The sequence below is a fragment of the Micropterus salmoides genome, unplaced genomic scaffold (assembly GCF_014851395.1).
Source record: "Micropterus salmoides isolate LMB-PRFRI ecotype aquatic unplaced genomic scaffold, ASM1485139v1 Ms_hic_scaffold_20, whole genome shotgun sequence".
Taxonomy (NCBI): domain Eukaryota; kingdom Metazoa; phylum Chordata; class Actinopteri; order Centrarchiformes; family Centrarchidae; genus Micropterus; species Micropterus salmoides.
This window is the reverse complement of record NW_024041151.1, coordinates 12,509,451-12,576,988: the sequence shown is the minus strand read 5'-3', so window position 1 is coordinate 12,576,988 and position 67,538 is coordinate 12,509,451. Positions and strand designations below refer to the sequence as shown.

At 39.3% G+C, this 67,538-nt stretch overlaps 2 protein-coding genes across 3 annotated transcripts in view; both read right to left on the bottom strand.

Moving 5' to 3' along the window:
* Nucleotides 1-5,715, bottom strand: part of lman1 (lectin, mannose-binding, 1) — an 11,647-nt gene extending 5,932 nt beyond the window's left edge. Inside the window, exons 1-8 of the mRNA XM_038734009.1 lie at nt 5,466-5,715; nt 4,238-4,392; nt 2,754-2,861; nt 2,220-2,281; nt 1,744-1,843; nt 1,452-1,575; nt 192-250; nt 1-24 (exon numbers count right to left, since the gene is read on the bottom strand). The exon at nt 1-24 is cut by the window's left edge and continues 109 nt beyond it. Of these exons, the coding sequence (XP_038589937.1) occupies nt 1-24; nt 192-250; nt 1,452-1,575; nt 1,744-1,843; nt 2,220-2,281; nt 2,754-2,861; nt 4,238-4,392; nt 5,466-5,685 (852 nt within the window). The 5' untranslated portion in view covers nt 5,686-5,715. The remainder of the gene's footprint in view (nt 25-191; nt 251-1,451; nt 1,576-1,743; nt 1,844-2,219; nt 2,282-2,753; nt 2,862-4,237; nt 4,393-5,465) is intronic.
* Nucleotides 5,716-20,625: 14,910 nt separating this feature from the next.
* Nucleotides 20,626-62,390, bottom strand: ccbe1 (collagen and calcium binding EGF domains 1). Of its 2 annotated transcripts, none has more exons than XM_038734586.1 (11): nt 62,060-62,390; nt 61,890-61,970; nt 31,980-32,032; nt 31,611-31,745; nt 30,618-30,755; nt 29,379-29,485; nt 27,853-27,961; nt 26,430-26,569; nt 24,322-24,357; nt 21,539-21,574; nt 20,626-21,156 (listed from the first exon to the last, which is right to left on the bottom strand). In XM_038734586.1, the coding sequence occupies exons 1-11, from the start codon at nt 62,161-62,163 to the stop codon at nt 20,890-20,892; spliced, it is 1,206 nt and encodes a 401-aa protein (XP_038590514.1). In that variant the 5' UTR covers nt 62,164-62,390; the 3' UTR covers nt 20,626-20,889. The 2 variants fall into 2 exon arrangements, with proteins under 2 accessions (XP_038590514.1, XP_038590513.1); XM_038734585.1 differs by having other exon boundaries at nt 29,379-29,488; nt 62,060-62,385.
* Between the last annotated feature and the right edge of the window lie 5,148 nt (nt 62,391-67,538).

The window sequence follows — 67,538 nt, the reverse complement described above, 5'->3', positions numbered from 1 at the left end:
AGGAATCTCAGATTCAGGTGGGGGCTTCAATGGGAAAGACAAAAAAAACCCCTCTCTGAACTCAATAGAGGCAGTGCTTTAGGCTATGTAGTGCGCATGCATGCATGTTGCACACAGAGACACACAGCTACAGAGAAGTGAACGGCACACACACTGGGAAAGTATTAGGAGCTCTAGGAAAATGTAGTTACCGGTTGCTGGCCTGGCTCTGTGAGTCTGAATAACAAAAAGGACAAAACGTCGTGGTCATCTGATGGAGGAAAGAAATTCTGAATTAGAAAATAACAGAAATGAACACTTACATTACTGCACAGTAATAACAAGATAATAACGGGTTATAATGTAGGAGGAAAGGCAATACCATGGTAATTACAAAAATAGTGGGTTATAACAATGGTAATATGTGTTTATTTTCTGTAACAGGATAATAGCAGGAATGTTGCAATGTTATTCCGGCTCGCCATTCTGTGTAAAGCGTAAAAACACGGAGGTAATAACAGGGCAGATTTAACGTCTGTGTGAAAAGGGGGGAGTCGGCAGGACGGGACAGGGGTGTGTGACGTTTTTTTCCTCTACCACCATGGGAGATTTAAAAAGCAGCAAGCGGCAGTTAGCATCAAATCACTCGCACAAACACACTGCTCGCACTGATCATTTTGTATACGATGCACAGCAGCTTTGCTTGTGTTTGCAGAGTGGCATAAATGTGCACGGCTAACAAACACACCTCAACAGACGCCATCATTACTGTTTAGAAAGCAATGATGCTGCTTGACGTATGTCACACCAGACACGCTGTTGTGTTACAGGTCATGCCTCTTCTGCTTCCACTAATTATGACAAGCAGCTACAGAGTTGTTAAATTCACTAGTAAAGCTCTGTAGCTACTTGTCATAATTATGAAGTCATACTGGAGTATTTAGTTACAAATTAGTATGATATATCATTTTACTTGAGGGGGCACAAAAAGAGTAACTAATAATTAAGTAATTAGTCATTAATAGTTGTGTGCCGATCAGCAGCTGGTTCAGAGTTAATCCGGACGACTCATGAAAAAAGTGGTCAGTCTGTCAATTCTCAGATATCACCAAGTCAGTTCTATAGTAAATCACCATTATCTGCTATCTAGTCCTGCATTCGGAGTTATTCACTAACTACTTTAACAACCATATTGTAAAGTGATGTCCTGAACAGTCCTTACTTAGAAATACGTACAGAAATTTCAGTGGAATAACCACAAAGCAGCCTGATTATGCTGCCACAGCGCTTGACAATTTCACATCATTTCGTATTTCAGCGGAGCCTAGACAACAAGTCTGATGTATAAATGACTCAACACGGATGATAAGAGTTTTAGTTAGAGGACAAACAAAAAATACAGAGCTTTTTAAACAGGTAGATCCTGACATTAAAACTTTTAAGGGTTTTTAACACAGAGAATAGAATAATACCTGCTAAACCACCAGTGGCAGCTGAAATGCCAAAGAAGCCCTCGCTGGGAATGACCATGTTGTCCACCTTTGTGCAGAACTCATAGTCCTCTTTGTCTGGAGTGAAACCATTGTTGATCATCACCTGAGGAGGAAGATAGAACAACGATACAGCTAACAAAACACCACTGACCGTGCTGATCATTAAACATCATCTCTTCATATATATACACACACGTACACAACTTCATATATACAGGTATTAATTCTTGTATTTGATGCTCAACATGTGAGTGTTTATGGTTTCTCATACCGTCAGAGTCTTCTGGTAGTACGTTATTTTTGCTCTCACAGGATAAGGTTTGTTGCGGAAGTCTCGTAAACAGGTCCCGAGGGCTTGTGTGGTGCCATCACTGGATCAAAAAAAACATTTTCAGACCAATTATAACAGTTACATTCATCTATATATAGCACTAGACTCCCCATGGACACTGAGCATGAACAGGGAAATTCTGATTTAAGTTTATTAAATAAGTAAATAACATTAATGCCCGTTTATGTTTTTGTAAATATTTGTTTAGCAGTACAGTAAACAGTGTGAAATCTAAGACAAACTGGAATGGCATTTAAAAAGTGATTTAAAGCTTTCACTGGGCCGGGGGAGATTAGGAAAGATAGAGGATTATTTACTTTCCAAGCAAATATAATCATATTTCCTAATCTTCTTTAAGTTGTTAAAATTTGAGTTGGTGATGACATCAGAGCAAAACAAAAGAAATGTTGACTTACTTTTGGTGGTCATAAACAAGGTTGCCATTGTTTCCCACAACAATTATAGCTGGGTTATTTTTCTGGAGTGAAGATGAGAAAACAAGGAGACCCATTAATCCTTTATTTTTGTCATTTGAAGATCAGAGGTGGCTTTGCTTTTAGGTAATCTTATTCAAAAATATAGATCCCACACCTGAGCACAAATAAATAACATTCAGATGTGATATAAATGGACCTGTGAAAGATTGTTTTGCATGACATCAATAGATAGATTTAAACAAGAGTAAAGAAAGAATTGTACATATAGCTTTTTTTAAACCACCAAAACTGGTCAAAACAAATACGTTAAGATGCAGAATATGTAAAGTGAACCCCACAAAGGGATCAGCTCAACACTCTTCACCTATAACTAAACCAAAGAGAAGCTGCGATTGTTGCAGTACCTGTTGCAGATCATCTTTGAACTGGCAGTTTCAACCAAACAAGAACAGAAAGAAAAATCATGAATAGCTGGGGCTAAACAATTCTTGGAAATGTGAAGTTGACACCAACCTTTCCATCGTTGTCAAAAGAGTCAAAGAAGACTCCAATTCCATTCCACTGGTCAGCGGCGCCGTACACGGGGCCGTCGAGGCCTTGTGCAGTGGTGAACCACACAGCCTTTTAAACGAAGAAAATTTTGTGCAAATATTAGTTTGTTTTAGCATCATTCACAAAACAAAAGTAAAACGCAGGAGCCATTTTTTGCCTCTTAGGTTTCTCTCCTGATGAATATGTTCAGATCAACAGTGAGCTGTGAATGTAAGAGAATATATATAAAAAAGGTATATAAGTATTTATTTAAGTGTTATACTGAGGCTATGAATTAATTTTTAGCCATCACACCTTGATACAACAAAATCGTCCAGAGACATGTTTTAACTACATCAAAAATATGTCCATTAAAAACCTCAAACTACTTATTCAGCACAAATCAATTCATGGGTATCCAGTCGTGATCAGTACATCATCTCCTCTGATCAGAACCTGTATTATTTTGCTTAAATATTGCTAAGAAATACCCACTGAGTTCAGACCACTTCAATATATATTCCAGGCAAGACAGCGGCTGACTAATAGTTACACAATTTAGCCTATAATTTGGGTGATGTGTTTCATTAAGGCTGCCGAGTGAAGTTTAATAAAAGTGGACTGTTTACAGCTCAAGCTAGCTCAAGATGTTCATGCTGTTCACAAGAGTTTGTCCGTCATATGAGGAAATGCTTGTCATTACGCCCTGTGGGCACAACACACCGCCTGAAACAGGATTTGCAACTTATCTTCAAATTCGGGTTTCTCCATGTCAGATGTGCAAAGTTTCATAAGCTCAGTCTTACTTAACCGTTGTTGACAGGAGGAGGGGGGTCCTCAGCTCTCATTACAGCTAATTTTTATTTCTCACATCAGCATGGTCAACATATAGTCAGGCTTGGTGTATTCATCAATTATGAAGTTGGAAATCTTTGGGTGTAAGGTTGTGGCTCAAGTGCTAACTGCAGGGTAGTAGTAGCAGTAAGATTTTTGATACCTGAGTTAATATGACTACTGAGTTACCAATACTTCTTCAATTTTGGGGACCTTTAACGTGTTTTAACTTATTTTTAATTTAACAAAATGTGCTAATTTACTTTGCCTACATAAAATATAACATTTAAGGTCTAAAGTAAGAAAGGTTTACTGATTTAGATTATGAAATATTGGATTAAAGTAAGCAAGAATGTGACCAAGCACTCAATACCAACTTTTCATCAACAACGTTCGATGCTACAGACACATGTTGGTTGGTACTTTAAAAAGTATTGAGGTTAAATAACCAGGTAAATACCCAGCCCAAATGTAGATGCATCGATCATGCCAGTTCAGTGTTCTGTCAGAGTTAAACGTGCTCCTGAGCGAAGCAGATAGTTCTGGACATACAGTGTGTTAAATGTAAACCTACATTAATAAGCTGCATAGTATAACACATTCCCCGACGCATAAGTTTCACCCCTCCTTACCAAGCCGTCCGCTCCCATTCTGCCTCTTCCAGACACTCTGAAGGTCACCTCAGCCTCCCAGTGTTCAAAGTTGACTTTGTTTTTTGTCCACACAGTGCCCCTCTGGCTCCTGAGCGATGGCGTAATGCGCACCTGATCTGCACTGGGAATAGCATCTGAGATGAGGAGGAGAGATGGAGAGAGTGAGCAGGAATTCAGGAGCATGTTATGTTCGATGTTCTCTATGAAAACGTGGTTAATAATCTGTTTTGTGAGAAAACATACACACAAAAGTAGTCTATAGTGACAGTCCTTTTTATGCATGGCTCCTTCTTCCACTCGATCCGAAAGAGCTCATGCCGGCTAACTTGTAGTATTGTTATTATAAGGCAGCGTTATCGGGGTGTGCCTACTCTCTAATCTTTCAACTGCCTCAGTACCTGTTTCAGAAAGTGAAGATAATTTTCCTCAAATGTGTTTATACAAAAGTGTTACATAAAGATTTACATACCGTGGTGAAAATAGGATTAATCGACAATAATTTTTAATGTCGAGGGCTACTTATCATTGTAACTTAAATAACTTTTGAGTGCTGGACAGACAAAATGATCAAACGAAGCTGAAGCCCATAACATTACCAAATTCCAGCTTCTCAATCATTGTCCCCTTGTTTACTGTCAATGAGTTTTCTGTCACCTCTATATTGTCCTTTCTAACAAAGGAAAGAAAAATATCCCCCAAGAGGATGATGTCATATTTGACTCTTCATTTGTAAAATAATCAGTATATCTATCACTAACCAAAACAATCTTCAGTAACAGCCTTTAAATCAATGCTTGTTTAGAGGAAATCTCGTGCAGCCCTTAGTGAATGTTCCTATCAGCAACTGGACAACTCACTGTGTGATGCAAGAATCCAAAGGCCTATTTTTTGCAAGAGGGAAAAAGTTCAACACTCTGGCAGCCATCAGGGCCTTTTAACGTGCAGTTTTTAAATCAGCCCAGGACACGTTTGAATATCACTGTTCACCTAACATAAAGCTCGGGTGCACAATGTATGCATTCCCCGGTGCAGTTTTGAATGAAAAAAGCAAACCGCTGTCACTTCTCAACAGCCTGAGCGGAAGCAGCTTCCATTGCAAACCGTGAACATGAACCTCAGCTGTCCTCGTTGTCGTGAACGTTAACGTTAAGTTTAAACATTAGTTGACCAGCAGCTCTGTGGTGCTGACAGCTGGGGACAAACTTACTTCCAGTGTGGATCCAAAACGGGATACTTCCGTCGGTTTGAGACAGATGCGGTCCTTTGAAGCTGTATTTGTACTCAAACCGTCGGTGAGGAGGCTCTTCTGACGTCAAGTCACCCGCGTGAATATCGGCGACACTGCACTGAAATATTAACGTTGTGAGAAAAGTTAAAATCAACACACGAGTATTTGCAGCCGGGCGCTGTGCTATGGACACCGCCATGTTTCGGTATCACTGCTGACGTAGCGCTGAGGCCACGGGCATGACGGGATGCCTGTAGGGCCAACAGGGCGTTTTCTCATTGGACGATTTTTTGGTCCTTTTTCTTTCTCTTTTTTATTTTTCGTTGTGGTTACAGCTGATGTCAACACGAGGGACGCCGGCTGTACATAAATCACACTGTCAAATAAATAAATAAAACATTACATATATTCATAGTCGTATATGCCACTTCTCATACGCAACTAGACAAAAAGCTGTTTATATTGCTGGCTTTTTGGATTTAGCAGATTTTGCATATCTGTTTATTGATATTTTATATTGCACTCAATATGTACTGCAACTGCTGCACAAAAGTTTTATTCATTCATTCAGTCATATTTTACATTGAGGGTATATGCATAGGCCTATAAATTAGAGCTCCACATATCAAAACATCGTTATTAATCTGCCAATTATTTTCTCTAATAATCTTTTTATTGTTTGGCACATAGTAGTGACTACAGTGTCCTAAAGCCCAATGTGATGTCATTAAATGTCTTGACTCTGACCATCAGTCCCAAAACACACAGATGTGAACAAATATTAAAGAGGTCATATTATGCTAATTTTCAGGTTTCTAATTGTATTATTATTTTATTATTTTTAATGGGGTTGTACCAGAATAGGTTTACATAATTAAATTTTCAAAAAACACCATATTTCTGTCATACTGCACATTGCTGCAGCAAATCTTTTCACCCTATGTGTTGAATGGTCTGTTTTAGCTACCGAGTGAGGCATCTCACTTCTATACAATCCTTGTTGGGAGTTGTACATGCACAGTACCAAAGTCCCTGGCAGTACCTAGGCCCAATCCCAATGTCTCCCCTAAACCCTGAGCCCTGAACCCTCACAGACTTTTCTGACTTCACCTGGTAAGTGATTGAGAGTAAGAGGCTGTAAGGGCCCAAATGCTGTGAACAGGAACGGGACAGCACTTTGCAACATTATCATGTTACCTGGACAATGCTGAAACATATTGCACTTTTTATTTATTTTTTTTATTACTTTCCAACTGCCTGATTTATTTGTCTTTCAGGCTCTTGCCCTGAGTGGAAGAGAGGTAGCCTAATTGTCAATGTACATTTGTCAATAATCAATGCACTATTGTTGGTCAAAACAACAGTATTAACCAAAAACTAAAATAAATAGTTGAATAAAGTAAGTGTATAATAAGGTGATTGCATTCCTCTGACTTCATGTGTTCTATGTACCATCTAAAATCTATGAAAATGTTTTTGTCTTACAATTTTAAAATCAGCGTTGGTATCCATGCTTGTTTGTTTACCCTTCTTCTTCTTCTCTTATAAGGCTGATTTGCCTGATTTTTCTCTCAATTGCGGGTTTCCCCTGGTAACCCCTGTGTTTCACGTCACAACGCCATGAACTGTGGGCAATTCTCTTGGGCAAAGTCTGCAGAAATACGGACTTATGAAAAGAGTTTATAAAAGGCCCCAAAATGTCCACGAGAGAGTCCTCGCACACTTGACGATTTGACAGTGGGACAGCCCTAAGCCCTCACGGACTTACCAGGAACATGCCTCAAGGTCTGTAAGTGTGGACATTGGGATTGGGCCCCAGAGCACTTTAGAGAGACGGCTTTAAAGGGCTCTGGCAATATACCTAGGCAGAGCCGTACCTAGGTAAGGACTAATCAGAAGGAGAGTAGGGCGGGTCCTGACAAGCAAGGCAGTTTGATCCAAAACAATGCCACTTCTGCTGTAACCGTTTGGTTCAGCCGTACACTTTCCACTTTACAAACTTATAACATGCACTAAAAAGATATATAACACAATAAAGAAAAGGGGAAAAGCCAAGAAGCATAATATGACCTCTTTAAATCTGCTATCTTGTAAGACAAAGAAATGCAGCAAATCCTCACAAATGATAAGCTGCAACTGGGGCATTTTTTCTTAATAAATTACTTAAAGAGTTGGTATTGTGCTTTTTGGCTTTTCCCCTCTCCTTTATTGAGTTATATCTCTTTTTTGTGCATGTAATAGGTTTGCAAAGTGAAAAAGCCCAAAGTCCAGCCCAAAGGGAGTTCCCATCTCCCACAAAAAGCTCTGCTCTGAACTGCTTGAAAACAGCTCATTTGTAGTCCAGCCGTTTCCCTTCCTTCACTGTGACGTCACAATGAAAACGAGTCATAAAGCTTGCCAAGCGGCTAGCGGGGTCAGGCACGCCCTCAAACCAAGCGGAGGCACTTTGATTTTAGTTAAACCCCTTTTCCACTGCAGCTCGACCTGGCTCAACTTGCCTTTGTTTGGTTTTCCACTGTAGAAATGTTGTACCTGTACCTGCTTCCAGGTACTTTTTTTCACCTCACCTCGTGAGCTGAGGGATACTAAAATGTAACGTGAAAATAGACAGACTGCTGATTGGTCAGAGAGAATATTCACTATTCACTGTTCAAGTGCGGAGATGTTGTAAACGTTGGCTAACACAGCTAAAGTTATAGCTAGAATGCTAATGTTACTACTGAGCAAACGTTCATATTGTTTAGCTAACTTTTATGTAAAATTGAGTTGAAATATAGTGATTTTTGTAGTGGTTTATGGTAAGATGTGGAATAATGATGTTGTGGACTTATGAGTAACTTATACCATCTGCTAGGTTACAGTCTCAGTCTGAAGCGGCTTTGATTTGGATCACACTATCTTGTTTCTTACGACCCGCGCTTCTCTGCTTCTGATTGGCTAGTAGTCCTTACCTGGGAACTGCGCATGTGCAACTCCCAACAAAGATTTTGTACAAGTAAGATGCATCACTCTGTAGCTCAAGAGCAATAGCCTCTTTAAATATTTATTGATCAGCAAAAACTTTACCCATTACATTTCTGTCAATTAATTATCTAGTTATTTCACCTCTACCAATGTTATGCAATATTCTAATGCTAATATTAATGCTAATACAAATACTTACATAATAGCCTAGTAATACTATAAACTTAACGCAACGTATTACTTATACTTAACGTAATACTTATAATATGTTAAAACTAATATGAAGGTTAATGCTATTAGTAATTTTAACGCTAATAGCCTACTTGGCTAATACAAACATAATAATACTTTTACTAATGATAACATAATACTTTTATGTTAACAATTATATCGTATACTTTACAGTCAATGACTAATACAATATTAATGTAATACTAATACTGCTTATACTTATATTACTGCTAATGCTAATACAATAATATAGTAATACTAATACTAATACAGATAAAAAAATAAAAATGTACTCACCCTCAGTCCTTACTTAAATGCTAAATATTACACATAAATAGCTACTGCATGTCTAATACACTGGCATGCATGCTATTGGCCAATATTATCACAGTATCATCGTGTGTTTGATTATAGAGAGCAGTGAAGATTTTTTTATTTTATTTGTATCATTACATATTGTTCTTTAAAGGAGCATTATGGAGTTTCCAGTGGCCACTAGCGGTGCGGTTTTAAGATTGCTACCAGGCGTGTGCTCGTACACATACTCGCTTGAACTCATGAGCCAGCACAAGCCGAAACACAACCACTTTCATACAGAAATCCTGCAATAAACGCAGGAACACCAGCATGCAGGCAGTGGCTTTTCACTCAGACTTGTTCAGGCTCTGTTACTTCAGCGTTCCCGTCTCAGAGGCAGATCAACATCGGCTCCATAATGTTACTTCATTCAGCACAGCGAGCCGCATATCGGCACAGTCCTCCCGGAAAAAAGGCAGAGTGACCGCGGCTATAGACAGGCAGGGAGACTGCTTCACACAACATGCTGGAAACTCAGGTAAACCCCTACTGCAACATTATAGTAATAGTTTTATCAGGTTCATTACATGATAACGGTACATTTACTGCATTTAGCCGACGTGCTACGTTGTTAGCTCGCCTGCTGCTTTCACTAACTATCTTTATTATCTGTGTATCTTTCACGGGAGGCTCAGCAATGTCAGCACAGCTAAATGTATTGGATGATAACGAAACGGGTATTGAGCTGGACTGAATATTATAACGAGATTGTGTCACACTTATGATAATAAGAACGCAGTAAGTAACTTTACTGTAGTGTTAGTGCATGGCTCTTCCTCTGGGTTGTTGTCACTGTGAAGTTGCAGTATTGTATATTATGTGGATCACGTTAGTTACAGGGACAGAGAGGTGGAGAAGCTGTGTACCTGAGTATTGGTAAAACCACAATAAACCTAAACTGAACGTTACGAAGCAAACAGCGGCAGGTCCGAGCTACTGTAGCGTTAGATGGCTGCTCCTGGCTGCATCACTATAGGCTGTTAGTAAACAAATCGCTCCACTTTTGCTTTTTGCCATTACATTCTTTCTTGCAGGCTAAACCAACAGTGGTACACAGGATAGTAACATAGGTATTAAATTTTATTAGTTGGTGAAGTAATGTGGAAAATTATATATCTTTGCATCAGATAACATTAGCAACTGCTCGGTGTTAGCCGGTGATCTAACGTGACTTTCTCTGTGTTTCTCCAGCTTTACTAATGCTCACTTTGTTCTTACTCAACATCATCTAAAACTGTTTGGTCTGGTGGGCTTCAGCACATAAACCTTTATTGTTGTTTTGTATCCTTACGTGGAGTCTGTGTTTTAATGTGAGACGGTTGTTTGATGGTGTTAGTGGACTGCATGTTGTTAGCTGCCGTGTATTTGCAGTAGTCAGAGAGAGGCTCGGGAGCGCGCACAGGGCTGAATCCGACCCGGAGACCTCACATTAAAAGCAGAATAGTGGCTGATGCAAGCAAAACAGAAGAAACAGGCGTGTGCTTCATTTCTAAGTGAGTTTTGAGCCCATTGACAATAAAGCAATGAAAATTTTATTAATTTCAGTGAAAAACTTACATATAGTCCCTTTAAGAAAACAAATTTAAGGGATCTTAATTTGAAATGCTTGTTATGCATTTTGTTAAAACATGACTATTGAATGCCAAACCATTATCAGAGTTTTTAAATCGAATGTCAGAATTTGTGTTGGCCTCAGTTATTCAGTATGGCTCTATTGTAAATGTTGCTACTTTTATTCATAGTTAAAATAGTAGTTTAATGTTTGTATTTCTGTATTGTGAATCAAAACAAAGTTAGTTTTATATGTGAAGAATGGTATTGTTTAATCATTACTACATCTTGTATGAGAAACAAAAAAAACCCTACGATCTACAAATTAGCTGAATTAGCAAATCAAAGACCCGCAATGTAAGCAGCAGCAGCAAACATATCAGGTATATCAAAATCCACATAGAGGTTTTAGTCATTTCAGCTGCTGTATTACCTGTGATGTTCTGGACCAGCTCCTAAGCCTGCATGAGGTCAGTGAAAGGTCAGGTGACATGCTGACTGCTGGAGCTTTGACTGCAGTCTGAAAGCCTCAGTAGGAGATGGGATAACACAGTTATGTGCTACCCGCTTTCTGTTTACCCTCACCACCCTCTTCCTATTGCTTCTGGAGGTACAGCATCACTTACTGTGAGGATCTGTGATTACGGGTTCAGGAACGAACACCTGAACAAAACAGGCTATTGTGGTGACACTAATCTAGGGATTTTAACTGTTCTAACAAATGATCAACAAATGGCAATGACTGATCTGCACAGGTTTACAGTGGTAAGGTTTTATGTTGTAGTCATTTCACAAGCAAGAGATACATTTTCATTATAGTACACAAATATGAACAGGTGTGGTTTTTGACTTTTTAGGTACCTTTTGCTTTTCACTACCACTGTAAATTTTTATCACCTTAACAAAAGTACACAATGGATGTGTTTTCTAAACATAATGGCTTTTACATATTTGATAGTATTTTAGAACACATGTAGTCCCAATCATATTACAAATAAAAACTATAGAATCTATATTGCTCTGTGAAGATAGCTTAGTTAGCTCTCTCCTGGGCAGAAATGTTGTGTTTTTTTAAAATATTATTTTCCAACTGAGTAATTGTTAATAAAATACGCTGAAGGAATGAAAATGCATATAGTCAAATTACATATTTCCTTCATTTTTGAAGCTAGATTATAAACATAACTGACAGGTGGGAGGAGCAGAAGACAGTTTCCTCAAATCTGTGAGGTTTATTCATGGTGTGTCTTTGCTCATACAGAATTTACATTTAGATAATTTTCACAACTTTGTTTCCCTTTCCTGAGAGACAGTCTATCCACAGCAGATTAAGCTGAATGACAATCACAAAAGAATATCACAAATATTTGATAGTGTTTTATTTTTGTACCAGAGGTACAGGAGATAATTCTGTCCCAATTCAGAATAACTGGGGCAAAATATTTTCCCTCTTCCTATTTTCCCTCTCTGTGCTGACAGGTTAATGTCAAAGTTGACGTTGGAGAAGTGCAATAATGAAATCCATTGACAGGAATGGGCAAATGCTGTTAGGGTATGCAAAATTGTTTTTTCTGCCATCACACAACAAATTATAGATAGATAAAAGATTGCTCTTAATAATCTCTATGGGGAAATTAGGACGATGCATGAGCAAGTAGATACAGTAAAGAGTGACAGAATGTATATGAAAAAACACCTCTAAAAATCTACACAAACCCATCGACAACATCAGAAAGCGCAGTAGATTTTCTAAGTAGAGTACATTAGATACTTAATCTTGTGTAACATTTAAAACTCATGAAATCTAACAGTGGATTTAGAGAGTAGAGTAAATAGAGGCCTCTGTCCTTTATCTGAGGAAGTCCTCATTAGAGAGTTAAACCACACTCTTTGTTAGGAAATGTAGAATTTAAATAACAATAGTAATGCTAATGGGTCCATTTAGAGGTGGACAATGGGAACCTGTAGGATGTTAATGGGTCACTGAGACTGTGAATAGCCCATCACATGAGTCAGCACAAATATTTGGCCAGTGTATTATATGCTGTGGTAAATGTATCTTGGATGTGACAGCAAGTTGATCAGATTTTTGTGGTGTGCCATACTGGAGCCTGAACTATTGATACTGTATTTGAAATACTGCTTGAATATATTGATGTCTGCATTAATAAATCTATATCCATATGGACTGTAGTTTGATCTGGTTTTGTTTAATTTCTTTGTTAAACATTTAAAAACATTAAAAGTTTTGACCACAATATCATATTACCATAACCTAATATTTTCTACCTACCCTCCACTTGCTCTGTGGATTGTAGGCGGTGGACAAATGAGTCAGTATTTAGAGATCATACACTGGCCTATTTAGATAAAACAAATAACCGTGTTATACATGGGGTTACTTGTTCCTGGAGGATTTGGGCATCTAAAGAGATGAGAGAGAGAAAGGGAGAGTGGTTGTTGCCTCCTGGTGTGACACCATGGCTTAGTTAAACGAAGCCTGTTGCATCATGGTGTTTATTCATACCTGAAAAGCACAAAGGAAACTATTATCACATGAACAAAATGTCTGCTGAGATGACAAATAAGGAAATGTCATGTGGTTGAACCCGCTGTGCTCTTCAGTTTACCGCCATTATGCATATCAGGCCATAGAGGACCAGAGTGTGATTTTTATGTTTAAATGGCCATATAATGAGCTTGATTTTCCATTTGTTTCTCTGCAGTGTCACACATGATGGAACAGAATACGCACAATTCACTGATTCATGGTCATTTAAAACAACAATCTGCAAAGATTTAATGATCAGAGCTGTGCAGACATGGCTTTGCTGCTGTATTATTTGTTGGCTCAATACTGCGCACATAGGCCACATACTCACCCTCAACAATGCAGAAGGACTAAACCTTTATTTCAGATTGCTTCAACGCAGTCCAGTGTGGTCCAGGGAAGAGAGGGCACTTATTGTCCACTAAGGACTTTGCCACATTCATTTGAAGAGCGGCCCTTTCTCATTATTAACAGACACACTAAACGATGGGCCCCAAACAATACAGAACAGATCCCTTTATGCACACAAGTGCTCAACGTTTCGGCAACCACTGGGTGCCCTCCATCACTCCCTCCCTCTTCTTTTCAGATACCTGCACATAAGTGAAAGATGTGGGGGACACAAAAGATATTCTCAACTTTCCTTTTCTCCCATTCTGTGAAACAGGCCTATTTTAAAGCTTTTATTTGTGCAAAGCCTCTCATTAACTCTGCTCATGCTGCCTCCCTCGGCTTGCCATTTCTTAAGTACTGGGTGTTGTAAAAAAGCTACCAATTAGTCCCTCATCAGCTCCAATTAGAGGAGACAAAGCCTGAGTAAAGATAACTCAATGGGAGGGAGAGGTGGAAGAGTGAGGGCTGCCTATGTGTGTGTTTTCTGTTCGAGTCCAGGCATAGGTGTGTGTGCACTTGTATTTGTGTACATGTGTGTAGCCCGGGGCCGGCACAACATAGTTTGTAATAATTGAAGAACTTGTGGCCATTCAGTTTGACCCACTGCAGCACAGGTCCATTCACTCTCCAGGCTCCTCAGCAGACCCTTTTCTCAGGGCCAAGTGTTGTTGTGCTGGGAAGACAGGCCCCCCAGGAGTCCCAGAAAGAGAGCCATTCAATCCTCTCTACCTGTTTGCAGCGTATAAAGCACTTAGGGCCAGGCCGATCTCTCATTATTGTCTCCTTCACTCTCAATACTTCCTTAAACTTAGGTTCCAACAAGGGCAAGCCCTTTTAGAGGGGCGAATAGGGGGATGCATGTTAAAGGGGTGCCTTTCGCCTCATTAGAAGTGGATTTGCACTGTTTTGTCATTACATTAGAGTGCAACAATGTATTTTTTCATCATAATCTTCACTGAATGAGTTTTTTTTGGGACAGTTAATTTGCTGCCCACACTAATACATTAATTAATGAATTGGGTAACACTAATTTTCTCTATGCTGCCTCTCTCTGTTTGTTTCTTCCATCGGTTTCCAACAGTTCTGGGCAGCCGCTGATAATAAAATTACCTCATTAAGGCCTTTATCGCAGCACAGTAACCCACTCATTCATTTGCTATTAAACATTTGCTTTGGAGGGGGGCTGGGTGTGTGTTCCCATTCAGTGTTGCATCTTTTTGTGGGTAGTTCTAAATAATGAGGGGGACAAGCAGGGAGATATAATTAGGAACAAGGGTGCACTTCAGCAAATATTTGAAATCTTTTAAGACTTGGCCTCGTATGATGGTGATTAATTACTTCCAGAAGGGATTTGGGGGAAATATATTGCCAAGTTTTTTTTTTCAAGTTGTCTTTTCCTGGACGAGACAACCCAAGCTTGTTAAAACAATGTGCACAGGACTTCAATTTCGGCCCCTCTTTAATCAAATGCAAATTATGACATGCACTGTTCTCTGAAAATGGGCTCCTTGTGGAACAAATAAACAACATGTAAACAATAATGTAGTGTTGATTGAAGGTGGCAGCTGACTGTTTGGAAGGAACCCTTGGCCTGCGCTACAAAAAAAATCTGTTTTTGTTTATGTTGTTGATGAAATGATGATAATATTGATTATGATGATGCAATTGTTAGTTTTATTTCACAGCAAAATGTAAAATTGCTCCAATTATTACTCTGACAGAGACAGGCCTTTGTCTTTTTCAGTTAATAATATCAGTGGTGGCTGCCAACAATTTTGCCAAACATCTTTGAGGAGAAAGATGTTGCATATGAACATTTAATTTCAGCGATTCCAAATAAGTCCACAAATAAACAAGAAAACATGAACCCACAGTCAACATCTCCACAAAGCCTTATTCATGATTGTGTTTTGATTATCTTCATGTGCGTCAACTACACTGCAAGTTGTAGGCTAGTGAGTTCATTGAACACTGTGTGATGCGCATCATTCAAATGGGGTGTAATCACAGTCCATACTGAATATGACTGACAAATGATTGCCACCTAGTGGATTTAGAGGGGTACTGAATGACTATCGGGATACACTGAAGTGGTGGAAGAAGTATTTATGTATCATGTAAGTATCCTCTACCTGAGTAGAAGTAAAAATAACACACTCTAAAAATACTCTATTACAAGTAAAAGGCCTGTATTGTAAATGTTTCTCAAAAAGATAGGTAAAAGTACAGAAGAATTAAAGTATTAAAAGTGAAAGTACTTATTATGCAGATTACCCCCTTTGGGAGGGTTACTTTATTATATACAGAATATCATTAGATTATTATTATTGATGCATTACCATACAAGCAGCATTTAAAAATTGTAACTGATCAGGTCGAGCTTTTTACAACTGTATATATAAATTCTTTATCAAACCAAACAGCCCAAAAATGTAACAAAAAACACAATTTCCATAGTTTCCTCATCTACAATCTGGCAGATAACGCCAGGACTCCCAGAAGCAGCACCTTGAACAGCAGCTGTGATGCACTTTGGTGCCGAAATGAAAAGCTGGGGGATGCAACTGTTTTGTAGGTTGTATCTATTGATATTTATCACAGCTTAACAGAACAGAACAGATATTTTACTGAAGGAAAAGTAGCAAAGAGTACTCTTTTACACTCTTATTTAAGTAAAAGTACAGAAATATTATCAGAAGCAGCAAAATGTGATGTCAAGATTTATTTTATTACATTTTATATAATTAGATTAATATAACTGATGCATTAACGTGTAAGCACTTACATGTTATAGCTGGTCAATGTAAAGCTATTTTCCTTCTGTATAGGTAGTTTATAATTTAACATTGTATTATATTTTATAAGCTGATCACATATTTTGTATGTAAAATCTGAATCTGCATTATATATATGTGAAACTAATGTAGTGGAATAAAAAGCACAATATTTTATGACTGAAATGTAGTTATGCAGAAATATAAAGTAGCGCAAAATATAAAAGCTTAAGTAGCTACAATTAACTTAAAATTGTCCAATACAGTAGGATTGGCTTGTGATCCCATTTCACTTTTAATGTTCTGCATGAAGACAAGACAGCTTTATAAAAAACATATATACAAATATTAATCAATTATAAATTAGCTTTAGAAGTTGAAATGTTTTCAGTAAATAGATATAATTTGTAAAATAAAAGTACTCATTTAATCACTTCACGGATGAAATAAACCACTTTATTCTGTGTTTGATGAAGTTCTTGAAAAGCAACCAACATGAAAGCCTTGAACCAGTGCTGATAAACGAGACTGAAGGTTTGTAAAATTAGGTGTTTGAATTTCACTGCACAGTCTTGTTACTTATGAAAACAAAAATGACATCACGTTTGGTCAAGCTCCCCATATTATATCTGCAACTTCTCTTTGTTGAAATAAAGGACTGAGTGAGTTAAGTGTAGGTTATGAGTAAGAGAGACGTGGGTAAACCTAAGGAGGGTGAAACAACAATGTTTATGACTTCAGAAAATGCTGTACTGCATCCAAAGCCCAGCTGGAAGCCCAGCACCACAACGGAGGCCAAGCATGTTCAGTGTCTTCACGCTCTGACTTCATATGACTTCACAGACTCAGTATTTTAGAAAAAAGTAGGGAAACCAGAGTGAAAATATTATGTATCGGTATTGTGAGATTAAACATATTTAGAAAGGCATTTCTCAGTGATGCTAATAATTTAAAAATGCTTTTTTTCCCAACAAGCTATAAACATGTCTAATTTAACACTTTAAACGTAATGTAAGTATTTTACATTTATTCATTTTGTTGATGCTTTTATCCAAAGCGACTTACAATATATACGTCAGAGGTCACACGCCTCTGGAACAAGTGCCTTGCTCAGGGACAAATTGGGTTCTCACAGTGGATTTGAACCTGGGTCTCTCACACCAAAGGCATGTTTGCACTTCACAAAGCTCTGGCAATGCCTCTTGCTTGGTCACTCTCTTTTTCTCTTCAAAGCTTCAATCCTTCAACGTCCTCTTCAGTCTCTTAGCCTCTGCCATTAGTTAACATTATGTTCATAGAAGCAGCTGAGCCTGGTTATGTTGCCACTCTCCATCAGTGGCAGCACAATGTTGCTTGAAACTTGGGTGGCAAGCTAGCCAACAAAGCTAGACAGCAACCAACACAAGAACTCTTAACAGTAATGTTACAGATGTCCCAGTGTGTTGTCTAATAAGTTTGCTAACATAAGTTGGTGGGGATGGCGCATAGATAAGATGCTTGCCTTTGGTGTGGGTGGTCTGGGTTCAATTCCCACTGTTAGAAATTTAATTAAATTAATTAAATCCACCAATGTGTCCCTGAGCAAGACACTTAGCCCCTAGTTGCTCCAGAAGCGTGCAACCTCTGACGTGTATAGCAATTGTAAGTTGCTTTGGACAAATGTGTCAGATAAATGTAATGATAAACTTGAGATTTATAGCTAGCAGATAAACCTCAGTCTGTGAAACCTCTTGCTGACTTTGCTCGAGTTGACAGCTTTGTTAACACAGGCAAACATCAAGTGCAAAACAAAATAAAATGCAAGCCGGCAAATAAGTTATTATTTACTGGTACAAGCCAAGAAGGCCAGAGCTCAGCACCTGTCTTTCATCCTTTCAGCTCTTTTAGCTCACGCCAACGAGTAAAAGCCATTCTGATATTTACTCTTTTCCGGTCTCTTCCTCAGACAACGTCTTCTTCGGTCTCGTCGCAGCCTCTGCCAGGATATCCATACCGAGAATAGTGATCTAGCTTCTTCCAAAGAACTTACATTGTACATTCTCTCTGCTGAACAGTCTTGTTGGTGGGTGACATGATGCTGTAAAGCATTTCCTCCTTGTCAAGAAAAGTTTTCTTCCCCTGGATTCCAATGCTACTTAGTGAAGCTTCAGGCGCAGGGGGCCCGTAGTGGCAATGTCAGACGCCATTCTCCCTATTACAAGTCAGTGTGTGATTAAATGATTTTGAAGCTGTTATTTTAAGATAAAATTACATAGAGTGGCTTTAAGTCCCCCTATTTAGTATTTACAAACATTTTTAAAATGGTTTAACACACTATAATCTAGTTTGTTATCACCTAAGTGGAGGCTGGTGTATAGAAGATTATGACAATATAAATATAAAAAAATGTGCTTATATATGCATACAGCTATATTAAACAGTACACAGTGTGTTATAAATAATTTATTACATTTTTACATAGTTTACGCACTTTTCCTGTATCAAGGGAAAAGCATGCATTTCAGCTGCAGGATGAGCCGTATAATGAGCCAAGATAAACATTCTTTTGCTGGTACTTTGCTTTTCTCTGTCGGTGCATGTGATACAGAGATAATTCAGTCATTCTCTGTGCAATCAATGATTAAAGAACACATTTTTCTTTACAGAGTTTATGTAAGATTTTGCTCATCTACAAAGAACTTGACAATGTGAAGTGTCCCAGAAGTGTCCCAGAATTTTGTGGATAGCTTTGAGAAGGTCTCCCTCTGGTGGATCAGTCAGCTATCATCCACACAGCCATCCAACAGCTGACTGCATGCTGTAAAGGAGATTGCCTGTACCCCTGAACTTAAAATTAACTTTAACTTAAAGTCTTTGTCTAAGTATGTGGCACGTTTCACAATTAGTGGGAAGCATCATCACTTTGTACACCAATGAAAGCTTTGAATTTATAATTTTCTGCTGTTTAGAACTTGACTGGGCAACTGAATTAAACTGCCTTCATCCTTTTCCATCATCCCGCTTTGCAACTGACAGCAACACTGTTACATTTCTCCCCACATCCTCAACATGAATAACTATAATTACAACCTAATACAATTAAGTGGACAAAGGTTCCTGGTCTGTGCATAGAGATAAACAACTGAGGTCTCTGTATTGGCTTGTGCGATCCATTTGACATAAAATATTTAAATATATGTAATGATTTACACATGAATTTATTTTTCCTGATATAATTTGAAGTGATGTCAAGATTTTGGAGATAAGTATTAGAGGTGAAATAGAGAAAAGTGCTTGCAACTATTTTGAAAATCGATTCATCACTTCAGTCATTTTTCATGCAAAAATAATAAAACAATTTGACACATTCTCACGTTTCGATTAATTTGCTTCTCTTTGTCATAGATCTTCAGACTAAACAAGACATTATAAAAGTCACCTTAGGTTCTGTGAAGTGCTGTGCATTAAAGAAAAAGTTTACATTTCATAGACCAAACGACCTGTGACTAACTGAAATTGAATGAATATTTGGCATACTTAAAACTAAAATAATCATTAGTTGCAGCTCTACAAACTACTGCTGCTTATTGATGGAAATGACTAAAAAACTAATCTCTGGCAATGCATGTAATAATCTGCCACCCTCTCAGTCCCAAGTGTTTCCTGTTTTCCCTTCCCTGTCACCCGTCTGTCTTCTGTGTGTGTGTGTGTGTTTGTGTGTGTGTCTCTGGGTGCGGTGCTTCGGTCTCTCCTCCGGGCGGGCCATTCTGAGGATCACCTGTGTGCATACCTGAGACTCATCCCACAATAAAGATCCTGCTGCATTTATTTGAAAGAAAATCTCTGTGGTCGCCAGACTTTTTGCTTGTGCAACAGGTTTCTTGGTCCTGGAGAAGGAGAAGTCTGTCTGCCTTTCTCAGTGTTGTCCTATTTTTGCACCGCCTGTCTGCTCATGGAAATTGCCAGTCTAGAACTCAGCTTTTCACATTTCTGTGTTGTTTCATAACACCTCTGTGATTTTTCTTTTACTTTCCTTTTACATTTTCCGTGTCTGTAACTGAGTCCTCAGTGTACCAGCGCCGTAACAATACAAGTATTTATTTCCACCTTCTACTAATTGTTATTACTCTGCTGCCATGGCAACTGAAAACTACAGTGAGATGTCTTACAGATGAAGACTAATGGCTTTAGAGTCACAGTAATTCTTAACGCCCCAATCCAATGTTCGTGCTGTTTCAATCCCTCTTGTGAAGTTGTGCATGAAAATGTCATATGATTGACATGACTTAGGTATTGGATGATGCAGTTGTGTAAAACAGAAGAATAAACTGACATAAAGTAATGAGGTAAAACTGCTTTCATGAGAGACTTGTTTAATGTGCTTTGAGGGAACCATATGTTTCTGAAAATATAAAATTAAACATGCATTTGGCACAGTCTACTCCATTTTGTTAAAAAACATTCACACAAAATCTCGTATATCATACAAAAATAAACATCTGTGATGAAAAGGCATACAATACACTCTGTTTAAAAACTGTTAAATAAAAAAAAGCTACCCACTTTAATATTTACACCTGTATTTAAACTCTCTTTAAATATTTCAGTCAAAGTCTGTTCTCTCTCGTGCTGGTTTCTTCTTTCTGTTCCTCTTGGACCCTCCGCCTGTTCGAGGTGGAGGTTCCTTGTAGTCCTCACCTGAGCCCGTGTCCACATTGTCTTGGTTGTCCCGCCAGCTGTCAGGGACCGCAGGAAAGTCCTCCCCTGCGGAGTGCATCGGCCGACCATACACCTTGCTCTGCAGGTCAGCTATGTCGTTGCGGATATCTGCCATGAGCAGAAGCAGGAAATCAAAGGAGCCTGGAGGGCCCTGGGGGTCAAGAACAACAAAAACAAATGCTGCATTTAATGGAAAGCTTTAATTTCTTCTGTGTCTCTATATTTAATCAGAACCCACTGAGGAGATTATCCCAACAGAAATCCAGCTGATCAGTGGACTGTCTAGGGCTGGCTACTGGCTACTGAGCTTCTTCTCAGGATTTGTTAACATTAGCACCATTACTGTTTATCTAAGGGGATAATGCTTACTTTGTACTGGATACTATTTACTTTGGGTTTGACAGTATCATTAACTGTGTAGTGTAATGTCCACAGTGGTCTGTTTTTCAGTAATGCTTTAGTTTTACTGTTTTGTTCTGGATAATGGTAACATTACAATAGTGTAACATCAATATAGATTGGCAGAAACTTACTGGTGATCCGACAGGCCCGGGAGCTCCTCTATCCCCCTGGGGAAACAAAACAAATATTTATCTTACATGAATTACGAGAGTATGAGAGTAACCCGAGAGTCCTGAGATTAAAATTAGATTAGGTTTTGCCTGAAAGGAGTGGCTTAACATTTTGGGAAATGAGCTTATTTGCTTTCTTGCCCAGAGTTAGATGAGAAGATTGACACAACTTTCATGTCTGTGTGTGTAAAAGTGTGGCACTGGATCTAGATTTTAGCATAAAGACTGAAAGCAGGGTGAGACAGCTAGCCTGGCTCTCTCTAAAGTCGAAAATAAGGTTACATCTAAAGCTCACTAATGAACACATTGTATCTCCTTTATTTAATCCATGCAACTCCCAGTAAAAACACAGTATGACGTTATGATTTTGTTTTGTGTACAGATTAAACAAACACGATACAACATGTTAGTTAGTGGCCTTTAGTGGTGCTGGTAGGCTTATTTATGAACTTGGACCGAGCTAGGCTAGGTGTTTCCACTTGCGTCTTTATGTTAAGCTAAACTAATTGAAATGTGTTTCCCAAAATGTAAAGTTATTTTTGAAACTGTGTCCTGTGTATGTGACGGATAAAAAGTGTGTGCTGTTCATATAATCAATCGAAATACTGTACATGTAGCCTGACTGTGAAGTATCGTGGCATCCTGTTAACCTACGGTAGCACCCACACTCATTGACCTGACTACTGTGGTTGTTAGCCAGGCACAGGGTCACACCGGGGCTGTCAGTGTTTTGGCAGATGGTTTGGATTTGTTACTCAGAGAGACAGATTACCATCACCCTCCAATCTATCCACACAAACACCCCAGCTGGACTGAAAGAATACCAGGGTACTATGTCAATAAAGCAGATACACCTAAGATGTTCCATACGTGATCCACAAGCTAAGCAAACAGTGTTATGGGTATAACCAGATCCAAGAGCCAATTCAAGAACAGAATCTCTTAAGCTTTTAGATCTCCTAATTCTCTTAGTCAGCGTGATTATTGAATCTTTGTTGAATCATTATTGGCCAAAATCACAATAATCCTTAAAAAAACAAACAAACAAACAATGCTGTAGTCTCCTAAGAATTGTTATACTGTATCTATGTTTACCATTTCAATTTTAGTTTTGTTATACCATCAAAACCAGATTCCCGTCTAATCACAATCACTTGTGTCTGATAATGTCTCCAAGTCTGCCATAATATTAGAGGCCCGAACGACCTCCACTGCTCTCAGATGTGTCTATTTTGATGTTCTAATCGATCACAAAGCTTTAACTTCTCATTGAAAGTCAGCCTTGGCACAGAGAAGGGAAACCTTACCACTCTACCTGCACAACCAATCTATTGTCATTGACCGGAAGTTGAGTTTGATTTTCAATAGACCTTCTTCATTCTTCATTGATGAAAGTGACATCAAACCTCTATTTTGGCTGGGTGTCCTCCCCATCTTAATAAAACTGGACCACAGTCAAACTCGGCGGCAACTGCTCCAAAGCACACAGCAGAGGTATGAAGGCCAAAACAACATCATCTCCAAAAAGCAAAGATGCCATCACATTTTTAAGACCTCAGCTGCTCTTTGATTTTCTTTTTAGGAATATTACAAAATAAGAGAGTAGGCGTAAGCAAATCTGGTTTTATACAATAAAAAAAGGGAAACGCAAATGCAAATCTCACTGTAACCAGGGTGGAATCTGCATTGCGGCTCCTTAATCTGAGGCTTAACCATCTGCTGGAGCCTCTTTTTGAACATTCTGCCTTAGGCTCCCCGGGGAGGTACAGCAAAGAAAAGCATTCCAGTTAGCCTTTTGAAAGATGGTTACTACCACCTGTCCAAAGGCACTGTTCACAAAATCCATGTGATATTCCAGACAACCGAAATAGCCCAGGGGTATCTAGTCTTCACACTGATGGTCAGGAGGAAGTTACAGGGTTGCTGCTTGAACAGATTAGCTGTTGGCCTCAGCTCCTTTTTGACTTTTTCTGACTCGGGTTAGAGGAGAAAGGTGTTTGCAGGTGAGAGAAATCAGGCTTATCAGAGATTATTTCACTCTAAACAAACAGTGATCCTCTGATAATATGTGTTATTGAAATCGGATTAAACAACTACAGTGAAGTGTTGAATTTTGGCCCATGCTCTTGTACCAGGTGCAGTTATTTGAACGTATACATGGCTACTTAGATATCAATAACAATGCTCTGCTGGTCTTCATATTGACAAGGTACTTCACCAAATCATGCTCCTTTGGCCTTTGATCTAACTCCCAACAAGAGCTTTAAAATTGTGTAGATTGTTATTTGGCACACCAGTTTTCCTTTCTCAACTTGTAGCAACTTGCAGTGATTGTATCATCTGCAGGGACAAACTCTGCCTGTGTAACATCCAGCTGCGGATTTGTGAGAATCCTGACACCTTTCTTGTGGCTTTCACCCGATATGAATCTGAGGTTGAGAAACAATTTAGCTATTGAGAAATATCTTTTGAAAGACATGGTGTTGACAGGTGATCCAAATGTATGTAGTTGGTACTTTTAAACCTTCAAGTGTCTTTCCTTCAAGAGAGGCCATGTTCAGTGAGCCAAGAGTCAAATTCTGCTGCCTACATGAATGACTCCTCTGCTTGAGGGGCAATGTGCTGGACCCCTGACTACAAGGTACAATGGGAAAGGAGACCCATGTCTAGAATAGCTGTCTCTTATAGAGGTTAAAAAGAAATACATGAAGGGGACAAAATTAGGTGACAAACCAGTGTCTCACCTTTAAGCCATCTTTTCCTGGTGCTCCTGGATGCCCCTGTTAAATGAAAAACATAATTTTATATCTGTTCCAATGATGTTTTCATCTATCTGATGGCGTGTCCCCTGCCTTGCACCCAAAGAGAAATGTGTCAATGTTCAATTTACTATTTTCACAGAAAACTAACTTTATTCTAAATCTTTTTAAATGTAAAACCGACATCTTCATTCAGCGCTCTACCAACAACGATTTACCAAGATTAACTTTGTGTGCCTCCAGGCCATTTCTGAGTGACGTTAGCTTGATGGTAGAGAGTGCTTTGATCTCTTTCCTGGGATAATCATCATTAAAGAAGTGTAAAGATTATAAAGGGAGTGCGGCCAATTTTAATATCAGTACCAAGCCTGTGAGTCATACACTATTCCACATTCATCATCTCTGAAACCCTGACATGCTGTCAAACACGTTACCTGGTGGCCAAACTTCATAACTGTGAAGAATATAATCAGGTTTTTGTGTAGAGAGGGATAACTCCCTTTTAGTCAGACCTCACCAGCATATGCACTGATTAAATGTATTAACAGGGCACCCACACACACAAAGCAATAGATCACTTTCTACTGTAAAAACAGTGTTCCAGACTGATTGCAGATGTTGATAGTCTGATTTATCAATAACAAGCATTGCATAAATACGCAAGCTTTAAAACCTAGAAATACGCCTCTGTGGCCACATCCTGCATATTCTCGATTCAGACCAATACTTTAATGCGAAGGGTTCACACTCGCTGTCAAGACTGAGTGCTGCACAAAAACACAGCGAGCCAAAGAAAACAACTAAAGCGGTAGATGGATTTCTCAGCTTTCTCTGTTGTTATTGCCATTACCACATGTCATCGTTTCTCACCTTGCAAAACTTTAACCATCGTGTATGATGGGATGGTTTTTGTGTATTTCTGAAATGTTTCAGTTGAAACGCAATGCATACTTGGTTGCTCCCTACTCATGCCCCCTTGATAAAGATCCATCAGTCTCAACTCTCCTGCGGCCTGTCTCATAATGAAGGATTACAAAATCATCTGAATACTTTTGGTGTGTAAAATCCAGAATCCCATAAAATCTGCAACATAGACAAAAGTAAAAATGGCTTTTACTTTAAGAGCGCCATTCATTGTGGTGATCCAGATTAATTTAGTAATTCCACTGTGTGACACAAAGCAGAAGTGTGGAACTGAACCAAGAGAAAGCAAAGGCAAAGATGGATGTAAGAGACTGGTGTACCATATCCAAAAAATACAGTAGGGGTCACAGTCAGAACAAACACACATTCATACTTGCTAATTTAGAAGGATATGGTGTTAAATATGAGCAATATAACAAATTTAATTGTATATAAAATGCTGAGTAAAGGCTTGTGCAGACTACACGACTTTTAGCTTTGGCCGACTGCCGTGCTGTTTAGACTACACAACTTGCCGTCTTGTGACTGGAGTCTTGAAGTCGTTGTGGCGTTCACACTACGTGACAGGGGGTCACACACTACACGAGCTGACCACGTTTTGTCAAGAAAAAAAACGGGAAATGTGAAACGGGAAATGAGGCGACACTACACACAAAACAGCAGTTGTTTGTAATTATAAAGATAGAAATTATGAAGACAAAGAATATGGGTGAAAGAATGGATTAGCACACGCAGGTAGCAGGGATTGTCTGAGCTACAGAGAGCTGGAGGTGATTAAAATTGTTTTGCAGTGAAAAAGTAGCTGCCTGCTCTGCCAGCTGCCTGCTTTCATTGGCTGGATGTGGATGTCGACTCAGCCGACTCCTCCAGATATTTGACATGCTAGATATCTGGTTGGCATCGTTGATGTGTCGGGGAGCCGTTTTTATGCATCGCTGAGTAGTTCGTACATATCGACAATCGCTGATTTACCCCTGATCACAGCCTGACGGTCACCAAGTTCGCCGGCCGGCAATACGGGCTTAAAATCGTGTAGTGTGAACTCGGCTTTAGGGTATCTATTTTATCTTGGATGAACATTGTGGTTTTTGAGTTGAGTTTGTCAAAAGGCTGATTTGATTAAAACATTATTTATAAAAACTGTGAAAAAAAGGTATGTATTAACTGACCACGGGTCCTCTGGGGCCCCGTTTGATGTGGGACAGGTCTGGTGTGGGTCCAATGGGTCCCATCAAGCCTCTGGGACCAGAAGGCCCAGGGGGCCCCAATAGTCCTGGAAGTCCTGAAGGGCCCTCTGGTCCTGGATCTCCTAAAACAATCCAGACTGATATTAGTGAACTAAGGACAACTGATCACAAAAGAAAACATCAGACACAGAATATATGATTTTTGTAGAAAAGATGAAATACGTTTAGCCATGCTAATGGCGTGGCTCTAGAGATGGCAATCTTGGTCAGTCAGTCAGTCACCACTTTGGTCTAGAGTGCTTGAAGTTTTCACTTATTTGGTGAAACCTCTCAACATCCACTGGATACACTGGCACCAAATTTGGTGCAGACATTCTTCATCATCCCAGATTATGTAATGATTGAGGTTGACATTTGTGGTTTGGAGTTAAATCAGTGCTTGAAGTGGGCCGGTACGCACCTACTTTATGAAGCTGTATGGATAAAGTAGCTTATCACTGTAACTTTTCATGAACCGACCAATCATAGCCTGGATGGGGAGGGACATTAGAAAAAGGTTGACAGCCATAGGTGTCACAGAATGTCCCCATCACTGTTTGAAAGCATTTGTTAAAAATGTTCTGAAAAATGGCTTGCAAAAAGAAATATTAAATAATAAATGAAACTGCTTTGAGAAAACTTTATTTGCACAATAAGAGAGCGTGCAATTAAAATACAGAAGAAACATATGTGCACCTGTCCAAAAAAAAGTAACTTAAGCTAAAAAAAAAACAAGCTACTGATTAAGGCATTAAGGTATTGTCTCCTGCCATTTTGTGCTTTCCTTCACATAAATAAATACATTTCCACCATAAATTAGTGCAGAAAATGTCTCCAGAATGCATAGATTTAAGAGTTTAATGCTCAAAATCTTATGTGGGAGGACCCCCAGACACCCCACTCAATCCATCCATCAAATATTTCATCAAAATATCTTTTCGTCTTGTTCTTGCGACCTGTGTATTGTTATGACTGTTGGCAAGTTAGTACAAATCAGAGGCTAACCACCATGTAGAGCATTTTTCTTGCACAATAATTTAATGCATGAAAACAACACACAAAAAGCAGCAGCTAATATATACGGCAACATGTGATAGAGATTAACATGAAATGTGTACAGAAATTCTTTCCCCCATCAGGATAAATTCTAATATCTTTGTGATCCCCATCTTCAGGTGAAAATCTTAATTTGTCCAACACTTTTTTTTTTTAATTTATGACCAAATATCTGCAAAATTAATGATATTCCCAACAGTCTCAGCTGTAATTTGTGTTTAGTGCTTCATACCATCCCTATTGGATGGAGGCCAGTTTCCTTATGCAGAGTCTGACACTGTTTTATTATTTTTAGTTTCATGTGTTTTACCTGGAGGACCAGGGAGACCGGGAGGCCCTGGTAAAAATATGGGCGACGTCTGTATTTTCTCGCTGGTCATTTGCTCAGGGACGTCAGCACTGTTTGACAGCATGGCCATCTTGAATTAGAATACAGAAAATATTGACTGAATGAACACACAAATGAGAAGTCAACTACAAATACTTACATTAATCATATATCAAATAAAGAACACAGCCAACAAAAATACATATTCTCTCATGGGATGAAAGTCTATTTTTCCCTTATTTGGAAGTGATGTCAAACATCATGCGCAACCGCACAATTTGGTCATTTGGTTGTTATTCATAAAATCATTTTACATACAATAATTCCTGGACTGTCAAACAGGACAGGAAAATTACACACTGAAGGGCCAGCTTCAAGTAAAATTATGTTAAAATGATATACCCTGCCTAAGATGAAAGCTGATATTCCATCTGCACCACGTTACAAGCTGTAACCCAGACAGATGGAGGGCCAGGCAACCCCTCTGCATTATTCAAGACCAGGAGAGTTCCTGCTCTTTATGCTAAGTGGCATCCTTGGGAAAAGTTATCTTTGATCTCTGTGTAACATCATGTGGATCTGGCAATCTCATAGGGAAAGATTTGAAGGACCTCGCTATGCTGCAAGGGCCTACAAATCAGAATTAATACACACAAACTTACAAGCATAGGTATTCACACACACACACTGATCTAGATTGTGATTCACCTGCTGATCAGTGAGCATTATGCAAGACTGTAACCTGTGACCTTGGACACAGGTGTTTGAACCACAGTGTGATCCTAAACTCATACTCTAACTTTCCCATGATATGAATAAATGAGAATATACTTTCTCATATACTCTAATAAGAGACATTGAGCACATACAGTATTTTCATTCTGTTTTCTTCATATATTGACAATAAGAAAAAAAGAGCCGCACAGAGCATAGCAGCAGGAGCAACTAGACCACACAGCTGGAAACAATATATAATGTGTTACAGTTGAGGGTGTTAAGTGCCACTGTTGACAGACTCGTGCTCGGATAGATGCAGATGCCTGTGATTACACAGAGGGAAATGTAACCCCACTGTTGAGTTTCACACCAATTGCCCAACAATTCCCACCTATGGGCAAAGAAATCTACCAGATACAGTGAAGGAAGTTTTTTCAGACATTATTTTTTATTTCAAAATAAGGTGCAACATCAAATCTCAAGGAAGTTGTAAAAATCTGCCTGCTGTTGTTTCTGAAATACTGTCAAGTATGGACTCCAGGACTGGTAGTAAAGAAACGGAGCTGTTCTGCAGATATTTATATTGCGCTGAGTCAAGAAGGTGTGTTTAATGCTCACTGGGGCCTTTATGCGGTCAACCATAAAATACCAGAAAAAGCTGCCGTATCGCAGGATGCAGGATTATGATTTAATATTTAAAAAAGTGTAGTGTTACGGGAAATTGTATAGATTCAACTTTATGTTGGTTAGAAAGAAATGTATGGTTTTTGTTATTATCTTCTGACCCTTACCTTCTGTTTAAGCTGCAGGACAGACATCTTGATCTGGAGGAAATCGTCACACGTGGCTGAGCAACTTCCTGTATTCATCACATTGTCAGACTTCTCGAAGAGATGCACTGCTGGGAATTGGGGGAAAAAATTCTATTACAGAAGTTACCGGAAAATGTTTCTGTTGAAAAACAAAATATCAATAACAAAGTATGCTAAGTATGTGCACAGATTTAGCATAATTTGGGCAAGTATGTCTTAAAAGTGTTTACTTAAAATGTATGTTAAACATTCATAGAAGAAAACAAAATTGTGATTACTGTAGGTCACACAGTACAAGTCTGGTGTCATTTTGTTGGGTTGTTGCAAACTGTGTGAGCTGACTGTCTGTTAAGGGTATTAGTGACTTACACAGTACAGGATAACTCTGTAACACTGTCATTTGTGAGACCTGAGTGTTGTGGGTCACTTATAATTCTCAGCTTAGACAGGAAGGTGGTCTTGTAAATGTGTCAGTCCTCAGGGAAGACTAGTGCAGAGCTAATGTCTGACTACTGGTTCTGCTGCACAACACAATATAATTACATATTTCCATATTACAAACATTTCGACAAAAAGATGGGATACTGGCGTGATTTATTTCTACGATTAACTACTTTTTATCCAGAAACCATGTCAAAATATTCAAGTTTAAGCAATAAACTTGCATAATCCAAAAAAGAGAAAAAGCACAATTTAAGCACAGATAAATGCAATGCATATACTTTACGGATGAGTGAAAGTGTCTGGACACTATTTTCCCCACTATGTTACAAAGCAGCAGGACATAAAGCAGGAGCATGACTCTATGTACCATAGTTTCGCACTCTCTTCTCCTGAAATATTATAGTAGGTAATAGAAGATAAACTCATGGGAGGAAGTACCAAATGTGCAGCCCCTGACCGATTCATTGGCAACTGAATCTGGGTATAAAAAAAATCGTAATTATTGCCTGAACCAATGCATCCAGCAAATCAAAAAAGACCAGGAGTCACAGGGGCCGTGGTATGTTTAGGAGACAGAACTGTTCTGACATGCACAAGGAGTAGGGATGTGTAATGACTACCAGGTGTCTATGTTTGCAGTACCCCCATTGCTTTCTCTCTCTCTCTCTCTCTCTCTCACACGCACACACACACGCACACACACCAAGCTCCACATCAGAGTTAAATGAGCCCTTAAGAAGAGAGAAAATATCTGAGTAAAAACACTATTCTCACCTCTCTCCCCCTTGGTGCATGTTTTCCCATCTTCTTCCAGGAAATAGCCTTTCTCACACTCACACCTGTAGCTCCCCGCAGAATTGAGGCAGATCTGAGAGCATACGGTCGTGTTTTTGTCTGCACATTCGTCAATGTCTATGTTGCAGTGACAGGCAGACAAAAAGAAGGGACAGTAAAGCAAATTAAAGAAAAACAATGTCAATTGTGATTGTCAATTGTAGAGTGTATAAAAATCACTGCAGCATTAGGTGAAAAGATTCATTACATATTCCACATTTACAAGTGTAATTGACAATGTGATATATATATACATATAGCCTGAGAACCAGACAAGTTTCATTAGCTCTGGCGGTTAGGTCTGCCCAACCACCCATTCAGACAGATTTCAACCCGTCCTGATCCGATCTGCTTCTGCTGATAATGCCCCTTGAAAATCAGAAATGAACAGAAAGTTTCCAGACTAAATACGCATTTGCGAATGATGTTGGCGATACCTGGCAAATATACACATACTACAAATTTCATTCATTAATTTAACCTGTATGCACCATATACTTGGATTTACTCATTGCAATGTATCATTGCATTGCACTCATATGGGGGACTCAATATTGCAAAACGAGCAAAAGAATGCAGCGAAAGCAATTTTACACTCTGCTGCAGTTTATTCCATCTTAGTGAAGCAAAACTTTTAAGACTCTTTGCCAAGTTCAGTTTTCCCCAGACCAAGCTATTTTAGAGATTGTGTAAAGATGACTTCCTGTCCTGCAGAATTTCTGTAAAATAGACTATTTTCCTAAAAGGAAATATAATTATAATCTAGGAAATAATGCAGGTGTCTTCTAACTGACAGGAAAGACCAAACTACACTCTGGTACAAGTCACAGTGATGCATTGTAACATTTTAAGCTGGTATAAATCTGAGAATGTACAGTATCTACTTGTTTTTAAAGAAGAATTTTCTTAATGTGTTGTTGTACAAGGTCTTACCCATACAGTAGGGCTTCTCTCGGTTTCTGTGGCGCTCACGGTCGTAGCGGTAGCCTGGGTAACAGGTGCACACCACTCGACCAAAATGGTCAGTACACTGTTGCTCACAGGGGGCGCCAGCACACACATCATAGTCTGCAGAAATAAATGATACATTTCATCAGTGTGAATACATGAAAACCAAACAGGGAATCTCATCTCCTCATCTAATGTTTTTTCAATTCAAAACGGCAGCATGCCTTTCACGGGTTATTAAACATTCAGGGAGGTTGAAACAAGACAAAGTTTAGAGAGGCACATTAAAGGGCTAAAGACCTTATGGGACAGAACTCCAAAAAAATATCCAGATAGCCAATAAGTTTCCCCTACCTTCAGGAATGCACTGGCCCAACACAAACTTGAAGCCCTTGCAACATTTCTTTCTGTAAAATATCAAATGGACATGCATATAAGAAGACAAATCCAAAATACTTCAACAATCACATGATAGGTCTCATATTTCCATATAATGTGCATAATGTTTGACATTAATAAGGATCTGCAGAACTTGTTGTGATCCAGTAATTCTGTCTATTTTTATGTTGATGTGGGAAACATCTTCATGAAGATTAATGTGGCCAGACTACACACACACACACACACACACACAGCTGTCTGCAGGTCTCATTGCTGTGTCTGGCCTGCTGCTGCTTGTTTATTCATGTTTGATGACACTCCTGTGAATTACAGTTAAAAAAACCCCTTTGGATTGACTATGCAGTGTTTCCTATTTCTCTTTTCCCCTTCGAATACCTCAATGTTGACTAAATATTGAACTTCAATCTCACATCACTTTCTTTCCTGCTCACTTGTTTCCTCCTCCCTTTCCAATTCTCAAATTGTCCATTCTAATCCGCAGATCTGAACTCAGATTTTATGTAATTTTGTAGAGGCTGTGATTAATAGAATCACTCTTTATCCAAATATCTTACATGAGAAAACAACTTGATTATACAATGTGAAGAAACCAACTAATGAGGTTACCTTTAACATGTTCTTTGTTGCATCAATTCTGTCCACATCTGTGTAAGTTTTATTACACCATCTCCATGATAGGCTAACATATTGTTGCAATATTTTATCAGCACATCATCATGAGGTAATAATCATCCCTCCCTCACACTCAGCTCTATAGAAAAGTGCTACCAGGTGTTATTTTCAAACAGGTGATAAAAAAAATAATTACACTATGAAGTCATGGCAATATAGTGCAGTCAAACTCACTTTAAAAAGAGGGACTGAAAAAAGATTACTCTCTAATGCTTTACAGCTTTTATTCAGGAGCAGTTATGATGATACGGACATTCCTTTGGGCCTGTCTGGTAATTTCATATAATAAAAGCTCTCCCTCCTCTGCTCACCTGCATTCAAACACCATCCATCCATCGTCATTGTCAACCGCTTATCCTGCGTACAGGGTCGCGGGGGGCCTAGAGCCCATCCCAGCCGACACTGGGCAAAAGACAGGGTACACCCTGGACAGGTCGCCAGCAGGGCCACACACAGACAAACAACCACTCACACTCACACCTAAGGACAATTTGGGAGACACCACTTAACCTAGCCTGCATGTCTTTGGATGGTGGGAGGAAGCCAGAGCACACGGAGAGAACCCACACAGACACAGGGAGAACACGCAATCTCCACACAGAAAGGCCAGGGCAACCAGGGTTTGAACACACAACCTTCTTGCTGTGAGGCGACAGTGCTAACCACCGCACCAACGCGCGGCCCTGCATTCAAACACAATTGATGTAATTATTTATTTTATCAAACACAATTCATCTGCGGTCAACCAGGTTAGCCTTAAGAAAACAAGACTTAAACTAACAGCTCTGTGAGGCTGAGTGCCAACTTCAGCATGCTAACATGCTCACAGTGACAACGTTAACATGATGACCATATTCACCATCTTGGTTTAGTGTGTTAGCATGCTACCATTTGCTAAACTAAACTAAATAAAAGACTGGCTGATGCGAATGTAATTAGCTTTGTAGCCCTGATGATGCCGTGATTTGAAGTTGTGGCATCACCAAAGCTATTAATAAATCCTGAGGGGAACCTGAATGTGGGAAACAATTTTAATGCCAATCCAGACCAACATTGTCTGAACCCCTACACTTAACTCTTCACATTACACCTTCGGAGAAGTAAAGAGATGCACATGAAACATGAGGAAATCATTTGGGGGAGTTTTGTGGAAGAGAAAAGCAGAATATGTAATTTGAAGACAGTTAAAGTTCAGTTAGATTTCAGATTGATTCTTGAGATCTCACCCTTAAATGGCCCATTAAAGACTTGGAACAGCATACTAACACTAATAAGGGTATACTGTATCACTGTAATACATTTGAAACAAAAGATGGCTTAATTTCAACTTCTCATCTTATTATTAACTTACTAATTGCTACTTCCAATTTTATTTATGAATCAAATGATCGCTCAATAAAAATGTAACACTTTTTGCAATAACATCATTGCAGAAATATAATCCTGGTAGAACCAACTGAGTCTCCTCCACCTCATAGGCACAGGATATACACAGCAACCAAGTGCTTATTCAGTCACACAACTGAATATTTACTACCTAGAGAGGGGTCATAAGAACCTCCCTCACTGCACTTGAGGCTCCCACTGAAGAATATTAACCTGAATCTCATTTCAAGACTTGTGCTCACACACTGCAGGTGTGGTTATTGCAGAGGAGGAACAATGACCAATCAAGAGGCCCTCCATTAGGTGAGGGCAGGTCGTGTGCGTGTTTTCTGTGTTAGTGTTAGTGAGATTCATTGAGTGTGTTTGCAAGTGTTAATTGCAGGCTTACACTGTATGATTCTACACGTGAGGGGAGCTATGGGGAATCATTAAAGCACTTTGAAACACGTGTTTAGAAAAGTGCTTTTGAAAGTCAGATATTGACTCTGATGGAAAAAATTGATGTCCAATGTTGATTTGCACAGTTAAGTGACATACTGACTGAGGCACAGATTCTTGCATGCACTATAAACAGCCTGGGCACTTTAATTTCAAAGCTACATAAACTCTAATTAAGTAGTGGTTGTTGGTGTACATTTGTTTACAGGCAACTTAAGTATCAGAGGGATAATAATCAGTATAACCATCTCTAAACTATCATCAACAGGAAAGTGAAGGAAAAGCAGAGACGACACTTCTTAACATATTTCATCACTACCATTTCTTCTTCTATCGCCAAAAAAAACAGCTTTCTTAATCTGTTTATGCTAAAATGTTTCCACTTAAATCTTCCTCGCTAGAGTCGCTTTTTCAGCTAGCATTGTCTTCACTGTCAATAATCTCAACTGGCGTCAGAGACATTGCCAACAGCCAATCACCATTCTTGCGGTTCCTGGTGGTATCTCTGTAGTCGCAGAGATACCAAGCTCCAGCTGTAGCCTACTTTGTATGTTTAGTGTTAATTAGCAAATGTTAGCATGCTAACAAGCTAAAAAATATGGTTAACATGGTATAAATTACAAGTGTTAAACATCAACATGTTAGCCTTTGCAAGTATGCTGGCATGCACACCTTAACATTTAGCTCAAAACTCCACTGAGCTGTACAGCCTCACAGAGCTGCTAGCATGGCTGTAGCCTCTTAGTCTTGTTAATATGCTCTTTAGCATGTTTGTTATATATGTTTTATTTGGTGGTTTACTAGAGCTAGTTACTGGTACACCCTAATTGTTTAAACATGTAGGTTATCTATTAAGCACGCAATGTTTTTATTTTAGACAAAGGCAACTGTAAAATGTGATGAGTGATTTGTTTGACATTTCAGCATATGTTGTGGCGTTTTGGGTGGAAAGCAAATTGGGACACCCTGAGAGAGCTGATATGAGGATGGTTTCCTGTGAGACCGAATATTTTGTGTCTCAATAACATCCCCATTAGGACAGAAGGCACTTATAGTAAATAACCAGCTTAGCAAAATAACCAGGGTTAGTTTAACAATCATGACAAAACAAACATCTGTGTCCGTCTCCAGAAGATCAGGAAAGAGGCGACAGCATCCCATGGAAACTGGATCCATATCTGTGCTGAAGTTCATTTTTACTCAACTGTATCTTTATTAAATTATCATTCAGGGAAATGCTTATTAGCCCTATAATATTCGAACTTATTGTACTTTCTCTCATATCATTAAATAAACAGTGATAAAAGTGATATTGGGTTACTTTGCAGATTAAAGCCCTTTTCACAATTACAGTATTATCTGGCATTTTCCATTTATACAAATTGATTTAATTTAAAATTGTTCATTTCTTATGTTGTCCTTTTGATAACGTTTTATATTTTGACACTTGAGGTAGACACCCAGAATCAAGATGGTAATGATATGTCCTGTCTACAAGTTAAAACAACATGCCTAGTAAAGACTCTGGGTGATGGATCTAAGCTCAAGGTCAGTGCACTAAGGCAATAAAATAACCTCAAACCAAGTATGTGATTCATAGTCTGGGGGTCTGTCAGGTCTTTGACATGGAGGGTCTCAAGAGATAAACTGCTGATACATGAAAATAACATTCTCATCACATAACAGATGGGCAGCTATGTATTACTAACCATGTATAGTATACTGAAATGTTAATAGTCAGTATTAAACGTATTGTTTAGCTGACATTTTAGTTTTTACTGCTAGGTTTAAAGCGTTTTTGTCCAGTTAGACGAACGGTGCTATTGCCTACTTTAGAGAGGCTTTTGTCAAATGACATGTTGTGGCAATGTTTAAGGCTGCTCTAAACACACCTTTCCAGAAGTGTAAGTCACTTGGGGTAAAATAGTGATGTTTTCCCATGGTGAAGGCCAAGTTAACTCTTTAGGAAGTAACTATTTTTATAAATGCAGTGTACGTAAAGTGTCAGTGAACTACAGGATCTGCTAGAGCAGGGGATTGAAAAGGATATCATTCTTTCCAAACAGCTTTGTCTATATTTAAACAACTGTCTGAGTCAATATCTGGCATTGATTCCTAAAAAGCTGTTTAACAGTCCACCTCAGGTCTTCTCACACTATTTGAACAGCAGAAACAGCTCAGATCTAAATCACTCTCAATAGTGACACACTAGGGGACAGTCAAAGAGCATTATATGAATGTGTCTTTGTTGTTTTAGCATTCTATAAAATAACTACTATTAAAAAAATGTAAGCATGGGTAATTAGAGATGAAGCTCTTCATATTATTCAGCACACACAAAAAAGACCATGCTGAGTAATGACGCACAGGGCCCTTAGCTCCTTTCATAACAACAGCTATGAATACAATCCTGTGCAAGCTTGTTAGCTGCTCATGTACTTCATGCAAATTAGCAAACAAATTCAAAACACATGTGGATTTCATTCATATTCATGAGTGAGAGAACAAGGGGGGAATATATCCCAAATGCATTCACAACACTTTCTACAAGAATATCAATGAGCAGAGTTTGCAGAGTCACATGCACAGACACAATACCAGCTTGCCGACTGAGATTTTACTTCAGACGCAATACGCCGTGAGTCCTGCACTTGTTCAGAATGAGCAGGACATCACAGACAGTGTGATTGTTTTGACACCTGTGCCTTTTTTCATCGTTATTTCATTTTGCCAGTGATCCGTATCATTTTACAAGGGCCCCCTTGAAATCTAGACCAAGATTAGGCTGACCTCAGTTACCCGGCGTGAACCATAAGCACTCTAATTACCTTATAAACAGTGGACCTCCTCTGAACTCAATATGGTGGACTAGCGTGCCCTGACTTTGTCTTTTAATGAAACACAATAATTCACACCAACTCACAAGTGGAGGTCCGTCAAGGCAAAAAGCGCACAAGGATGAAGAAGACAAAGATGCATACAGGACATGCAGCTTCACATGAGGACCCCACTTCATCACATCCCAGCATGCTCTTCTCTCTAACAGGGATAACAATTACAAAACCAAAGGATATCACACACACAGCTGCGAGACAACACATGCAGTCTGCTCAGTGGAGGCTTATTTGTCTAGCATTGCTGCCAGTAATATACAATAACATGTCTGCATTCCACTCAAGAGAAGATGTTTGTCAAAGTCGAGAGGAGACAACTTGTACACTCACGCCAATTAGCCTGCTCATGCTGAATGGTGTGGATTAAGAGATACAAAAAAGCAACACTAATCAGTTATAAAGTTGATATATAAAAATATATCAGATATATACTTATATATCAGTTATAACAATGATCAATCATCAATGATTTTGGTAATATAATGATTTTTTAAATAAATGCATCAAATCTGGTTCCAGCAGACACAGCAGTTGTATCAGTGCACCTGAATGTTTTGAGAAACAAGCGATCTGAAGACGTCACCTTGAGCTTTGGAAAGTTGTGATTGGCATGTTTCACTGTTTTTATGACATTTTATAGACTATATAACTTATTGATTAATCCAAAACATTATTGACAGATTAACTGATAATGAAAATAATTGTTAGTTGCAGACATAGTTATTTTAGGTGCCCACATTTTATTGTTGAAGTGTTGCTAAGCTTGTAAATTTATTGCAAGGTGCCACATATCGCCGAGGGGCAGTGCACAGTAGCACAATGAGCCAGGAAAGTCTTATAGCTGAAGAAAAGGGAAGTGAAAATAAGGTTACCAGCAACGGTTGCTTGCAGTGTGAACATGACACAATAGATATTTACTTTATATATTAGCAGTTAAGACATCATTAACCATTAGAGAATGATGCAGAATGAGAATGTGCTACACTAGCCGCTAGTCGAGCATCAGGATGCGTGTTACATAGTGACGGAGATAGGTTGCGGAAGTTAAGGCTGGACTACAATTGAGTTGTTTTAAGGCAGTTCAGGAGCGATGTTTTCTGGGGGAGATGGGAACTCCCCTTGGGGTGGACTTTGGGCTTTTTTAATTTGGAACCATATTACATGCACAAAAAAGAAATATAACAAAATAAAGTAAAGGGGAAAGGCCAAAAAACACAACATGACCTCTTTAATATCTCCCAGCCTCATTAGACTTAGACTCAGAAAGAAGAAGCTGCATTTCCCCCCCCGGAAAATCATACCCTCTACAAGATGATATTATTGACATCCTGTTTACACTGCCAAGCATTTGATATGCATCTTAGTCAACTATTTTGCAAAACCTGCAACCCATTCAGCCTGTTTGCACAAAACCATCTGTTAAATCAGACGTGTCCTCATCAACAATAACTCTGCCCAAATTCTTTTTCAGTCTTCTGTCTGGACTGCAGCAGTTTCCTCCAGCCCCCAGCTGATCCAGATGTAGTCTCCCTCTCTTTTTAGCTGCTAATTTCAAATCCAAAAATCTGGCACTGGCATTCTAGACTACACAGCAATCCACAAAAAACGGTTCATTTTCATATACTTAGACTTCTGTTCTCTCCACCAACAGGGTCAATACTCCACTCACTCTGAGCTCTTCACAGCAGGATCGCACATTATCTTCCGTTGTGGACTCAAAGTCAAATTATCAAGCACTACTATCATACGTCACCTTACAAGTATCACACTCAAGCTGTCAAAAAAAGACTACTTTCCAAATGTTTAAAAAATAGATCTGAAGTGACTGATTACAATCAGTGTAATTAACAGTGGTTAAGTGTTAATTTATTGGTTAAGGGTTAAGTTACAGAGTAAAAATTGTTTCTCAAAGATACATAAGATTGATGTTCTAGTTTAATCCTTATCTTGAAACCTAGAGCTGAGAGAATGATTGCCTGTTATGTTTTAAAAAGAGTAACTTTTCTGGTAAGTTAGGGGTCAGGAAAACACACAATGGACAATGACTCAAAGGATAATCACAGGTATTATGAGTACAAATGTTAGGCATGTGACCTTTGCTGTTGAAAGGAATGCTTCATGTTTAGAAATGTAGAGTGGCACTTAATTACAAATTTTTCTTTGTAAAGTAAATCTGAGTGGATCCAGTTGTTGGTGTTACTTGCAGCATTCTCTAGGGGCAGCAAAAACATTTTACTATTTACAGGCATCAGCACACTCAAATGAATGGGCCAGTCAATTCATAGATGTTATTGGTTGTTCAATGGAAATGAATAAATATCTGTACTTTAAAGAAGGTGAACAGAGAGTAGGAAAAAACGTTAGTGGATTCTGTCAGTGCTAAAATAAAAGTATGCTCTCTTCTCTCTCTTTACTCTTCTTTGAGCCGAGACCAATCAAATGTGTGCTCTAATGTTTGACCCTTACACTTGATTTCCATTTTTATGGCAAAGTTACAGATTAGCAGCCATTAATGCTGTTGTGTGTGCTCCAGGCAGTAGTCAAGACTGCCTAAACCGAGACCAGAGTTTATCGAGACCGAGACAAGACCAAGACTTTTAGGGGCTGAGACAAGTCGAGACCAAGACAGAGGGAGGGCAAAACCGAGTCAAGACCAAGACCAGTTTCCCACATTACATGACACACAATAAAATGTGGAACGAGATCATAGGTACTTCTCAAATTGAGAAGTATATGGTCAGACCTAACACTTGATGCCAAACAGTGGATCACTTCACAAATCTGAGGTAGAGCATTCAAAACTATTATGATAAAAAGAAATTTCAACAACAATGAACAAGTTAAATTAAGTAATTTTTTTCTGTCCCTTTTCCTTAACAAATAGAAAAACAAATAGCTAAATGTTATTACGAAGATTTTGCTGACATATCTTCCTGCTCCCAGACAGCCACATCTTCTCCTGTCTTCCATTTACTTTCTTGGGGTGCGTGTGAAGGGGGGCGGAGAGGGGTGACAGCCGTTAACGGTAACAATACATTTTTAATTAAGGTTATTGGTTACATTTGAAGCAATACGTTTTACCTCCAATCAAAGTTAGGTGGTGTTAACAAATAAATCTGACAATGCAAAAACTATTTATTGATATTCTTTATGTTATGGTCCAGAGTCGTCTATGTTTGAGACAAATGTGAATATTTCCTGGCCCAAAATCTTGACAGGTGGTCAGACAAACAGGACATTTATAGATGTTAACGTGAGCTCTGAGAACTTGTGATGGGAATTTTTCACTATTTTCCAGATCAAACGAGTAATCAAATAATCTTCATGTAGTTAGTTATAACTTATTTATTATATTATTATTATACCTTCAGTCTTATTTTCCATGAAATTATCATGTATCTAAAATGTTGTAACTTAAGCTGGCACGTTAAACCCACTCCAATCAAAATATGTTCATGACTTCTGACTGATGAATATGACCAAATTAGTAAGGAACCAAAGTGTGAGAGTGAAACTTTAGATTCAACAAAGGGATATCTCCTATTCTTTTAGTCATAGTGGATTTCTCATTCCATGACTTGTATGCGCTACTACTGAAACACAATAAAAAAGGAAGACATTCACAGGATATTTAATATTGTGTGTTTAAATTATGTCACTTTCATATAAACCCTCTCAGTAACACATAGAAACACATGCAGACTAACACAGGCTCACTAACACACACAGACACACACACAGATAAAAACACATGACCCCCTCTCTGCAACTATAGGTTCACCAAAGTGCAATATAAACAAATGAACAAAGGTTTGCACTGAAAGCCTTGGTTTGGATGTTTGTTGCTGGAGATTCACATTATATAATTTAGCAATAAAACTCCATCATGTCAAAATGTGTCCTATTACTGTAGGCACACACTGGTCATTATGACAAACAGAAAGATAAGCAATACATTAGCTATCCAGATCTAGACAAAACTAAAGCATATTAAGAGGGACTCTTACTCTTGCCAGAGACATATCTCACAACACAACCCCCAAGGAGAACAGGTTTATAGGAAAACATAAAAAAAGCACAGAGAGTACGCCTTCAGAATGTCTCGATACCTCTGTGTTTTCCAAACCAAACTGAAAAAAAACACTCTTGTAAAGGTCACTTATATGCTAAAAATACTACACTCGGAAAAAGAAGGAATTAGACATCAGCTGTAGACAATATATAATATATTAATTTTCTCTATAATGGCAGACTTTTAGTCATGATTCTTAACATACTAACATGCCTCTATCTAATGTGTTGCTGTTACTTCAGCTATGTTTCTCATTATTGTTAGCAATTAAAATGTAATTACAGATGATTGTTTGGAGATGCTATAAAAGGTAAACGATGTCAGAGAAATCTGTTTTTACACAAGCTGATATCTGCCTGTTGGAGGAAGGCCAAAGCACTCAGCAGTATAACTTAGTGTGAAGACTAAAAGGACATTTCACAGACTAAGGGCTCCAACAACAACTCAGCTGTTTAAGAACTTCATGCAAGCACCGAAATTTATGAGAATGGTGAAATGGACTAGTTGTTACTGGCACAATACCTCTACAACACAAATAAAATGTGTTTAATATTTAACAGTATCTGGTGTTGCACAAAGATAACACCAGATAGAATATTCAAATAAAGACAGCGTCGGTCACGACATTATGGGAACGCCTCTGGGCGTGGCAGGGCTGAACTATGAATGAAACTACTCCAATCCTATTGGTGTTGCTAGAACGGTAGCGTGTGACGGCGTAACTGGAGGCGTCACAGGACACATTAGCTTTTTTCTATTCAGCATGATATCTCCGAGGGCGTCGGGACAGCTGAGGCCTTTTTCTGGTCCTCGTCTGCTGACTCCGCCTCCTTTCTTCCCCCGTTCGGGGGCCCGTTTCTTGGCTTCTCCCGCCCGAGGTATGAGGAGAGGCTTGCACAGTCTGATTCTGAGGAGCTAGACGTGCTTAGCATCATGGAGGATGACTTCCGGGAGCCAGGCCTACGTCATCAGTCCGCGCCCAGCTATTAGAGGCGGGGCAGGAGCCGCGGGCCGGCAGTAACCTCAATGAGCTTTTCTGCAGCCCGAGCGCCACCCCCGCGTCGATCCTCGCCATTCTTCCTGATTTACACAATGAGTTGTGTAAATCGTGGAACAGAACAAAAAAAAAGAAAAAACAAAAGAGCTGCTCTGCACGGCTGACTGCGTCCCCTCTGCTGGACTACAGCAGCGTGACAGAAACTAAGCAGCACGGTTTTGGAACGATGCCTCAGGTGGAGGAAGCGCTCGCGAGCTATCTTTCTCCCACCCTCGCTTCATTCCTTCAGACGCCGGCGCTCCCCACCAAGCCGTGTCGGACGACATCCGCTTTGGTGGGCAAGGCCTACATGGCAGCTCATCTCTCTTCAGCCCTCGTCTAGCTCCTACGGCCGGAGCCAGAAGCGAAGCGTCGCTTCCCGTAGTCCCTCTCAACAAACCTGGGATGCAAGGCGACGCTCTCAGCCCCCGTCATTCAGTCTCGGCGGGCCTGAGGTTTCGAGTAGGGGGGACCACCCCCCCCCCCGAGAGAGACTGACCGAGTTCCCCATCCCTCGTGGCGGCTCAGGCAACAGGCTCTGTTTTCCCGCCGTCTTCACACTCGGGACATGCTAGCCGCCAGCGAGCTCTCACCAGTCTGCCCGCCTCGAGGGTTTGCAGCTGGAAAACGATCGGGCTCACACAGCGTGGGTCGCCGGCGAGTTTTCCCTGAAGCAGACCTGCTGTCGAGACAGGGGGTGAGGCCCGGGGAATGGAGACTCCACCCTGAGGTGGTGGAGTTATTAGGCGAAAAGTTCGGCCCCATAGACGTGGACTTAATTGCGTCTCGAGAGACTACGCACTGTCCGCTGTGGTTCTCCCTCTCGCCCCCAGCACCGCTAGGGCTGGATGCCATGGTGCAGACGTGGCCGAGGCTGTCTGTATGCTCTTCCCCCAGTTGCTCAGCCCCAGGGGGTTCTGGAGGGGGTCCGTCACGACGGTGTCAGCCTACTGTCAGTAGCCCCGTGTCTGGCCGGCCCGAGTGTGGTTTTCGGACATAATATCGCTCCTAGAGGGCCTGCCCTGGCAGGTCCCTCTGAGGAGAGACCTGCTGTCCCAGGCAGAGGACCGGGCCTTTCACCCGCACCCCGTCCTGTAGCAGCTATGGGTCTGGCCCCTGGTGGGGCGCAGTTCCTAGAGGCAGGCCTGACGACAGGAGCAGTCGAGATGCTGCTCAGCTCCAGATCCCCGTCCACGAGAAGGATGTACGGCCTAAGTGGAATGTGTTAAACACATCTAAACACATCAGCAACTGGATCGTTCAGACTATTTCCCTGGCCTATCAGGTGCGCGATTTGCCTTCACCTATGGTCGTAAGGGCGCACTCTACTCGAGGCATGGCGGCTTCTAGGGCCCTCCTCTCAGGGGCATCGCTCCAGGATTTGTGTGACGCGGCTGGCTGGGCCACCCCTCACACTTTCATCCGGTTTTACAGTCTGGACCTTCCTTCTGCACCCGGCACCCGTGCGCTCTCCTCCTAGTCGTGACATCAGGTTCTGCACGCTGGGGGCAGGCAGGGTTTTGGCGCGGCCTAAGTGGGTATCTCGTTCCCATAGTGTCATCACCGATGCAGTTCGAGTTAGTATGTAACCCTTGTTCCCCGAGAAGGGAACGAGACACTGCGTCGGTCCGCCACACCTCACCCTGCCTGGAGTGCCTTGCTTCATAGAAAAGGGCTAATGTGTCCTGTGTGCCGGCGTGCTTATATACGCCTCCGGTTACGCCGTCACACGCTACCGTTCTAGCAACACCAATAGGATTGGAGTAGTTTCATTCATAGTTCAGCCCTGCCATGCCAAGAGGCGTTCCCATAGTGTCATCACCGACGCAGTGTCTCGTTCCCCTTCTCGGGGAACAAGGGTTACATACGTAACCCGAGACGTTTCCTACCGACACACACCTTACAACATGGTTCACATGCACCTTAGAATTTCTAAACCAGTTGCTACTAGAGGATTCACTCGAAAAACTGGGTGTTTGCAAGCTGCATTAATATATTTTTTGCCAATAAGAGACAGAAGAACCACACAGCCCAGATTTGGCTACCACTGAAGAAAACAATAGCTATCTTCCACATCCAGCAGACACAAAGCGACATCAACTCATTGGAATCTATAAAACCAAAACTGTGACCTTAATGAGCCAAAAAGAGCTGCCCATGCAACAATTTCTCTGTGGGTTATTTGCTAAAAGCAACCCCTTTCACATTACATCTGACTGACACACTAAAAACAGAGTTAACCACACCATGCCCTAGTCACGAATCCTCTACTTACTGGATGGCCTAACTCTGCTGAAGTCCTGAGCGTCCAAGGCGGCAGTACTAAAAACTAAATGCTGCTAAACAGACAGAAATAGTATCTAATTGATATGATAGCCTGGGAAACAAAATACTAATGCACATCTAGACGATAATGTGGTAAATGAAAAGCAGGGAAGAAGCCACAAACAGAACAACTGGAAGGGAAAATAATGTTATAGAGGCATGGTATTACAAAAAGAAAGACAGGTCAGATTAGGACACAGGATATAACTTCTTCTGCAAAGTAAAAACAATTTAGTTAGTGACAAATATCCTCTTGAATAAAATCCTGTCTCTTACATTTAAAATGAATTGCTATCTGCAATGCTGTTTCTGTCTCTATCAAGGGTGAGTGCATATATGTGTCTCCCCAGAGAAATAATGGCGCCCCACTTGATGACTAACATGGTACATTAACATAACCTATTGGTTAATGACTGTTTGAACTCAGTGTTCAGGGCCGTGACAGTCACACAGCTTTGGTAACATACCTCTTGGTAAGGCCCCTCATTTAAAACAAACCAGCAGTCTGGATTGAAAATTGTGCAAATGCTTCGCTCAATTTAATGTCACAAATTCACAACTCTGCTTTTAATTCTTGCCCTTTTGTTTTCATTTTCTCTCTTGTGACACAATTGTGAAAGGAAGGCCTTGTAAATGTGGAAAAAAAAACTAAGTGGAAGAATATGCTGTCAGATCATGTAGCAACAGAATACAGTTACAAGTTAAAGGAAACTGTTGCTGCTAGTTATACACAAGTCTTTTATCAAGGTTACTATAGTCTATTAAAGGAATATTTCAACATTTTGAGAACTCAAAAAGATCATGAGAAGACTGATACCACTCTTATTTTTACAGCACGTACAGTGGGTACGGAAAGTATTCAGACCCTTTAAATTTTTCACTCTTTGTTTCATTGCAGCCATTTTCCAAAAATCAAAAAAGTTCATTTTATTTCTCAGTAATGTACACTCAGCACCCCATCTTGACAGAAAAAAACAGAAATGTAGAAATTTTTGCAAATTTATTAAAAAAGAAAAACTGAAATATCACATGGTCATAAGTATTCAGACCCTCTGCTCAGTATTTAGTAGAAGCACCCTTTTGATCTAATACAGCCATGAGTCGTTTTGGGAAAGATGCAACAAGTTTTTCACATCTGGATTTGGGTATCCTCTGCCATCCCTCCTTGCAGATCCTCTCCAGTTCTGTCAGGTTGGATGGTAAACGTTGGTGGACAGCCATTTTCAGGTCTCTCCAGAGATGCTCAATTGGGTTTAAGTCAGGGCTCTGGCTGGGCCATTCAAGAACAGCCACGGAGTTGTTGTGAAGCCACTCCTTCGTTATTTTAGCGGTGCGCTTAGGGTCATTGTCTTGTTGGAAGGTAAACCTTCGGCCCAGTCTGAGGTCCAGAGCACTCTGGAAAAGGTTTTCGTCCAGGATATCCCTGTACTTGGCCGCATTCATCTTTCCCTCGATTGCAACCAGTCGTCCTGTCCCTGCAGCTGGAAAACACCCCCACAGCATGATGCTGCCACCACCATGCTTCACTGTTGAGACTGTATTGGACAGGTGATGAGCAGTGCCTGGTGTTCTCCACACATACCGCTTAGAATTAAGGCCAAAAAGTTCTATCTTGGTCTCATCAGACCAGAGGATCTTATTTATCACCATCTTGGAGTCCTTCAGGTGTTTTTTAGCAAACTCCATGCGGGCTTTCATGTGTCTTGCACTGAGGAGAGGCTTCCGTCGGGCCACTCTGCCATAAAGCCCCGACTGGTGGATTGCTACAGTGATGGTTGACTTACTACAACTTTCTCCCATCTCCCGACTGCATCTCTGGAGCTCAGCCACAGTGACCTTTGGGTTCTTCTTTACCTCTCTCACCAAGGCTCTTCTCCCCCGATAGCTCAGTTTGGCCGGACGGCCAGCTCTAGAAAGGGTTCTGGTCGTCCCAAACGTCTTCCATTTGAGGATTATGGAGGCCACTGTGCTCTTAGGAACCTTAAGTGCAGCAGAAATTTTTTTGTAACCTTGGCCAGATCTGTGCCTTGCCACAATTCTGTCTCTGAGCTCTTCAGGCAGTTCCTTTGACCTCATGATTCTCATTTGCTCTGACATGCACTGTGAGCTGTAAGGTCTTATATAGACAGGTGTGTGGCTTTCCTAATCAAGTCCAATCAGTATAATCAAACACAGCTGGACTCAAATGAAGGTGTAGGACCATCTCAAGGATGATCAGAAGAAATAGACAGCACCTGAGTTAAATATGAGTGTCACGGCAAAGGGTCTGAATACTTATGACCATGTGATATTTCAGTTTTTCTTTTTTAATAAATTTGCAAAAATTTCTACATTTCTGTTTTTTTCTGTCAAGATGGGGTGCTGAGTGTACATTACTGAGAAATAAAATGAACTTTTTTGATTTTTGGAAAATGGCTGCAATGAAACAAAGAGTGAAAAATTTAAAGGGGTCTGAATACTTTCCGTACCCACTGTATGTACAATATGAAGCTACATCCAGCAGCCGCTTAGCTTAGGTTAGCATTAAGACTGAAAAAATTGGGAACAACTAACCTGGCTATGTCCAAAGTTAACAAAATCGGTCTATTAGTGTCTCTACAACTCACAAACTAACACATAATATCTTATTTGTTTGATGGGTTTTCTATGTTTTGTGTAACATTTGGACAGAACCAAACTAGCTTTCTCCAGTTTTTATGCTAAGCCACACTAATTGCCACCCAGCTCCAGCTTCATATTTAACGTACATCTGTGAGAGGGGTATCAATCTTTTAATCTATCTCTTGGCAAACAAAGCAAATAAGTGTATTTACCAAAAATGCACAACTATTTCTTTAGAACAGCTGCTCCAGAAAAAAAATCATATTATAAAAATATATGAATTATGTTCTGTTCAAAAAGCCTCTCACAGTGACTGCATGTACCAGTGTGGCTTGGGTCTGAGGTTCACAACAGTGAGCTCACACTAACAGCCCAAATCAAAAACAGAAAACAAGTGTTTCTCCCTGGCTGACCAATATGTAGCCATATAGAGAACGAAATCCTGTTATAATACATGGCAACTGAACAATGGCTACTTTTTATGTGGCTGAAAAAGGCTACTTGCAAGAAAGACTGCTTGCCATTTAGCTCTGCTATCTATCTGCTGTTAGCAGCTACACTGGCAATGTACAGCACTCCTGCTGTGTTGGCAAGTACAACAAAACCATCAGTTTTTCAATGAGACTCACTGCAGCAAAGCACTTCATGTTGGCTCAGCTTTAGCAGACAGCTGGAGTCAAGATATTACCAGTCGGCTATAACAGGGGCAGCCCGGGCCTCCGCCTCTCTTTGTTGTGTTTCCTTAGTGGTGTACAGGCTCAGGCAAATCGGATTTGACTCTGAGCACATGTTATAAAATGTAAAGTAATCCATAATGAAATCTATCTGCTTTTATGTCACATTTTGAGTTTTCATTTATATAAACGTTCACTTAAAAGCTGAGGACAAGTGCAGAGGTGTGTGTGATGTCTCTAATACTGACACCTCAGGAAATTATACAGAGCACGGCTGTCTGTGGCCTGTTACAGTAAACCGCCATCAGCGCTTCCATGTGTTTCTAACTCAAACCATTCCACTGGACACAAGCCAGATATTACCAATCCTCTTCTAACACTGAGGTTACTGTGAAAGCGTGCAACATCCCCCTCAGGGAAATGTTAAAAGAATCTTAAAGGGATTATTAATAATTTAATTCCTTTGTTATTATTCACAGATTTCACAGCTCATTACGATAACAGTGTACATAAATCTGCTAAAAAATACACACTACTACATGAATCGTCATACTATGTAAAATAAGTAAATGTAAAAATTGGTATGAAAAATGGATTTTAAGAAGACTGGTCCCTGAAGAAGTGGCCTCCTGAAAGGTGAACTAAAATCAACAGTAGTTTATGACAGGTTATTTGCCTTTAAAAAAGGAATATCTTTCATCCCAATGTAGAAATGTAAGGTTGACTCCAACAACATTCATAAAAGATTTAGATGTAAAAAGCAGATGTTCTTTTTTTTCCTCAGCTAAAATCTTTCAGTAGTGGAGATGGTCTACCTCCTCCTGATGATTTAACAAGAAATATATCAAGTACTGTGAAAAGGGGCTCTAAATTTAAAACAGAGGTCTCAATCTTCTCAAGCCATTTGACAATAGGGCTTCAAGCCGGCGTGTAAGACAGAAATCAATAAAGTAAATTACTGAGAGGCTAGAAAAGGCCTACCAGCAATCACACAGCATTAATTAGAAGTGTGATATTTATTTCCTACATGGTCTGTTTTGTCATGTATGTTTGACCAGTAAATATGGGCTGGATTCTTCTACATCCCATGTTTTTAGCCAAGCTAGCACCATCCACTTTGGCCTAGACTGAAATATCTCAACCACTATTGGATGGACTGGCGATCAATTCTGTAGGCAATCATGGTCTTCAGATAATGAATTCTACTGACTTTGGTGATCCACTGACTTTTCCTCTAGAGCCACCAACAGGTCAAATGTTTCACTTATCCTGTGAAATATCAACATTTACTTGATGGATTGGCACAAAATTTTGTATAGATGTTCATGGTTCCCAGACAATGTATATTAATGACTTTGGTGACGCCCTGGCCTTTTCTCTAATGCCACCACAAGGCTGACATTTGTGATTTTAAGTCAAATGTCTACAACTATTGTCAACAGATAGCCATGTAATTTGGTACAGAAATTCATGTCCCACAGAAGATGAATTGTAATAACTTTGGTAATCCCCTTACTTTTATTTAGCAACATCATCAGGTAAAAAATCCCATCCTTTTGACACATACAACTTTAAAATACCAGCAAAACTACTGACATTCCCATCAGCCTCTGCTGTACTGTTTAGTGCTAATTAACAAATGTTAGAATGCTAACACTCTAAGTAATGATGATGAGAGGGGAAATATTATACCGGAAGCACAGAGCTGTTAGTCAGGCTGTAGACTCTTAGTCATGTTGTTCTGTTTTGGCTTGCCTTTTAAGCAATGTGATCCATCTTTAGTTCAGTATAGTTGTTCATTCTGCGAAGTGACGCTAATTTAAAGCTAATTTAATTGTAATTAGACTGACCAGATATGCATTAAATGTAGGATATCTGATGATGTAGTTGTGTCATGCCGCGGACTATTATGTCTAACATGTGTGGAAGTTATTGTATTGTATTTCTCTTTGTACCTATCTGTCTATCTATCTATCTATCTGAGATTTTGTAGTTTTCCTGTTATTTTAATACTTGAAAGTAGTGAAAGTAATATTCTGTTCAGGGACTGGACATAAAAATAATGCTTATTAATGTGCATGTTTCCTTAGAAATAAAACATATCCAGCCTTCTTGAATGGAGATAGGTGGGCAAGATGAGAAGATTAATGAGTAAATTAAGCAGACTGGCATGATGTAGCTCTACAACTGCAGTATAACATGTCTTGACAGGTGGGAAAAGAAGACTGATTGTGGTGGTAGGGTGAACACTGTGAAACTGAATTACAACTGACACAAAAATTGAAATTCAGCAGCATACAAGCAAAATTCTCAATGGAAGGGGCAACATCTGTGCTGTCAAAAACCACCAAACATGAAGCCCCTTTTCCAAAATGTGTTATTAGCATTGAATGCTGCAGCTGTTTAACATGACTGGTTTATGGAGGTGTATCCACTGGTGCACTTCAACATTTCTTTTGGCTAGCTAGCTTCAGTACTGATAAATTAGCTACTTATTCTTTTCACTAATGGAAGAATAAATTAAGGCTTCAAGCGGCCCAATGATGAATAACAATTAGCCATGAAAAAATGCACATTGAGTTTAAACACACACCCAATTGCTTTCAGTTAGCTAATTAACTTGTCAAGAAGTTCCTGTGCCACAGTTAAGGGGCATACAAATACAGTTTTTAAGCACAGTGCTGCTATATTATCATTTTAACATGTACCTTTTTTCTGGGTTGAATGTAATAACATGTTGAATACAACACAGTCTTAGATATACAGAGCAGAGACATCTAGGCAGAAAAACCACAGCCTGTGGCTTACATATCACCACATCGCTTAACCATTGCAAAACCACAGCCATGACCAGAGCGTGACCACACTACAGTTCTCCACGGAAAGAAACAGATGGTTGAATGAGCATCAGCCAAAAGAAACAAGAGGAGTGAGATTTTAAGAAACCAAAATATCAAAAAAAAAAAAAAAAAAGGTTGTTACATTAGAGATGCAGAGAAGGAAAAATGTGATCTGGAAATGTTAAACGTGAAACAGACGACAAGAGGTCTCAAAGATCACCAAATAAATCTTGTAAACTTTAGGATCTACTACCAATCAGCATGTAGTTAAAACTGCCATTTAAGGCCAGAACATGCAACGATATCTAAATGTTTTACATAGTGAACACCAACAGTTATTCATCAATGAACACCAATTTCTTATAACTGCTTCTATGTTAACATACATGCACTTAGGCCAAATGAAAGTACTCTGATTTGCAGTTACACTAAAGGGGAAAAGAGTCTAGGTGGATGTCTTGTAGTTCTATATTTAATCTATGATAATAATACAATTTAATTTCTCAATTCTATCAGTTGCATTTCAGCTGGTAACTTACATCAGCTCCACAGCCTGTACATGCCTTTGAAGATGTGGAGGCTTTGACAGAGGGAGTACATCCATCACCATTTACAGCCTGTCCTACTGTATAATGCTAAAGTATGTGTACTTTGGGCAATACGTCAAAATCATCCAAACAACAGTTGTCAGACAACCCCAGACTTCAGGAGATTTCATGAAGCAAGAACTCCGAAAGTCATGATCTTTCCGGTAAAGGCATGTTTTGTATTACGGCCTTTTTTCAAATGGAAACAGATGAGGAACCAAATCAAATTACACACTGTCCAGTAATACTGAAAATGTTTAAATTATAAGTCTGATTAAGTATATGTTTCTAATTACTCATCGAAAGAAACATCAAAGAAAGAAAGAAATGATTTGTAAGTGAGGAATTTAAGGATGTGGGGCTCGTTAATTCATTAAGTGCTATGCATAGAGGACATAAGAGAGGAGAGAGAGGGAGAGAGGATGTTTGCTGCTGCTTGTGCTCTACATCCGTCACTAAGGAATGCTCCTTAACACTAACATGTCCTCCCCTGCTCCCACTATGATAACTTACACTCCACTGGATTTTCCTCAGTGCATTTAAGGAACAGGATGGGGATTCGTCCTTTACCTAATAGGGTATATCACCACTTCAGCTGAATAGTTGACAAAACTGTGGCTTAGAAACTCTTTTACATCTAAAATCAAATAATAAAGATAAGCTATTAAAATGTTTTGTAAAATATCACCCCCTACGGGAGCAAAGATGAATGACAAAATGTAAATCAAACCTGCCTCCACCTTCCACTCACAACCCAGTTCACCCGTGACTGTGAGAACTTCCAACAGCACACTAATATATTTAATGACAGGACCTCCAGAAATGACTCATGACCAATTGGCTCGACTTCTATAACAATAATTCAAAAATTCAAAAAATGGTGCAAAGTGCGACACCATTAAAGTGACACACAATAATGGCTGCCTTTAGGGTGTATGTGGTATGAATTTTTAATAACATAAATAACATTAATAATATTTCCTCAGAACAGGAAAACAGACTCAAGTGAACAATAATTAATGTGTCTGAACACAGGCATTTGTACAAAAACAATACTCCCCCCCCCCCTCTTCCCTCTACTCGCTGCATAACAGTAACATATAAAAGTTTTGTGGGTATATTTTAAAATGCCAATATTCTTAAGTCCTGTGTATTTTTATTTTGCATTGTTAAGTACTGTGTGGGTGCTTTATAATATCCTCTACAATAGGAACATAAATTACACCAGGCACCTAAATTTAATTCTTCTATTTAACATGAGTGCAAAACATGAACTGCACAAATTCCTGCAATCATCATTTCTTAATAATCATTATGTTCAAATGTTATAACATATAATAACAGTTGGAGCATCAAGCAACAAACATACAGGTTGGTCTTGTTAAAGGAAGAATAAATATAAATAAAAATAAATAATGACCAAGGTCTTCGCTTGAAGTCACGCTGTATTTATTTAAGTCTATAGGCCCAGAACTGCACATGCAGGTGCAACTAATCTCACCTTGCAGGGAATTGCAGGGAAAAGTGGGACATGCACATTAGCACACAGGCAAATAATCAATCAAAAGTGTCAATGATTAAAAATATCCAAACAAAGTAATGCACACAAGAACTCGGTTGTAACAATTCCGCCTGTTAGGCAGTAGTAGTTGATGCTTTAAAGAAGTTTTATAGGCACACCAAATAACAATGGGCTGATTAATGGAGAGGCAAACATCCCACGAGAAAAGCCTATGGTTGACCTACTAGTGAAGGTAGAGCTATGAGATACTGTGCAGTAAACTTTAAATTGGTTTAATAGTGAACTGCTAAGGTGAACAAGACGACCATCATGCTCTTCAAGCAAACACATGGATGGCGGGTTATTGCTGCCAGTAGGAGAGGAGCAGAGAAGCTGCTTACATGAAAGTTGAAAAGCTCCGGATGCATTGGATGCTTGTGGACAAAGCTACACAAACTGAACTTGGTGGTTTTATGGAGCCTTGGGGGCTCCAACTGTAGGGATTTCATGAACAGATTTGAACTTCACCCATTCTTTTATACTGTTGTCTGACCTACAGAGAAGATAATACGTTGGAAAAAGGACTATTCTCCCAAGAAGTTGTTTCAGTAGGTGACTCAGAACCAACATATGTTAAGCCTTCTAGCAGCCTTAAGTGCAATTTATACTTCTGCGTCAAATCGACGCCGTAGGTGATGGTGTAGGCTACGGGGCTACGCAGAGGCTAAGCCGTTGCCTGACGTGCACCTCCTCAAAAATGAAGAAGGGTCCAGCTGCAGCCCGCAGACAAACCATAGACTGTATATAAAAACCAGACAAATGTGACGGAAGTTGAACTTCCATATATGGGTTGTCCCAGAAGCCACTGTGCACAAAATATGATGACATTTATCTCGACTGCTCGGCCCACGCATAGTTGTTAAATTAAAAAAAGCCGTTAAAAAGAGGTGTCAAGTGTCAACATAGTAATCAGTGTACGTTATGTGTTAATATTTACTATACTATACTTATTTATTATTAATATAGTATATTTATACTATAATTCCCAACCAGGGTATGTGCCTAAAGTTATTGATTATACACATGTCGACCGGTTAACACTACAGCGGCGCACATCGGCCTTTCAGCAGAAAGGGTTATCCTCCATTGTGTTTATGTGCAGCCTCCGGTAACGTTACTGCAACACCCATCGGCATCGTGGTCAGCACTTACGGAGCTTCTCAACTCCGAAAACGTTTGAACACATTTTCGATTTGCTGCCAATTTTCGTAAAACTGCCGATATTCGAAATCTACACAGTTGATTTCTCGCTTAAAAACTTCTCAGAAGTGTATTTAAAGTTCTGTTGTTGGCCTCTAAAGAATAAAACGGTTTGCATTAGGATCTATCATGTACATAAGCCGAGATAAACGTCATCAGGTTTTGTGCGCGGTGTCTTCTGGGACAAACCATATTTGGAAGTTCAACTTCCGTCACGTTTTTCTGCGGTCTGTGGTCTGCAGCTGGATATACTTGCAAAAATTTAACTACACGTCGAGTCGACGCAGACTGTAAGCTCTGTGATTGGTCGGCTGGGTAGCCTCGCAATGCCTCCGAGCTGACCGGAAGTACCCCGCTCTTTGAAGTAACATTTACTAGCGGCCAAAACGGCGGCTGTAACACAGTGAATCAATATATTTGACCGTCGCAACCCGAGCGGTATGACTCGTTTCACTATCAGAATGTGATCCATTCGGGCGGTAACAATTGAAAAGGCTACACCAGCCGCACGTTTATAATTTTACCGCCATTTACGTTAGCGGAGCGCTAAACCGGAGGTTAGCCTGCTCGGCCGGCAAAAGTCAACACAGTGGACGCTGTAGCGCCACTGCCGACTAGCGTTTGGGGGCTAATCACAATTAAATGAAATAAACATTTGAAATATATCAGTCTGTGTGGAATGAATGTATACATTATAGTTTCACTTTTTAAATGGAATTACTGAAATAAATCAACTTTTTGATGATATTCTAATTATATGACCAGCACTTGTATAAATGCATGGCTACGTGCATAGCCTATGGCGTAGGTACACACGTAGACCCTACGCAGGAGTATAAATGGGCCTTTAGTAGTAATTAGGACTCTTGTCCGATGAACAAAAAACGGGACTATGACATAGGAGACGGCTGTTTTGTTTCCTGTTGACTACCAACAGTGGTTTCTTTTTCCCATGACGGTAGGCGTTCCATGACCTTGAACAAGTGGTTGTTATCGTAACCATGATGATCTTAAAGTAGTTCTTTTAACCCAAACCATGCTCTTTCCCTAACTCTAAAAAAGTTGTGTTCATGCCCCAACTGTACCAAACCATAATCATTATGTTGTCAGATCTTAAAACCAATTCCTTTTGCCAATGGTGATTTGTAACGGTTTTGGAAGGCACAGAAAAATGCTGTTGTGCTGCCAATAAATGTGCCAGCTCAGAAACCTTTTGTTTTTCATTCAGCAGTGCAGTTGCAAAGATATTTTGTTGTGCAATTTAGGAGACTTGTTGGAAGAGACAACATTTACCTTCACTGACTTTAAGCTTATTTTTTCCTGCTCCCGAGTCATCAAACTGATCCATTTGGGAGAATGATTCAATCGCAGACATATAGCACTGTGAGCAGGAAGACTTTGCACGTGGTAAAGTTGCTGTCATGTTTAAGAGTCAAAGACCAAAACAAACAGAGAAAGAAAATCCAATAAGTCAGTTCCCCCATCAGTATTTCATTATATTTTAAATCAGACAGACAAGGATCATTAGCTTAATCCGACAGCCGATCTCCTCGACTGGGCCTTTAGATCCTTTACAGCTGTCATTAAAGAGCAATAGCAAATGTTCATGTCAACTCCTTGAACCCACAGTACAATCACTGTAATACAGCAGTCTACTTCAGTTAACAGGCTACATATCCTCTTTCTGAATATTGATAGAAAACAGATGTCAATGTCTATTCTTTGACAGGATATTATGTGTTATATCAGGGATTTGGTTTATGATGAATTATGTGACATATCAGACCAGGATTATGATTGTGTTGGTTATTTAGCACATGTATTATGCAGTTTGTAAAAGCAAGAGTTTATTGCTTTTTAATACCAGAGCTGCTTGTGTAATGTAATGCTGTACATTATACTAGTACTTTCATTCTTACTTTTTACAGGCACGGTAAATCATTTTAGGCATTTGTGATTGGCATGATTTTCAGTTGTGTTATCTGATTCTGAATCTACTGAGGTTAATTCCGGTAAACTCAATGGGCTGTTGAGAAACTCCTTGGACTTACTCCATGCTCCTTCCTCAGTCAACTTATTTACTTTATCATGATGCATTTTTGTCTTTTCAACATCTAAACTGCAATAGCTTATAATGATATCACTCCTAAAAATAATCTGTAGGTTACCTCAAATCTAAAAAATGTTTTGGAAGTCCAGATGTGGTTTAATAGATGAAAAAATAATACAACTGCTTTGGCACTTGGTCTGTCTTTTTGGAAACCCTTGAGTGGAACTCACTGGAACACTGTTTACAACTGAACAACAGCTTCAGCAAATGTATTATTGGTATGCTGTTTTGCTTTACTGCTATCTTACAAAATCTTGACACAAACTATGCTGCTGCTCTTTTTTTTTTGTCCAAAGAATTAGACAAGACTTGACAAGTATACTTATAAAGTCTACTAACTGGTTCTCTGACGCATATCCAGTAGCACACATGAGGTGGTTGATAATTGGGTTTGTTTGTCTACAGAGAATGTCTGAGACTGAGAGTAATCATTTTAAATTGCCTAATATTTTCCAACTCCTTCATGTGTAGTTCAGTTTCCCTGCAGAGGGTTTTTATTCTCTCATCCTAGAATAATCACTGTGTGCTTAATGACTAATTAAACTGTGTTGAGATAATTGTACATGTGTAATTTCACCTAGAACTTCAGTATGAGCTAAAATCTTCAACAATGTAGGAACATGTAAGTTTGACATCTATTTAAAAAGGACTCCAACATATAAAATTACTACTTTACAAAAGTGGATACGAGCCCATGGCTAAGTTGACATTCATTTAGGACATGGTGGCTTTCCACCAAGGAATTCTCCTGAAGAACATTTATAGTATCAGAAATGTAGTAGTCCATAACTAACTGGGGCCTGCTGAACTCTTTAAGCTGTGGCACAATATATTCTTCATGGGGCTACGATCACTGGAGAGATGACAATATGGCAACAAAGAAACCCCAAGTGTATTTCTTGCGTTGAAAGCTATTTGAATTTAGAAATGGAACCAAAGTCCAGCAGAGAGGGTTATTCCAAGGTGCAGAATATATTTCAATGTAATGTAAAAAACAGATTTTAAAAACTAAGGAAACAAGAGAGACTTCTTGCCTTGTAGCCAAGCTAAATTATCAAACTGAAGTGATCATTTCTCTGGAACTGAGCTGCACTTCCCCCCCAAGCTGTGTTTAAATCTGTGAATCACAATATAAATCAATTACTCATTTTGCAGTCAATGGAAAATCAATCTAATTATTTCTGACACATTTCTGGGCCTTTTGATTCACTAGAATACAAGGCATGAAAGGAGCGAGTAAAATGAGAGAAGAAGGAATACCTCTGAAAAAATGCCAATGCATTTCTCTGGAATTAGGTGATGGGGACATTTACGGGACATAAACAATGCTGTTTGGACCAGCCAAGTGCATGAGAAGTATCATGGCTATCATGTATCACAAGGGGGCTGAAGAAATGTTATCCTCAGTTTCCTTACTGCGTAAACCAGAGTTTCCCCCTAAATTCCTGAGGAGAGGAGCAGGGATCAGAGGAGAGGAGGGGGAGAATGCAACAAAATGCTTAGTACCGCCAGAATTATTTGGAATAATAACAAAGCAACAATTACACATGCCACACATCAATTATGTGTAACTGTTGCAGCTGTAGAGTAGAAAGATTGTGTTCTGCTTCTTTTCCAGAGAAGCATTTTCTTTACAGAGTAGGTAAGGCTGACATCCTATATATAATAAATCAAGCCGATGTAATCGCTTTTTCATGTTCCCTCTTGTCACCTAAGAAAAGTTATAAACAAAGATTATTAATGCGTCTTGATCCTAAGATGGTTAACACATTGGATCTGGCTCTCATCTTGGATTTCCAGACATGTCGTATGATACTTAATTTTAAGCAGCTAAAAAGAAAGTCTACATTAAAACAACAAAATAATTCATCTTTAGTACAAAAACCCTACATCCTCATAAATAGCTGTTCTGTCATTATCTACTGCCAACTGATAAAGTGATTTAGCCTAAAGTAGTTCAAGAAAGCTCAAAGATTTGCTATTTGCTAACAGGCGCTGTCAGGAATATTCTCCCTAGGGGGTCTGTATTACAAAGCAGGATTACAAAGTTAGCTGGATAACTGCTGAGTAAATTCTGGAAACCCCTAAAATCTGCAAAATGGAAATAAAAATCCTCTTCTGGGTTATACTCAGTGTATTTGTCACTATTCGTGCTTTGTCACATAAGCCACAGAAAGCAAATACTCTGGACACAGAAACTGATGGGTTTAAGTTTTCAATAGCAGCACGTGTGGTTTGGGAAAAAAAAAACACGATGAGGATAAAGAGGAGTGGCCGAACAAAGAAAAAAAAAAGATAGCCATCAATCGCAACAAAAACAAAACACCTTGCAAATATAAGCCATAATGCTGCCAATACTGACTACAAACTGATCACTAGGAGGTATACTGCAAAAACACAGCAGCTGTGACCGCTTAGCACTAAAGGTATTGCCAAATTGGAACAGCTCACACCTTATGAGTATAATCAAACCCTCCATTGGTTTTTAGTAAAGCATTTATGTTTCAGTCACAGGCTTTTCACAATTTAAGTGCATCTTCTGGAACAAAAACCCCTGCACAACCTTTCTTATAAGCCAGGCATATTTAACTTCACAGCCTATAAAAATAGAAATATAAGCATATATTATAAAGCCTGAAAATTCTGAACTGTGAGACAGTATAGCGTAAACACAAATTAAGGAACCCAAATCTCCTTATAAAATAACCCAGAGAGACAGTGAGAGAAGAATGTGCCTGCACTGACAGTGAGACAGATTTGGTCAGAGTCAACTGAGGCCCTGGTACTTCTCTTGTACTGTGACATATGCTCTCTTGGTCTCTGCTGTCTCCCCTGGTGCTGTTTCACAATATGATAAATGCTCCAAAGATGAGTATTAAACTGTGCACACATTGGAATGGACATGAATTCCAATGCTTTTAATATGTTTGACATCTAGCTTCTGATCTAACTCCTGGCAAGAAAGCAAATAAGCTTATTTCCAAAAATGCGGTAGTATTCCTTTAAAAAGCTAAACTAAATAAATGCTATTTGTCTTCACATTCATAATTATTTATTTGTAATGTACAGTATTTTGATTTCTATTGTTAGATGGTAAAAACTGAATTGTTAAATTAACCAAATTAACATATAAGAATAATACGATTTTAAAAAACAAAATCCAGGGTGATGATCGCATGCATTAACTGTTCAGTGAGATTTTACACATCCTTACAACTGTCCAAAAAGAAAACTATGTATAAGTAAAATGTGGGATCTTTGGGTTATGGGGTTCCCATGGTATAGCTTCAAACTGCTATAGCACTCCTATGTGTACAGTTCTGACAGCGTTCAAAATAATGTTCTGAGATTTGCAGACACTGATACTCTATAGAGCGCCAAATGAATTCTGTAAGCCTATATTTTCCTTAATGCTGAATCTTGCCAACTTCAATCATACCTTATTGCTTTTGAACTACATCTCAGTCATGAAAATGCACAATTGCACAGGTTTATGACTGCAATTTGAAATAAAAATACAGTTTACAAATGCCACATTCATCTTATCACATTCAGATCATTAATCGGAATCTTTGGCACTACAATAAAACTTCTCACGTAACCATTACAGAGCTGATGGGCAGTCATCAGCTCACACCATGCAGGTGAACTGAAATGCCCCCAGGACACATCTTGGCTCTTAGCTGAAACAGTTTTTCTTCTTTAAATAAACATCGTGGGAAACAACTCTGGCCGCAGCCAATAACCATAAACCAACATAATTATGTTAAGAATGTGTTTGAGATTTGAAGATCAAACAGGATGTCACTCTGCGTTTGATTCATGGCCAGCAGTTTGTCAAGTGATGCAGAGATGAAACCTTGCAAAGTCTACATTTGGAAGACTTCTCAGAGGAGATATTCCGCAATTTGGCATTTCTTTGGTTCTCGATATGCTTTCCCAGAAAAAGAAGATACAGAAATAGATTTGCTATGAATCAAGATCATTGACAAAATGATTGAAATAAGTTCCCTGAAGTTGCATGATTTGTTTCCAAAGCAACAATACACCCATCTCATCAGCCTGAATCACAATGTGCCTCGAAAAACAGCATTGCATTCCTGCAAAAGTGGTTTGAGCATTTATCAGCTGTCCATTATAGAATAATGGGAGTGTGGGGGTGTTGTAGACTAGCACATGTCTAGTTCTTTTTTAAGCTCTTTGTCAAACTTTGTTGCTGTAAATTATATCTATTCTGTTTGTCAAAGACTTCTAATGTGTAAAGCATGCACTTTTCACCAAAATTAATAAACTGGCCTTAAAGGAATAGCGCAGTGGATATTTGAATAGATTAGGTTCTAACAACCTAATCCATAGCCTCTAACAGTGTCAGAGCATAACAGGCCAATCTGGAGGCATGTGGATATTTAGATATGTTCTCTTAAAAGGTACAATGTGTGAGAACTAAGATGACTCTCCACCTGTTGAATTCATACATAAAAAATAGAGGGCAGCATATCCGCTCATAACTGCTGCTAACTGCTGTTAGATCATTAGCTGTGCATCTAACTTAGCAGTGAATAAAATGTGTTTTAGGATGACTTAATAAGGTATTTAGTTCACTGAAAGAGAGAAACTTGAATCACAAGGTGTATGGCTGAATTTTTCTGTATCGGACTCTCAACTCTCAAGGCAAAGTGGTTTGGAGGAGACAACATGGGCATGCTAACTTCAGTAGATATTTCTGCAACACAACGCATCAGTGGTTCTCAAACTTTTTCTGGTAAGCCCCCTCTTTAGAAGTTGAAAAAAATTCAAGCCACCCAACTCCAGCAAATGTGGATTTCATTTTTATCAATAACTCGGGGCCCCTGAAATAAAACAAAATATTCAGGTTAGCAAAATAGACCCATTTTTTTTTGTTTAAGCCACCACATGAATCACAGTCATACAACTTTAGATCTGCAATACATAGACGTCTATGATACAATGTCAGAACGATTACTTCTTCACATTGTGTCAATAATGTTAGTTAATTTTTTGAATATTTTAAACAAAAATTCTGGCCATATCTTACACATTGCACCTTTAAGTTCACAGATGATGATAAAGAGGCTTATGATGTTTTGTAATATCCGTTATGATAAACTGCAGCCTTGCCAGGAAGCAGACATCTTACAACTCTAACTATAAAAATAATAATTAAATAACATGCATGGGGAAAAAAAAAAAAAGAAAAGAAAAAAAAAGGTTTTAGTAAGTAAGTAAGATTTTGTGATTTTCACTTACATTTATCTTTCAGTGCTATTATAAACTATTTTCCATTCCACTAACATTTCAACCAAGCACCATTCAAACAACATTACTGCTTTGAAAAATAAATGCCAAGTCTAATTTTATACCATTTGGAGCTAGCTACATTTTACAATCACTTTCGTAGACACACAACGCACTGGACTGCCAACCACATTAATCATTCAACTGTACCTGTAACATGTCGTAACTTCCCCAGTCGACTTCACACAGGGGTACTTTGTTGTAGAAATTTTATTTTCAGAGCACTCTCCACTGTGAAAGAAAATAGTTTGAGTAAGCATATTTATCTCACGTCTCACGCAGGGAGTCATCGTGTCATTTAACATTGTCCTACAAATTACCCGTTACTGGCATCCTCTTCTTGGTAGGACCAAAGCAAACCTCCTGAGAAGTACATGCAGGTGAGGGTGAAGAGAAGAGGACTCCTGTTGTGTTTCAGTATCATCTCATCGGTCCAGTCACCTGGGTAATCCACACTTGTAATGATACCCTCCTCAGTGCTACAGCTTCAGAGCGTAAAGTGGTGTGGCACAACGGCAGACCCTCCCACTCGCCCCGTGCGTCTGGGTAGCCCAACATCAATGAACTGCTTTTCATTCTCGAGGTGTCACCGCGGAGGCACTAACTTTCTCCCTCCTCTGTACTTTTGACAGGTCACGTCAAGAACTTTTTAACCTTTGAATTTGTTTATTTTTGTTTTGTTTTTAGCTAAGACGTTAACTGAACCATAAACATACATTTTGGTTCACAGTGTTTCTTCGCTAAAACTTTAATAACTGGTTGGAACAGAGGACAAACGCTTTCCTCGTCATTCACCCGACACAGCACCTCGTTATATGACGTCTGCATCTTTGCTACCACCGTGCGGCTGTTACTGAAATAACAACTACTCAATAATAAATACAAAATATTTAAATAATTATACAAACACATGTATGTTCATCATCAATTAGATACAACTCTACTCGTTTGTGTGTTTCAGTTAATCTGACAAGTGGATGCTTATAAAGCCAACACATTAAAAATGCATTAGCAATATGAGCTCAAATACATTTTAAGTGATACATTTATTGTACCTCTATTTAAGGTTAGAATCATGCATTATTTATGAATTGATTTAAGAAGAATTTTTCTAAAATATTAAATACATTTTACACAAGAAGTTCAGTGGAGTACTATTTCTTATGTGGCTCTGGAGGGAGCTTTTCAATGGTTAGGCTAATAGAAATAGTCCTGATTATGTCTTCAAGGTTAATGAAATATATAATGAAAGCCTACCTAGTAGCATAATGAGAAGTGTAGTATTTTTGGAGATCCATATAAGGAATTAAAGTCAGGATGTTCATTTTTGACCAATCTTTTTTCAAATCCGTTCTTGGACAAGTCCAGCAAACTTTATAGAAGTGATTTTTTGATTATTGAATCAAATCTGATGATAATTAAATACGCATTTGAAATAAATAAACCTCACAAAATATTTTAAAATCATTTTTTCTTCACCAACGGTGATGTTGATCATGTGGCACGAAGAGATAATATAATATATACATAATAATAATATCAAGTTTACTTGTTTGCATAAGTCATTAAGTAAGTAAGTAAGATAGTGTAGCAATTATTTACATTCACTAATCTCAGACCACTGCCTTAAATCCTCCAGAGGGCAGCTTTCCTATAGCTCCTTGTATGAGCAAAGCAGATTACTGTCTTTATTTACTGTGTCAAAACACTGGGGATTTATGGTGCAAAATGATGTATTTAAAGTACATTTATTTTTATGATATTTTATATCGTTTTCTTTTTTTTTTCTTCTTTTTTAATTTCCTTTACTCTGCTTGATGTTGTTTGAATGTTCATTTGTATTGTATGTCTTGGTGAGCCAAAGAAAAATTTCCATCTCAGTGGACAATAAAGATTTATTCATTCATTCATTCAAAATGTCAGCCATGTCATCAAAAACCCAGCTGAGCAGCATGCTTAAAGAGAAAGTTTGTGAAATAATTGAATATCTAAGGGCCTAGTCGCACAATATATCTAAACATTTGTAATCTAAAAATGAATTATCATGAATTAAAACAAGTCTAAATTTGAGTCCAGCTGTGGTGGAAGAAGTATTTAGCTCCTCTACTTAGCTACAAGTAGCAATAATATGGTGTAAAATAATTGAAGTATGAGTAAAGGTCTTGCGTTAAAACATTTGTCAGAGGTCGCACGCCTCTGGAGCAACTAGGAGTTAAGTGTCTTGCTCAGGTACAAAACACAGGTAGAATTATGAAGTAGCATAAAATTTAAGTACTTGAAGAAAGTACAAGTACCTCAGAATTGCACTTAATTATGTACTAAGGACTAAGTACTTACTTTCCACCACTTGATCCCAGTCAGCACTTTAACATGAAGCATGTCAACCAAGCAGTGTGCATCAGCAGAAACTCTCATGTGCTGTTAACCCAAATTCACCTCCTTATCTTGCTCATTCTTTGGGTCAAGTGATAAGGCAGTTACACTGATATGCTGGTGACTTTGAATGACCTTGACCTCTATGTGACCTCTACCAGCAGGCCTGATCTGAGCACAAACACTGTTCCTGGCACCTGCAGAACCCAAGAGTTCTTCAGTTTCTTAGGAATGCAGTGTGGCATTACAGGGAGTTGGATAACAGAGCCACTGAGGAGCCTGTAAAGGATATTCCAGTGAAACAAGAGGACTTCGGTGTCACTTACAGCCACTATGGTAGCTTTTCAATCTGTGAGGTCATTCAGGTATGATTTAACTTTATTCAGAATATGCCATTTGTCAGAATGTCTATTCAGGGGAAATGTAATACAATAGTTCCTATTTCATGTTATTTTTTTCTATTAAAGACTGGGAATCATGCCTCTTACAGTATCATTTTGCGGAAAATGACACCTTGAGCCTGCCTCAAAGGGCCTGCTCAAGCATGACCATTTCAGTTCAAGGGAAAGCAGTGTTGCAATGGTCTACTCGCTTCATTACAACAGAGCCTCTGTGGCTCAGCAACCACCTGAAGGTGCAGTTCAATTTCTGGCCACTTGATGGCCCTTTCATCCAAGAGATTCCCACCCCACCCCTCTTTCGCCACTATCGTCATCATTGCCCACAAAATGGATGACAGCTTTTAGAAATACCAGGGTGCGTCACGACTCTGAGGTGCACATGCTGTGCCATTTATATTCCACCTGTTTTGATGCCTCAGCAGCCTGAGAGGCAGAGAAGGCTCATGCCTGCAACAGCACGAGTAGCCAATTAATGTTGCAGGCTGACACTGTCAAATCAAAGCTACAGGGCTAATAACCTCACTATAATATCTGGCAACATCTTCTGCCTTAGAGATATGAAATAATTATCTTTGACTCTTTCATCATCAATTTCCATCAAAACAACACAAAACAACAAAGCAAGTGTTTTTACCCTTTACTCTATTTACTTTATTGCCTTTTTCAAATAAATTACTGTTCTACTATGTTGTCTTTGTTTCCAGGTATTAAGCTTGTTTACCGGGACTATTGACACCCTTGCTTTGATGAGTTTTTTTCTCCTTTCTCCTTTTTTTCTCCTCCACCTTTTTTGGGGAGGGCAGGAACAGCTCTTTACAGGAAAGGATGACACGCTGCAAAAGGCCGGAGGGGGGATTGAAACTTAGGCTGCAGCGGCAAGGACTCAGCCTTAATGGTACACGTTGCACCAGCTTTGCTACCGTGTGTCCACCTGATTGCCCTGACAGGTTGAGCAAAGACAGTGATTTCACTATATATTTCCTTTTCTACTCAAATGAGTATCAGTGCTGTTGATCTCAGCTGGATGTTTCCTGACCTAGACGGGTTGGCTAGAGCACAAGAGGAACATTTTTCTTCTTTTGTGCCATATCAAGTGGAACTCGTATCCTATCTTTACTGCAGTGAAAGAAAAGTGATCTAAGGAGAAAGGAAAGAGTTGGTAGAGGATTGTATGGAAACAAGCAAAAGCCAATAAAGACTAAAACTGTCTGCGATGGGGCTTGGTTGTGGCGCTGTCCTTGAGATCTCAGCAGGAGGCTGAAGAGGCTGAAGAGGCCGGAGTTGAGCTGGAGAAAGGTGATGAAGAACAACAATGTCAATCTGAGATGGTTTAAAGGGTTGCATTGCGCCAAATAGGCTGGGTTTGGTTGTTTGGCAAGAGAAAATCTGAAAAGAAACAAGTTCTTCCATAATGACAAGCTGTCCAAGAGGATATGTGCTGTAAAAGATTCAGTGCCTTTTAGGTTTGCTGACACTGACATTAACTTTTACATGCTTAATGGATGCTTTATAATGCGGAGCCGCGGCAATGGACAACATACAGATATGGTCTTTTATCCTCTGAATGCTCTCGCACACATAGGATGGCAACGAGAATATCGCAGGGAATGAGCACCCCGCTGTCAAAACTCCTCTCTCTGTCTTTCTCTCTCTTCACAGTGCAGCACTGCAGTGCTTCTCTGCACATGCCCAGACTGGGAGAGAGCCACGGCAAGTTTGAGCTCACTAGAAACATTAACAGCCTGCATCACAGACACATTCAAGTACTCCTGCAAGCTGTAGGTACAAAAGTCTTAGTTAACGCAACAGACAGTGACTTACCCAGTGACATTTTGAAAGGTTAAAATGCATATGGGGACACATTTGCTGTCACAAGAATCAAACCTGTGACTTTTTCCTTTAGCAGGCTTTCTTTATCTCAAGGTCACTGTGCCTCCCACACACTTTCCACAAAAAATGTTCAGTGCAGAGTGAACACAGTTGGTGCAGCTTTAATATATAGTATAACACTACCTCTCTTAGTCAATAACGTCAGTTTTTTTAATTATAGTAATTAATTTTCCATTACCATTATTACTACAATGTTTTAGCTTTATACTATATTTAACTCTCTTTGTATCGTTCCATATGTTAATTACCACTACTTAATTTTTGCCAGTTTAGGTCTCAGTATGGTTTCTTTTAATGTATATTTTATTTAACAAGTAGGGCACCCCTGTTGTCAGCTAACGTTACATTAAACCATTACTTATGCAATCTGAGAAAACATTTTCAACCAGTCTGGCGTCTTAGTAACTCTGAAGGCCAGGTTTTTCATTTAGAGAAATCTTGGTCAGTTACATCTTGTACTCTATTTAGCTTGGCAACAGACTATTATTTGTTTTGCTCTTTTACAGTAGTTGAAACAAAAATAGATCAATGATGCCATCAAGGAGCATACTAAATGTGATTCATAACTCACCAAAAGACAAAATAAATTGGAGAATAAGCAGGAGAAATGACATCAAAGGAGCTCAAATGGTAAAAAAATAAATAAAAGAAGACACATGGGTGTATTTGGTCAGTCTACCAAATGGAGGGAAAACAAGTCAGTAACACAGGGGAGATGTATTTCTTTTCTGCACTATTTTATGATGCTTCCACTGCATCAAACAGAGCAGAGTGGAAGCCCAGTGGAGAAGAAACAGTCTACAAACGGTCTTAAAGGATAGGTTCACATTTTTGCAAGTCAGTCTTAAAAAAACATTCACACTCACAAGTACTTTGAAACTATTTTTGGTTGCTGTTTAGCATTCCTCCGCTTCATGGTGACCATGAAGAAGTCACTTCCTAATGCAATTCCAAAACAATAGGGGGGTGGGGGTCCACAGTTCAGCCAAAGCTAATATGAGGTTCCAGCAGTCGCAGACACATCAGTGTCCAACAAGTAGGTTTTTACAGGAGGACAAACTATCAGAATGTGGATGTTGTTTTAAGATTGACTTGAAAAATGTGAACCATCAGCAGCTCCATTAGTTGTTTCTTT

Excerpts from the sequence above, each read along its gene's own strand:
- ccbe1 (XM_038734585.1), bottom strand. The coding sequence starts at position 62,163 with ATGATACTGAAACACAACAGGAGTCCTCTTCTCTTCACCCTCACCTGC. Across the intron at positions 61,971-62,059 it reads GAAGAGGATGCCAGTAACGG|TGGAGAGTGCTCTGAAAATA; the intron begins GTAATTTGTAGG and ends TTTCTTTCACAG. Across the intron at positions 27,962-29,378 it reads TCCTGCAGCTTAAACAGAAG|ATGGCCATGCTGTCAAACAG; the intron begins GTAAGGGTCAGA and ends TTCTAATTCAAG.